General features: G+C 53.0%; 4 protein-coding genes across 4 annotated transcripts; 2 read left to right on the top strand and 2 right to left on the bottom strand.

The window, feature by feature from the left end:
- Positions 1–2123: 2123 nt before the first annotated feature.
- Positions 2124–5246, top strand: IUM83_19468 (uncharacterized protein; the record flags this gene model as incomplete). Its single annotated transcript, XM_067944519.1, has 2 exons — positions 2124–2519; positions 5004–5246. The coding sequence occupies 2 exons, from the start codon at positions 2124–2126 to the stop codon at positions 5244–5246; spliced, it is 639 nt and encodes a 212-aa protein (XP_067789582.1).
- Positions 5247–6602: 1356 nt separating this feature from the next.
- On the bottom strand, positions 6603–24810 carry IUM83_19467 (Integrase, catalytic core protein; the record flags this gene model as incomplete). Its single annotated transcript, XM_067944518.1, has 2 exons — positions 6603–6966; positions 23903–24810. The coding sequence occupies 2 exons, from the start codon at positions 24808–24810 to the stop codon at positions 6603–6605; spliced, it is 1272 nt and encodes a 423-aa protein (XP_067789579.1).
- A 16439-nt stretch (positions 24811–41249) lies between these two features.
- Positions 41250–44498, top strand: IUM83_19466 (uncharacterized protein; the record flags this gene model as incomplete). Its single annotated transcript, XM_067944517.1, has 4 exons — positions 41250–41954; positions 42607–42654; positions 42738–43015; positions 43634–44498. The coding sequence occupies 4 exons, from the start codon at positions 41250–41252 to the stop codon at positions 44496–44498; spliced, it is 1896 nt and encodes a 631-aa protein (XP_067789578.1).
- Positions 44499–49971: 5473 nt separating this feature from the next.
- Positions 49972–50433, bottom strand: IUM83_19465 (Mediator of RNA polymerase II transcription subunit 10; the record flags this gene model as incomplete). Its single annotated transcript, XM_067944516.1, has 1 exon — positions 49972–50433. The coding sequence occupies one exon, from the start codon at positions 50431–50433 to the stop codon at positions 49972–49974; it is 462 nt and encodes a 153-aa protein (XP_067789581.1).
- Between the last annotated feature and the right edge of the window lie 21252 nt (positions 50434–71685).

Raw genomic sequence — 71685 nt, 5'->3', positions numbered from 1 at the left:
GAGTAGTTTGTCTTGAGATTGCAAACAGTAACAATTGCTGTGGTTGGCTAACTAAGTTGGCTTTGTGATATCTGTGGGAATAATGACATCGGTGATGCGGTGTATGTTCATGCACAATGAAAGCCGAGGCGTGTTCTGAGGTCGTTTATCGCTGATGAGTCCCCCCTGGAGGACTCCGAAGTCTACTCTACTCAATTGCAACAATAATACTGCTACACGATACTACAGTGCAGTTCCCCCCCCCCCCCCCCCCCCTTCCCCATTTTTGCGGAGAGTGGACCATAAAAGAAACGAGAGGGTAATAAGCTATGCCATGGACATTAACATGATTTGCTACTTAATACAGACGAGGGCGTGAATAAGGAACGGGTGTCATTCTATAACCTTCAAAATATAATATTATGCAATTCTAGAGGGAAGAGCTTGAAGCACTAACATTGGCGTGGGCCTGCTGGCAGAGCTGGGTTTTGAATCTGGGCGGGAAATTCGAATTTGACACGAACAAGATGGAGCGGCAAGCACGGAGAATGCGCCTCACCAAGCAGCAACAGCTCGACCTCTGTGCAATGCGCAACCGCGAGCCAACGTGGAGCCTCGCGACGCTAGGAGAATGGGCTCGGGAGAAGTTTGCGCTGGACAAGGCGCCGGGCAAATCGTCCGTCAAGAGGATCCTGGACAACGAGAGCTCGCTCAAACGCATTGCGGTCGACTTCGCTGCCACAAGAAGGTGCCGCGGGCTTCTATGGTGGCCCTGGACTCCTGCCTCGTCGAGATGGTGCTGTACGCCGAGGCAGGCTGGAGACTGTGCTGCGAGCTGGACCCCTTTGTGATCGAGACATCGGACGCAGTCACGTGGTGCAGCAACGCGTGGAATGCACTGGACGCCGACACCATCAAATCTTGTTGGCGCCACGCCGGATTATACGTGGACCGGACACAGATTAGTGACATAATTAACTAAATCAAGTATTTTGTCCCATCAATGGCAATTTATGCCCTCTAATTGGCTCATACCACTTGAAAGTTGTAATATATCAGGCGTTCCTTATTCACGCCCTCGTCTGTACTGTATTTCACCTAATCCGTGACGTCGGCCTTAGAAATGAAGCCTGTGCGGCATCAGCAGTTGCGAATAGTTTCATCGGAGATCTTTTTAACGCCCTCAGAGCAACACTTCATTGCGGAGAAGAGATCCACAGTCTTATACCAAGTTGGCGCAGCGTGAGCCTAAGACACAGCTCGTGTTTCTGAGTTAGGGTCAGCGTAGTATAAGAGGAGGGGCGACGCGACACTTATGTGACACAAAGAAATGTTTAATGAGGGTAGGCCTATGAAAAGATCTGTGCACCCGAGTTTAAGTCAATCTCGGGAAACGTGTCATCCCTCCCCCGATGCAGGGAAAACCGTAAAAAACGGAGATGTGCACGCCACTTGCGCAATCGAGTCCTATCCCAAAAGCTATCATCCGAGTGTCTCCGAAAGTGCGGAGTAGTACGTATTTCTAACAGTTTATTAGAGGCCAGCAGCCGCGAAGCGGGGGGTCGCACTGTATATGGTACGACACTATAATACATGCAAATTGTGTTTGAAAAACTATTTTAATCTCTACCCCTATCACATCACTTCTTTGGCTAACGACATCAATGCCCTATCCAACCGGAGTCTCCTACCACCGACCCGCTCTTCCAGAGCCTCCTCCCGCTGTCAAGGTGGGAAGGCCACGAACCCCGAAGAGTTCTCATGTGTGTTCTGCTCCATCCAGTGACCTACGTCACAAATCGCGTATGCGTAGAGTGAATCCCATTTCGAGGCGGAGCCCAACACTCGGATAGGTTGTTGTTGCCGGCTGCGGCGTGAATCCATAGCTTCATTTGCTAGGAAATCGGTCATTTTGTTGTACACTAGGCTGCTGCCACGATAGCATCGTAAGCTTGCCTTTGTCCAATAGCAGCAGAGTACCGAAAACTCTCGTCCAACCGCAGCAAAGTGTCCAAAATCTTTGGTGAGGGACCCTTCAACGCGATGACCATGCTGCTGTCTCGAGGACAACGCGTTGCCACGTTCTGCGTCGCCGTCGTGCTGATCTACATGTGTCCACTGCTGTCGACGATCAACTCGGGCGCTTGGGACTCTGGGACGACCGCACCAACTTCCTGGACAACCGCGTCCTACGTGACCCGCTGAGTCTGGAGACGCTCTACGCCATGTTCACAATGGTGCGACTCAATGTGTACGAGCCGCTGGGGTGGATGCTCAAGCTTGCAATAGTGAAAGCGGTGGGGCTGGACGCGTGGTGGGTTCGACTCGTGTCGATTGTTGTACACTTCGCGGCGGGTTTCGTCTTGGCGAAGGTGTCGGCGGCGGTGCTGGATGTCGACTACCTGATGTCAGAATTGCAAGGACCAGGAGGTAGAACGGGGCTGGAGCTGCAGAAGAGAAAAGAGAGGAGCAGTCTCCACTGGCATGCCTGCTGCATGAGTGCGGTGACGTTCATGGCCCACCCCGTTCACGTCGAGATTGTGGGTTGGCCTTCTGCACAGCCTTACACGCTCGCAGCACTTTTCAGCTATTGGGAGCTTCTCGTTCACGTACGGAAAATCTACTATAATCTGGAGCAGCTCGTTGGAGGGGGCAATGGGGACAGTTTGGCAAGTGAATCGGGCGCGATACTAAAAGTGCTGCACAGAGATTCCACGCCAAGCACTCTAATTTCTGCAGGTAAAGCAACCCTTTCTTTCGAAGATACAAATACTTGAATGGCTGACTTCTCTTCTGCCGGTTTGTAGGGCTGTAGATGTGTGCGTTATTGTCAAAAGTGCAAGCTTGATGCTGCCCACGGGATTCGTTCTAGTTGACGCTTGGGTGTGTCTGCAACTTTCACCGCAGCAAAACCAGCTCAACGCAGGGCAGCTGCTTTCGTACGTTGTCAGGAAATCGACGACGGTCGCGATTTTGTTTGCATTTGTCTCTATCATGGCCATTTCGAATTCGGAAGGATGGGTTCCAGACGTGGTGTCGCTTCCCTCGCGGATTGCATGCTTAAAGCACTTGCGGCACCAATGTGGCTGCTGCGGTGTCTGCTTTGGCCTTCAAAATTGCGACCACACTACCAAATACACCCGGGCGATCTCAGTATAGTGAACCCGGAGTGTATCCTACCGGCGATGATCACGCTAGTCGTGCTAGTTTCGGCGTAATGGAAGTTATGGAACCGCACGCTTCGAAGCACGTGCTCGCACTTGTTTTCTTTGGATGTATGCTTCTGCCGGTGTCTGGTTTGATTCGCCATGGTATTGTTACTGGTGGTGCGGATCGATACGCTTACCTGACTACAATTAGTGCAGTGCCCTACGCTGGATATGCAGTTGCGCATTTGTTGTTCCGAGGAAATAACACTCCAAATGAAAATCGACGACTGGCAGCGCCAGCATGGGATGCACCAGAACGGAAAGCGCCAAGAAGTGCTCGATATTCAAACAAGCAGGCAAACATCTCTAATACTTCGCTCGCTCGCACAAGCAAGGCGTATTGGTGGGTGATATGGTTATTACTAAGTGGTACGCTGCTTTCGATTTCAACGAGTCTTTTGAGTCATTGGCGAAATGAAGATTCGCTTTATGAGTATTCCCTTCGGTACGTTGTGCTATAGTAATGAACTAGTCGCCATTCTGCTCTAATAAATTCTTTGTGCAATTTAGGACGGACCCGAGTGATTGGGAAATCTACGGCCAACGGGCCGAATATCGTCTCCGTGTCGGACGATGCAGATCTGACAATATCGAATGCCGACAATTATGGACTCTGACTTATCAATTTTCGCCACACGGTACACTGAAGTCAGAGCTTTATCGGCTACAGCTTCTCGTGGCTCTTGGTGACAACGACCGCGCTTGTGACGGCTATTTTGCACTCCTGAAAGACAACGCCGAGAACAGTTCTGTACACAACAACGTCGCGGTGTGTCTAGCGATGCGTGGGATGCTGGATGATGCACATGCGCACTTTTATCAGGCACTTCAGCGCTCGACAATCACGGAAACCATGGCGACACACATTAGAAACTCGCAAGAATTTCATGAATGGGAAGAAGCGCAGCGTAAGCGTAGCGGTCCATATGAAGGCTCAGGTTTTGTAGGAACCATGACATATTAGCGGCGTGAACGGGTCTACAAGTACCAAGTGCAGCCATGAAGTACGTAACTTTACTCCCGCATATGGAAGGGAGGGTGTAATGATTTACAGTACTCAGGTCCTCAATTATCGACGAGTTGAGTGATCTATGCATGATCTAGGCATCATCAGCAGACTGAACTGAATCATACCAAGTAAATGTTTACCAATGTAAGTGCTCGTTTTATAGGTAGATTACTCCAGGTGTTCTTACTCTGTAAGTTACAGTGAATGATAAGGAACAACTGGGAGAGCCAGCTTTCCCGCCTAGACAAAGGCGTGAGTAATCAACGCAACGATTGGGTGACACCACATACACGTCGCCGTGGGGCAGCGCTATACACACCGCGCATGTTATCACAGTGCTCACAATTCAATATCTCCGGTCAAAACAATGGAAACCCCGTCATGTTTCGAAGTTCCCAACGCGCCAGACTACTCCGAACTGTTGGCCCTCGAGGACGTAGACGACGAACTCTTGCTCCGAGATGCTGAAGAGCTACTCGAGACGTTCACCAAGAAGAAGTTGCCGCTATCCGGAGCGGAACGACGCGAGCGCTACTGCAAACGGCAGAAATCAGAGCGTGCAAGACCGAAAGAAGAAGTAGTGGTTCTGACTAAGCGACTGGAAGCTCAGATGAAGCAACAGGGCCCCAACGAGCTGCTGGCCTTATCTCTCAGGCGATTAGTCTCAACGTGGAGAATCATTGCTATGAAGGAGAAGCGAAATTGTATTGTTGCTGAAGCGTGGCAAAACCAATTCCGAGGCGCGGTAGCGGACCATGCGTCGGGGGAAACGGGATAACGTTGAGAAGTTACTATCGCTGACGCAGACGGAGGCGCTGTTTTACTCCAGCGACGCGAAGCTGATCGAGGCTTACTTGGGAGAGCTGACGAACATCTATCAACAAACGGATCGAGTTTTCCATTCGTGTGCGTCGAGCATAGCTCCACTGGGCGGATTCAACTCCGTGGTGAAGGACAATGGTGACGTCGAGTTCTTCGAGATCGCCGATGTGCAGCATCTGCTTTTTGGCTACCAAAGTGTCTGTGAAATTGCCTGGGGAGGTATATAGTTGCCTCACCGCCAAACGGAGCGACGGCTTCTCAACGCGTCCGCAGGCTGTGAAAATGAATTTGTGGTCCAGTTTCGCATCATTTGTCCACGAGAGCACGGAGAAGACGTGACGTTTACAACACACTTTGATGCGAAACGATACACTGAGCAAACCCGCACTGTAATGGTGTGGCGTGGCCTCATGGAAGGTGAGGGGGAATTCGCAGGTCTCCGCATGGAAGAGACGGGGTGGTGTGTGGTCTCTCCAGCGCTCGGAGATGTTTCAGATGGCCCCTTGACGATGGTCCAGAAGTATGCGCGTGTCGTACCGCTACATTTTAATGTCCCAAAGGCAAAAGTGCACGAATTTTCTGCGCTTATCCTCCGATGCCTTCACGAGGTTGCCTCGACAATCGCTGCGCCGATAGGCAAACTGGGAAACAAGGCGCCAGATGATGTCGTGGCTGTAGTGGAATTCTGAAAGCGAGGATAGATTGTTTTAATGACGATGCTTTCCGCTGTGGTTATTGTTTGTGTCGGTCTAGCATGGTTCGGTAACGTAATTGATATCCAGGTCATTATGCTTTATTGTACTCAAGCTCTAGAAACTCCCGTCTTCTTACATTTCGCTTGAAGTGCACAGTACTCCCTCGTGTTCTCTGAATTTTAATCCAGGACCGCTCCCGATTTTGAAATGATAGCACCACAACAGAATTATATCTACATTAAACCGTTGCAATCATTTCACACCAAAACGGAATGTTGCTTGTAACTTAATACACATCCAACACAATGATGGTCACGAAAAACACTCACAAGAGCAACAACCAGATATACCTACAATATTGCATACTAGAATAATTACCCTCGACGAGATTACGAGAACTCGGGTCTCGTCGGCACCAGAGTCGAGCTTGGGGTCTGGACGCAGCAACTTAAAGTAGGAGGTGGTTGGCCACTTGAGCTTCAGGTTGGGAATTCAAAAGTGAGTGAGGTCAAGTTGTGTTGCATCGGGGAAAGCCCGCAGGCGAAAACCCCCTTTCGGTACTCAGTGACTACTTCGGCTCGCTCATCGAGCAAGAGAGGACCAACGATGGCCAGGATCCCTCCCAGAGATCTCCTCAGAGACTTTCTCGGATCCATCCTTCTCTCTCATAGTCACAACCACTCACAACTAGTGCTCCTTTTCATTCATTGGTATCTAACTGGGATGACACTGGCATCAACGGCCCAATCTACTGCTAACATGTAGAACTCCTGCCGTCGATGTCTCGTACTCCCACTTCATCCCATGTTCGATCCATTCCACATGCAAAACATGCATTGTGCCACCAGTCCCATCTGTCATACGTTGGTAGCATCGAACCTTCAAGCCTTAAACGTCTTGCATCTCGATGCGTTCGGCCGTCTCGACAGCATCCACCATCTCCCAAGCATCCGTCACGTCTTCGATGTTCAATCGGCTCCGCTGGCGCTCAAACTCAGCCGGACCCAGCGCCTTGGTAAACACATCTGCGCCGTTCTCAGTACTTGATACGTAAACGACATCCAACTCCTTCTCTTGGACGTACTCGTTAATGAACCGCGCGTGCTTTGCCATGTGCCGCACTCGTAACGTGTTGCCGTTGTTCGCCACTACCGCAATCGCACTCTGAATGTCACAGTAGATCGGCACTTGCAACGTCCGCTCACCGAAACCCAACTCCAACAGGAGTTCACGAGCCCACACCACCATCTTGCTGCATTCGCAGCAGGCGACCAGCTCTGAGCTGCAGGTGTCTTCCGTCACACGCCGTTGACCATGACTTTTCCACATCCACATGTTGCCATGCAGACGCAACATCTAGCCTGTCACCGGGCGCTTGTGTCCGGACACGATTGGTGATCAGCGTCACAAAATGCGTCCATTGCTGGGAACCCAGGCGTAAATCGGTACACCAATCCCATCTTATTCGTCGCCAGTGCATAGCGCACTACTCGCTGTGCGGCGCGGTAGTTCTCGACGGTGTACGCGCTCGTGTAACGTCCAAGGGTTCTCACAGCATTTGCCAAGTCGGGACGAGTGCACACCACCAGGTACTGGAGGGAGCCAACAATCTCCCTGTAGGGCAGCTTCGGATCGTTAATCTTGGCTTCATCCGTCTCAATTTTGCTCATCCTTTCATGGCGAAACTGCGGTGAACGAACAGGCTTCGCCGATCCCAGGCCAAACTTTTCAGCAAGACGTTCAATATACGCTGTCTGTGATAAGCATACCATTTTCCCAGGTTTGTAGTTTACGTCCATGCCAAGCAGGTGTCGCACCCGACCGAGGTCCTTCAGCTTGAACTGAGCTGCGAGCTCTGCAACAACCTTGTCGATGTCGCTGGTCACTCCAGCGAGCACAATGTCATCAACATATATAGTGAGAAACACTACACGTCCTGCACGGCGTCTCCAGTATACACCTGCATCATAGGTACACTGCACGAAGCCGAGTTTGATCAACACCTTATGCAAGGTGTCGTTCCAGATCTTCGAGGCTTGTTTCAGACCGTAAAGTCCTTTGCGAAGTCGGCAGACTCGATCGGTTCCGTCTTCATACCCCTCGGGTTGCTCTATTAAATCACGACGTCGACCAGCTCTCCGTTGAGAAACGCCGTCACAAAGTCAACGTGGCGGCACTCAAACATCGATAACATAGCTATCAGCAATATGAGCCGCACGGACTCAATTCGCACTACAGGAGAGTAGGTCGCCAAGTAGTCAACGCCAAACTTTTGCAAAAATCCTCGGATAGCAAGTCTCGCCTTCAGTCTTTCCACTTCTCCTTTCTCATTCCGTTTGGCTACCAACACCCACACTGAAGTCAATATGTTAGGCTTACGTCGGCCTTTTCTGCATGGAGGGCGAGGTACAAGTTCCCAGGTTTCGTTCATTATCAGTGCTTCATATTCAGCGTCCATAGCCTGTTGCCAGCCTTCGGCATGCTCCGACTTCAAAGCTTCCTCCCGTGTCGTTGGATTCAAAATGTCATTGACGACACCGATCAGCATGCACTGCATCAACGTCACCGCCATCACCCAAGTGTTTGGGTTGTACCAACTGTTTGCTCGACGTTGGCGTCCAGATCGGCGTGGGCCAGTCGTTGGAGGTGCAGTAGGGTTTGATGGCAGCATTCATGTTAGCTAGTTGGCGCCTCATATCTTCCAATCGCTCGAGGTATTTCTCCATGTCCTCGCTAACAGTAAACTTAGCTGCATACAGGTCGCGCCGAAGACGAATTTCACTGGCGTAGGCACGTTTTGTCTTGTCTTGTTCAAACGAATTCCACATTTCGCGCGCTGTAGCCATTCTGCATATTTTCTTCGAGTCCTTGGGCAACATGCCAAACAGTAGCGCATAACGAGCAAATTGATTCCGCTCTGTCCATTGAGGGTCATTTGGATTAGCAACAGCGGTGCCGCCAATCACATCCCAGCACTCGTGCTGGATGAGGTAGCCTTCGATTTGAGCACGATACAGGTCGAAGCCTCCGTCTGCGGTGTACTTTGGCGGCTTCGAACCTCACTTGGGCCGGGTCCTCGCTCCACCATTCACTACTTGTTGTTGTTGCTGGTTCGGTGGAGGTTGCCCAGACGATTGGGTATTCTGGCCAACCACCGGCAGATTCTGCCCGCCTCTGGATGGGTTCTGGCCCGCTAAGTTCGCTGCCATCACCACTTGCGTCGACACGACTTGCCTTGACTACGCGTACAAAAGCTCGCCACGTCCAGTAGAAGATGCCCGTAAACCACGTCTTGGGCTCAGTAACCTACGAGAACTCGGGTCTCGTCGGCACCAGAGTCGAGCTTGGGGTCTGGACGCAGCAACTTAAAGTAGGAGGTGGTTGGCCACTTGAGCTTCAGGTTGGGAATTCAAAAGTGAGTGAGGTCAAGTTGTGTTGCATCGGGGAAAGCCCGCAGGCGAAAACCCCCTTTCGGTACTCAGTGACTACTTCGGCTCGCTCATCGAGCAAGAGAGGACCAACGATGGCCAGGATCCCTCCCAGAGATCTCCTCAGAGACTTTCTCGGATCCATCCTTCTCTCTCATAGTCACAACCACTCACAACTAGTGCTCCTTTTCATTCATTGGTATCTAACTGGGATGACACTGGCATCAACGGCCCAATCTACTGCTAACATGTAGAACTCCTGCCGTCGATGTCTCGTAGGGATTTGTCGAGGGCAATCATACTCCAGTTCGAGTTACGATGCGCAGCATTGCACTCCACAAGCTCCACAAAGCCAGACATATCGTTCTTAATAACCAGAACGTCATTTGTCCCAGCAGAACAGGCATGTTGGAGAATCTTAAAGTGATTTATTTGTTGCTAAGCACACGAGGTGAAATCTAGAAGCTTGCTAAGTGTTTTCAGAGGGCCGAGCTGGATTTCCAATACTTCCCCGCCAGTGTCGGTCATCGAGGGAATATGTTAAACCCCAATAGCACCCCGAAGTTCTTGGAATCGAGTTGTAGGTAGTGACGTTGTGAACAGGGTTCGGTAGTAGTGAGAATTTTGGGTTAGTAGTGATACTACTACTACTAACGGACTCTGATCCAATATCACTACTACTACTATAGTTGAACGGCTTTGGCGTTAGTAGTATCACTACTAATTGGCACTACTAATTGAGACCCCGCCAAACAAAATGACGCTTATCTACATTTGGTTCATTTTGTAACCAGCCATATCACGTTAGAGCCCGATGTGTTGTGGTCATTTTGAGCTATCGGTTGCCCAAAAATACGTAGTGGAAGTATTTGTAATGACCAGTCGAAAAACGTATCCCAGAGAAAATTAAAAGTGCAACATATATTTTTGTTTTTTTATACTTGGACGACTATGCTGCTTCAATAGACGAACTTTTGGTCTCCAACACATTTTATAAGCCCCGCAAAATTTGATTTTTGCACTACGTGTCATTTTGATTCACCGAATTTTTATGTGTGACATAAGTGTCAATTCGTTTTGCTGACCTACTTATCCTTCTTGGCTCTTTTTCTTTGGGTTGGTTGAGTAGTTGTAGACTTGGACTGTGCATCATCGGCGCCCACGCTGGAAGCTGGCTTCTCCTGCCTTCCCTCCATCTTTGCTAATCTTGGACTGCGTGAGCTCCAGTCAAGTATTTTATCGGTCATAAAAATGAAAAAGCCCATTTCTCCGATATTCAGTTAAGTGCGAAAATGAATGGCACATCGTTAAACGCCGATATCTCGAAAACGTCAAAATGTAAATAAGCGTCAATTTGTTTGGCGGGGTCTCAATTAGCACTGTGTACCCATTTTGACGTCTACCACAGCTTTCGCTTGCTTTCCTCCATGTGCCTCAGTTTCTGACGATTATGGGGCAATATTAGCTGCCGGTGCGCTCGACCGTTGTCAGTCCCTATCCTTAGCGGGCTCATAAAGAAGGATCCTGGTGTAGGCCTTGCTGGACGGGATGGTGATGTTCGGGTACTAGGATATCATGAAAGGCCAGAGTCCTTACCATGTTGTGCGCCAGCCCTTGATAGACAAAGCATATTAATGAGATCCACAATCGCTTAGCATATCCATTATTCGCACACGCACCGTCGCGGATGAGCCATCTCGTAATATGACCCGAAATTCGTTCTTGAGTCACCGGAGCTTTCCACCACATTTTTTTGCCGCTTGGTAGGTTGCACCACTAGTTCACTTAACTTGGGAAGGGCTTGGCGCGTCTATTCTGCTTTGGGAGACACTTGTACCATGAAGCGATTGGTGAGACTCAGGCAATGCTGCTGAACTTGGATCGCCAACTCGTGCTGTGTGTGTTTGGATACCACGTGAGTCTTGACATTAGACACGTTGCTAGCACGGCGTAGCGACTCTTGCCAAGTCTTCGTCCTCGCACAAAGCAGGCATATATGTGTGAACGTCTTGCCCCCATGGGTTGTAGGTACTCTAAGCGGTGTATCACTGTAGTGGGTCTAACTTGACTCAATACTTTAGCTTACACGTTGCGCAACGTGTATGAGGAAGCGTAAGTACTTAGTAATTACTTAGGTTAATTATACTTGAGTCCACAAGTATAATATAAATCAAATAAAACACCATGTAGCTAGTTTAAGGTAAAATGAGAACTGTATTGTTTGTGAATTGATCTTCCTCCTAAATCTGCTAAAACTGTTTATAATTTATGAAAGGTTTGACAGCGGCTGGCTGTCAGAGCCCCGCCAATATGCACGTCTCTGATTGGTAGAAAGATGCTGCTTTCTACCAATAGGATCTTTTGGGTATGTGTGGACCACTCATTGTGGTGGCCCACTTCAATGTATCCATTGGTGTGTCTTACACCAAGGTGAGGAAGTATCTAAAACTTTTAACAGATAACCTATCTGTTAAATTCACAAGTGGCTTCTAGCCACTTGTACGTGTAACCCCGTTACACCATTCCCCCCCCCTTAAGGTTAGACGCCCGGGGTCTCCGCACGTCAATCTTCGGAATTGACAATTGGTCAATTCTCCGCGTTTGGAGAAGAAATCCGCGCTCATTCAACGATGAGCGCACCACAGAAGAAGACATCGAAGTCGGTGGGGAGTCATCTCTCCATCGACGACTATTTCGAGCGTCAGAAGCCGAAGTACGGCGACGTCGTCGACTTCGACGACGATGATGAAGACATGGAGGACGAGAAGGACTCGTCCTCAAAGCGCAAAGACTCAGTGTCGAGCGAATCGTCCGACCCCCATGCTAAGAACATTCGCCCGCGTGAAGGGGACGAATCGGACGCTTCGAGTTCGAAGCGTTCGCGTACTGAGAGTGATACCCCACTCGCTTCCGCTGGGGCTGTCTGTTCTCCGCGCGCTGCAGCTGCAGTACGTGATTCCAAAGCTTAAGGCTCTCCGCGTGCTGTGCATGCTGCGCGCGATCCATGGATGCCGTCCGCGTCCGAGATCGCGTACCGATATGGGAACTCGGTACCTCCGAATGAGGTGCCGCTGTACGTATGCAGCGCCATCAAAGATGACGCTGTGGCTGCCGAGCTGCACTTTGATGCGGAAACGCATCAAAGGCGCGATTACTACATCGGACTCTTTCATGAGCTCCGATGGTTTCAAAGCAAGAAGACTTCTTCTCGCAGCAAAGTGCCCGAGCGGCAGGCACTTTGTCAAAGTTGGATTGCTTTTGTTGAGAACTTCAACAAGAAGCCGAGTGCTTACCGTGATCGGATTTAGCAAGCGCGTGATCGCTTCGAGACGTACTCGAAGTGTGGAAAGTTGGAGCAACTCCACGTTGCTGCGGAGGAGGCTAATGTGCCGTGCGCTGTGCCCGAGGGCTTTCAGTGCGCGAAGTACTTCCCAGGCGCGGTCCGCTTAAGCAACCGCGACCTGAACGGGTACTCGTCATTCCGTGTGCCCGAGAGTCTCAAAGAGCTCCGTGCTAAGTTCTTAGCACGTGAGGGTTCGGGCGCTAGCGATGATCGCAGCGCTCGTATTACTTCTGCTGCACCAGCGCGTACTGCTCTTCGTACGCCCTCACCATTTCCGGAACGTCCTCCAAGACGTTCCGCTGCTCCCATGTATCTCGATGGGGAGGAAATCCTCTCCAACGAATACGAAAACGAGCCCCTTGAGGGTTCGTTTTCGGGATACTATGGTCAACAATCCGCTCAACAATCCAGCGGGTTGAGCCGCGGGCGTCACGGATCGGCGGTGGCGGGGGTGGGAACACGCCCCGGGTATGATCAGCCCCGGGCTGATCAGTATGCGCCTCTCCACGACCGGGTGACCGTCGTGTAGCGTCTGCAGGGCGCTGAGTTCGCCGCCCTGAAACAGGAGCTGGCGAACCAGAAGGCCCAAGTCGCCGCGGTCTCGCAGACCTCCTCGAACATCCAGGTCGAGCTGGGGACCCAGATGAAGGGGTTGCTCCAGCGCGTCCGCGCGCTGGAGGAGAGGATGCTCGTCGCCGAGGCCAAGGCCTCCGCTTCTGCCTCAGCTCCTGCCGATGCTTCGGGTCAGCCGAGCTAGATGACTCGTGCTGCAGGCATGGCTTCAGCCGTCCGACGTAAAAGGTCGGATGGAGGCGCATGCTAGACGGTATGTCTAGCGTGTATGCGTTGCCGTGCCGTGCCAACACAGTGAACGGCCCGATGAAACGCGGAGCAAGCTTGCTTGCTCCGAAATCCGAAACTGCATGTCTAGGCAGGTTTTGTGTAGCTAACAAAACTAATGAACCAACTTTAAATTCATTTGTGTTGCTTCTGCCCGCATTGTCTGCGTTCAGCTTCTGTTGGTGAACAGAAGCTGCTATTGCGTCTTGGACAAACCGAATGACGGCTTGTCTTTTGGTGATGAAATGGATTGCATCCGAGCTGAAGTCATTCAGCTCGCTCTCCGCTAGAGGCCCGGCCTCTGCGTGGTTCTTCGCGGTGTCTGCGCCCTGCGCAGACCCGTGGCCTTTGTCCTTGTTGTTTGGAGGAGTCTGCGCCCTGCGCAGACTCATGTGGTTTGTCCATTGTTGCAGCTGACACTGTGCAAGTGTCAGCGGTTTTCTGCGGCTGCTGTATTGCAGTCGTAGATCCTCCCCCACTTAAAGTGGGAGCCATCACTCCGAGTAAACTCGGTAGGCGTGGATGCCGCATGGCATTCACGTAGAACGGTGTATGCCCGGTCGAGGCATGCACTGAGTTGTTGATGGCAAACTCTGCCATCGATAGATACTCGCTCCAGTATTGGAACGAGTGAGCGTAGCTCTTCAACGTATCGACGAGCGCGCGATTCATGCGCTCGGTTTGACCGTCCGTCTGCGGATGATCCGCAGTCGACATTGAAAGCTGGCTCCCAAGAAGTGTAAACACTTCTTGCCACAGGTGCGCTGTGAAGCGCGGATCTCTCTCCGACACGATGTCGGACGGCATGCCATGGTGTTTGAACACCATGTCGACGAACAGACGGGCCGTCTGCTTCGCGGTTACCTCTGCTGGCACCGCAGCAAGATGTGCCATCTTGCTGGAGCGGTCTACGAAGACCACAACGCCGGTGTTCCCTCCGCTGTCCGGGGGAAGGCCAAAGCTAAAGTCCAAAGACATGGACTTCCAACACTCCGACGGAGTCGGTAGTGATTGTAAAGGACCCTGCGCGATTGGCGCAGACTTTACGCGTTGGCACACCTCGCAAGTACGGATGTACTTGCGCACCCACTTATACTGGTGGTGCCAGTAGAAGTCGCGCGTGAGAAGGACGTATGTCTTCTCGCGCCCGAGATGTCCCGCAGTCGGGGCATCATGATACTCGTACATGATCCTGAGTCGCAGGTCATGGTCATTTGGCACGACAACGCGATCCGCGTTGTCGTCGACTGCATTGTAAAGCAGTAGTCCGTCGTGCACACGAAAGCGGTGTGCACGCGCTCGAAGGTGCTTGGGCAGCTTCTGACGGGACTTGTCAGAAGGCGCTGTGCCATAGGCCAGCAAGAGCCCGCGTCGTGCGCGTACGCGGCCTTCACATCATCCAACAGAGATGATGTGTGTTTGCTCGATCGCATGGCGTCAATGGCATTGACGTCAACAGCTTCTGCATAGTCCGGCCGACGTGATAACGCGTCGGCCACTACATTCAATCTTCCGGGTTTGTATTCGACCCGGAAGTTATACTCCGCAAAGAATGAGAGCCATCTCGCCATTCTTTGTGATATGTGTGGCGACTTCACTGCGGTACGCAATGAAGCATGGTCGGTGTAGACCACAAATGGTCTACATCCAAGCAAATACCCTCGGAACTTTGCGAGTGCGTACTTCATGGCAAGGAGTTCCTTGTCATGCACCGGATAGTTGCGCTCAGCTGGCTTCAGCTGACGCGATTGGTAGTAGACGACACGATCACGGCCCTCGTGATCGTGCTGCATTAATGCGCATCCGATTGCAAAGTCGGATGCGTCACATACGACGTGAAATGGACGATCTTGGTCAGCTACTGCCAAGATCGGTGCCTCAGTCAAGCCCCGCTTGACTGCATCCAATGCCTTTTGGCAATCGGCTGTCCGCTTCCACACAGCTTCCTTCTTAAAAAGCTGTGACAGCGGGCGGATCTTGCCCGCGTAATCCTCCACGTACTTGCACAAGTACGTGGCCAAGCCAAGGAATGGTATCAGTCCCTTCACACTTGAAGGCGTTGGCCATTCATTGATCACTCTGACCTTTTCCGGATCAGGGCGAACACCATTCTTCCCTACGAGACACCCGAGGACGGGTATCTCGCTCGCCCCGAATATACACTTCTTCAGGTTCGCGTAGAGCTTATGCTTTCGCATAAGTTCAAGTAGCTTCCGGAGATGCACCCTGTGTATCTCTACGTCGGTCTTCCCGTCCACAGCCCGGCTGTGGATGAACACATCATCGAAGTAGCTCGGCGTGAAGCCGCGCACCGAGCGCAACAAGTGCGTCACGCACCTGTTGAAGGTCGCAGGGGCGTTCTTAAACCCCTGCGACATTACTAGCCACTCCCAGAGCATGCCACTTGGCGTGCTCACTGCAGTGAGAGGGGTGTCGCTCTCACGCATTAGGATCTGATAGAATCCATCTCGCAAGTCGAGAGCACTGTAAACGGTGCTCCCGGCCATCGAATCGATGATAACATCTTTTCGCGGTATCGGCGTCTGCGCCGGTACCGTCGCATCGTTCAGCTTGTTATACGCATGAACGATGCGCCATCCGCCCTGTGGCTTTTTGACACAGAACGTCGGAGCACTGTGCGGGGACTTTGATTCCCGCACTTGTCCAGCTTTGCGACGACTTTTAAAGAAGTCGTCGATCGCCGAGAATTGATCTCGCGGCAGTGGCCACTGCCGCGTGACACAGTACTTCGTGCTCGGCACGAAATCAATCTCGTGCTGAATGCCCTTATCCTGCGGAAGCTCCGCAGGAATCTGTTCCGGGAGTACGTCTTTGTACTCCCTCAACAATTCGTAATAGGGACTCGACTTTAACGAATCCCAACCTTGTTCCTCGAAGCGCTCTCGCTTCGTCTTCGCACTGAGCGTGTCTCACTCTCAGTGGTACTTCCCATGAAGAGCTGCCTCAGCTCTTCGCTCTCGCTCCCCGTTCTTTCGCTGTCCGAAAGAACGCAGACTTGCTCGATGCGTCCATCGTGTAAGTCGCGCGTGAAGCGCTTCCAGCTCATGACTGGAAGCGAAGTCAACTCCGACGCCCTCGTCGGAGGATTAGCGAATTCCTTTTCACGATACTGGAATCCAGTATCGGTGCGCGTCAAGACGTTCAGCGTCTCACCGCCCGGCGTCACCGCCTCTGTCTGCCTGGCAGCCAGTTCTTGTAGCGTCTCGGTCCCGGACCGAGCCTTGCGCAGCGTTTTTCGCATGCCCCGTCTTCTTGTTGTGCGGAGCCCGGCTCCGCACGGTGGTTCTTCTGGTCCAGGCCCGGCCATGGACGATTGTTCGCCGGCGGACCCTGTCCGCGGGCGCGCGGTATCAAGCCCGGCTTGATCGCATGGCGCTTCGTCGTGCAGCCCGGCTGCACGACAGCATACAAATTGCGTCAGTACGGGACGTTTGCAACCGTCCGTGCTGTTTGCAGCGTCAACCCCCGGAGTTGACACGCCTTTGTCACCTCGACGCCAGTTATTGGCGGAGCACCTCATCACCGGGGGTGGGTCGTTGTCGACCTGACCTCTTCGGGTCAGGGACTGTCCTTTACACACTTGAACGTGGGTGTTGGTTCCCGGAACCAGCACATCGTTTTCTTCCGACGTCGGCAGCATTGCCGACGTTGGTCTCACTTGTGCGCGCCCTCGCGAACTTCCTGGGCACTCCGGGACAGCAGCATAAAGCGCTGTCTCGACTGGTGAGCCGCGCGCACCAGCAGGTGCGCGCGCTGCGGTAACAGGGCCATCGCTCTCTGTTCCGCTGTCGCGACCGAAGCGCACGAGCGTGCGCTTCTTCCAGTCAATTACCGGATCATGCCGTGGAAGTCGCGGCATGCCCATTACCACGTCGAACTTATTGTCCAGTTCCAGGACGATAAAGTGTTCGACAAACACTCGTTGTTTGTACGAGAAGCGCACGTCCACGACGCGCTTCTCGGTCTTCACGACGGCACCTGTTGCCAGGCGTACCTCCAGAAGACTTCGAGGTACATTTACTTCCTCGAAGTCAAGTCTCGACAGGCTTCGTAGTCGAACAAAGTTGATCGATGCGCCTTAATCTACCAAAGCTCGAAGAGAGTCACTCGCTCTCTTCGAGTAAACCTTCAAGATGACTAGGTTCGGCCTGTCATCTTGCTTCTTGCAGCGAGATCTGGTCTCGCTGGGGGCTGCAGTCCTCGGTGTCGCGTGCCGATGTCGGCACGCGTGACTGCATTACCAGTAGGGCGCCCCGCGCCTACTGGATGTTCGCGTTTTTTGTTGGTCCGCGGCGATGCCTATCATCGCCACGACGGCCACCTCCAGGGGGCATGGGAGCTGTGCACTCCCGTGCAAAGTGACCGATCCTTCCGCAACGGAAGCATCGCACGTTACCTCCCTGCTGCTGGTAACCAGCAGTTGTTGCGTTCGAGAGGTCCATTGGTTCCGGACCTCCCGGCCTCGCTACCGGGCGCGGTTGCGGCCTCGGCACGTTCACATGCAGTTTAGCCTGCCGCAGGCTAAACTCTTCTTGCATGGCAAGAGTGATTGCAGCTTCGAGAGTACTCGGGTACTCTCGGAAGAGATAGGTCTTCACAGGCCCATCTCTAAGCCCCTTCATGAACGTGACGACCTTGGTCGCCTCGTCAATCGGGTTAGTCACGATATTTGATACCAAACATCGTGCGCGCTGCGCGTAAGCATGGACGTCATGCTTACCCTGCTGAAGGTCGAGGAACTCCGCCCTCGACCGGAGCTCGTTTTGCGGGGGCTCAAACGCTTGTTTGAGCTCCTCTTTGAACACTTCGTACGTGCTGAAGCACGTAGGATCGGAGAGTCGGCGTTCATACGCCCAACACCTTGCGCGTCCGCCAAGGCAGGACATGGTGAACGCAACCTTCGACAGCGGGTCGACGATGCGTCGAGCCGCTATGGCTGTGTCGAGCTCAACAAGCCATCGGAGGAGAGGCTCGCCCTCTCTTCCCATGTAATTGCTTACGCTCAACTTTAATGGTTGAGCACGCGGTGTCGTCCCTGACGACGCCGTCACTGAGGAAGCAGCATCACGCTGCTCCTTCATGATGAACCCCAGAGCAACACCATGTTGCTCCGTCGGCGATAGCGTACGCAGCATCGTGGCTATCGCCGCTTCTCCAATGACTGTTGACAGTCGTTGGAGGGCTTCCCACTCTGGATCAGACAGGTGGGGGCAGTCCGCGCGTGCAACATGCGTTGCAGGCGTATTGGAGCTCTCCATGGGCACCTCCGTGCTCATGGGGTTCTCGGCTCCGCGTTCGTACACCCTGTACGAACGTCACGTAGTCGGTCGTTGGACGGACTACAAAGTGCTACCAGGTGTAGTGGGCGTACTTTGGCTCACTACTTTAGCTTACACGTCGCGCCACGTGTATGAGGAAGCGTAAATACTTAGTAATTACTTAGGTTAATTATATTTGAGTACACAAATATAAGTTAACTTAGACAAGACTCCAAGTAGCTAGTTTAAGGTAAAATGAGAACTATATTGTTTGTAAATTGATCTTCCTCTAAAATCTGCTAAAAACTGTTTATCATCTATGAAAGGGTTGACAGCGGCTGGCTGTCAGAGCCCCGCTAATATGCATGACTCTGATTGGTAGAAAGATGCTGCTTTCTACAAATAGGATCTTTTGGGTATGTGTGGACCACTCATTGGGGTGGTCCACTTCAATGTATCCATTGGTGTGTCTTACACCAAGGTGAGGAAGTATCCAAAACTTTTAACAGATAACCTATCTGTTAAATGCACAAGTGGCTTGCAGCCACTTGTGCGTGTAACCCCGTTACAATCACATTCCAAACCAAGTCAGTCCCTTTCTTAGGCGGATTGTGAACGATGCGATTTAGTGTTAGCTCCTGGGAATCGCTGTCAATATTGAATAATCTGCTCACACAAGCGACTGCAGAACCTGCATTAATATAGTGTTAGGGGAAACAGATCATACGCGAAGATATTACCACAGCATTACCGTTTCGAGAGGTCGAGATCTAGCTTCGTGTAGAGCTCATTGTTGCACAAGTGATATACCTGACCACCAACAAGCAGAGCAAGGATATGTCTCCGCTATCTCGCTCCAATCAATGACAGTCAAACTTAGCGCACTTCATGGGTGTGTTGCTTGAGCTGCACAACAAGAAATGATCGACGGAGCGAGTGGGGGAGGCCGCGAAGCCACCAATTTTCGCGCCCTTCGAAGATCTCACATGGGTTGAAGTTTGGGGAACTATACTATTTCTAACTAGTACTACTAATGGCATTTTTTTCTCTACTATTCAATTAGCACTATTTTTCGGCCAAACCACCAGTACTATACATAGCACTACAAATTAGTAGTGATATAGCACTACAAATTAGTAGTGATATAGCACTACTAACGCTACTTTTCTGGGGTCTACTACCGAACCCTGGTTGTGAGTCCACCTGCAAGCATTAAAGTAGTCGGACAATACTCGAGCACCAATTCGCCGCTAGCCACAACATCTCTGATTGAGAAAAAGTTACAGTCGACTGTCTTTTTAGCTTCTAATGACTTCCCATTTGTCAGTCGCTTGATTGTGGACTTATCATTAATCATGGCAGGAATTACAATAGCGGTGATGATTTTCAGCAACCGTTTCACTAGTATCGATGTCCATCGAGCTTCCTCCACGCCATCATCTGCAACAATATATTCGGCAATACTGGAAGACTTTGAAACTAGTTGTTGTCGTTTGGTTTGCCAGGAGACCGGACAATCAAACACCTGAACGACGACACCAGAAATGAACCGATGATCTTCTTGATTATTCACCCAATCTGCATCGGTGTATACCCACAGGTGGATCCGGATTAGAACGGCGATATACTAGACCATAACCCAGAGAACTGTTCATGTAGTGTCAAATATTTTTCACGGCGATCCAATGCGATTGTGACGGGTTTGAAGATTGGGCTTCGACTTGATTCACCGCAAATGAAATGTCTGGACGCGCCACCCTTGCCAAGTATATAAGTGCACCTACTGCTTGTCGATGGGTGAATCTCCCGCAGACTCGTCTTCTTCATTTTTGGTATACAGCATACAGCCACGATCCATCGGGGTTTTCCTTGGCCGGCACCCAGCCATGCCGAAGCGTTTTACAATTTCTGCTGCGAAACTTGACTGGTCCAAAGTTGTGACACCGTGATTGTGATCAACACGGATTCGGATTCCAAGAAACCAACTAATATCAACGAGTTCCTTTACACCGTACTTCGCCTTTACTGAATTCATGATGTTGAGCAAATCTTCTTCGTGTCGATAACCTATAAGTGTTGTTTTTGGTGCTTGTGTGGGAGAGGGCAAATGCCGAAGGGAGATTTATCGTTAAGCCTAAATCTACGTTACTGTTCTCCTCTTCCTGTTGTTCCCCTTGTGCTCCTTGATTCCTCTCATCATGTTGTTTACCCTACCGAGGACTCAGTGCCAGTCTTCGGTCTATCCAACCACATCACGGCTAGGCACGTGCCGTGCCCACCGTCAACTCGTTCACCGCGGAGTCATCTCCGGACGAGTCTTCGCTGGGTCCGTCCAGTCTCCGGATGAGTCTTCGCTGGGTCCGTCCTGTCTACACTGGCGGTACACAATACCATCAGTCCTGTCTACACTCGCGGCGCACAATACCAACACTCCCACTCGCTGCTAGTGTTGAGCAGCCTTGGCGATGACTCGACTCGCCTCGAGCAGGTACTGCAGGCGCTTGGTTCCCACAGCCTTCGTTAACATGTCGGCGAGCTGATCCTTCGTCGGCACGTAGTCGACCGCGATAACTCCCCGCGCCACGTTCTCACGGACGAAGTGGTGCTTGATGTCCACATGCTTGGTTCGAGCGTTGTAGCCTGCGTCACTTGCCAACGCGATGGCACCTTGGTTATCCTCCCACACTTGCGTAGCTCCCACTGGCTCGTGGCCCAGGTCCTTCAGCATGGCTCGGGCCCACAGCACATCCTGGCTGCACAGTCCAAGGGCCATGTACTCGGCCTCCGCCGAGCTAAGCGCCACCGTGGGCTGGTACTTCGACTTGAAGACCACCGGCGCCCCGCTGATCATCACCATCGTTCCGGACACCGAGCGGCGGTCGTCCAGATTGCTGCCCCAGTCCGCGTCCGTGTACGCCTCGACCACGATCTTCTCCTTGTTGCCGTTGTAGATGATGCCGACGTCTCGGGTGCTCTTTAGGTACCGGAGCACTCGGACCGCAGCCTTCCAATGCTGTTGCCCAGGATTCTCCAAGAATCTTGACAACTGTGTGACTATGTATGCCACATCCGGGCGAGTGCACGTTGTGATGTACAACAGACATCCAATGCGTGCTCGGTATGGCTTTACCAGCATTGTCTCACGTTCGGCGTGAGTCGTCGGTGACTGAGTCTTCGCCAGCTTCAGGCCCGACTCGCACGGGTTCACCACCACCTTGGCGTCCTGCTGGTTGAACCTCTTCACCACGTCGTCAATGTAACGCGTCTGCTTTATCATGAGCGTCTTGGCCATGTGGTCGTGGTTGATCTCCATACCAAGGATGAACTTGTCCTCGCCCAACTCCTTCATCTTGAACGAGTTCTTGAGCGCCACCTTGACCTCCTGGATCTCAGCAGTCGTCTTGGCCGCAATGATCATGTCGTCCACGTACAGGCAGATGTACACGTACTTGTCATCCTTACCCTTGACGTAGACGCACTGGTCGGCACCGCAACTCCGAAATCCGATGTTCACGAAGACTCGGTGGATAGTCTTGTGCCAAGCATACGCTGCTTGCTTCAGACCGTAGATCGCCTTCTCGAGTCTGCACATCAAGTTCCTCGCGTTCGCGACGCCATAGGGCACCTCCATGTACACTCGCTCCGTGAGTCCGCTGTTGAGGAACGCAGTGTCCGCATCCAACTGCTCGGCCACGTACGCCTTCGCCACCACCACCGACAACACAACTCGGATTGAGTTCATGTTGGCTACTGGCGAGTATGTCTCGACGAAGTCTACGCCAAACTTCTGCTTGAACCCTTTCGCCACCAGGCGAGCCTTATACCTGATTACTTGGCCGTGCTCGTTGCGCTTCTTCGCGAACACCCATCGACATCCGATCGGCCGAACATTCGCAGTCCTCTGCACCATCGTCCAGGACCCATTGTCGGCGTGTGCTTCTAACTCCGCGTTCATCGCCTTGATCCACTCCGAAGACTCGTTGCTACGCATCGCCTGTTGATACGTGCTTGGCGGGTCGTCCGCCTCACCGACATCTGCAGCGTACGCCAACACAGCTTCTGCAAGTAGGTTATCCTCGTCACCTCGGTGGCTTAGGCGATGGAGGCCAGAAGTGATCGCCGTTGTCCAAGTCTTCGCTGCTGTGCATCCTCGAGTCTTCGGCGCCTGCTAATCCATCTCCAAGAATCGCAGATTCACGTACGCGCCGGATTCGTTCCGGTTCTGGGTGGAACACCATTTCCTCAGTCATCGCTGGATTCCCCACCCTTTGGAAGTTCGTAAGATCCTGTACCGATGACTCGTTCAACTCCGCCTCTCGTATCTCCGAGTCTTCGGCGGTATCTCCCACTGACTCCAATGGGTTATCAGTCGTAGGTTGCTGCGCAGGCTCCGGTAATGCAGCATCCTCTCCATCCTTCGTCACTTGGATGGTCACCGAGTCTTCGGTGGACGCCGTGTCGTAGATGCCATTTACTTCTCGTTCGTCAAGTTTCACCGATCTGGTCACCTTCACCTTGTTTGACTCCAAGTCGTACACTCGGTAACCCTTCGAGTCTTCGGCGTACCCCAGGAACATGCATTTGAAGCTCTTTGCTTCCAACTTCGTGCGTTTTGCCTTGTCAATGTGTGCATACCCGATCGATCCAAACACACGTAAGTGGTCCAACCGAGGTTTCGCCTTGAACGACAACTCGTACGGAGTCTTCGTTGGGTGCATACTGTTGGTCGACCGGTTGGTTAAGTACACTGCCGTGCTGACTGCCTCTGCCCACCACAACGTGGTCACACCCTTGTAATGCAGCATGCTCCGAGCCTTCTCCATGATCGTACGATTCATCCGTTCTGCCACTCCATTCTGCTGAGGGCTATACGGGACGGTCTTCTGGTGCATGATCCCGTTCTGCCGGCAGATCCCGTCCATCGACTTGTTGACGAACTCGCTGCCATTGTCCGAGCGCAGGCACTTGATGCGCTGTCCCCACTGATTCTGGTACAGCTTCATGAACAGCTTGAACTTGATCGCGACCTCGCTCTTCTTAGTCACGAAGTACACCACGACGTGCCGCGAGTAGTCGTCCACGAAGGTGAGCACGTACCTGGCCCCGCCCTTAGACTTCGTCTTTATGGGGCCCATCACGTCCGTATGAACGAGTTCTAGCGGACGTGTCGTTTTCGTTAACGATCGCGACGGGAAGTGCGCGACCGTCTGCTTGCCCTTCATGCATCCGCCGCATAGGGTCTTAACCGTTTTCTGAGTCATCGGCAGCCCAATCGTGGCTTGCCGAGTCTTCGCCAACGAGTCGTCGTTGAGATGTCCCATGCGAGCGTGCCAAAGATCCCACCCGCTTTCGACCCCCGAGTACTCCGTGTAGTACGCCGTGTCCTGCTGGCATTCCAGCACGTACGCCTTGCCGATCTTCTTCCCTGAAGCGATCGCCGTCGACTTGTCCCAAATGACACACGACTTGCGCTGGAACTCCACGCTCATGCCGCGCTCAGCCAACTTTCCAACCGAGAGCAGTCGTTGGTCGAGGCCGGGTATGTGGAGTACCTCTACCATTCGGATCCGCTTGCCGTCGATGCCCGTCAAGCCTACTGATCCCGTCCCAGCCACGCGAATCTTCTTTCCATCCGCGATAGTCACAAACATGTCCGCCGACATGTCCGCGTACTCGAACAAGTCGTCGCGGTGTGGCGTCATGTGCGCCGTCGCACCGCTATCGATCAGCCACCCTGCCGACCGATCCTCACCAACAGCGAAGACTGAGTCTTCGCTGGTGACACCATTACCTTGCTCCGGGCAGTCCCGCTTCATGTGACTGAATTTGTCGCAGTTGAAGCACTTGCCCTTGAACCTGCCGAGCTTTCGTCCGCCATTGCTCTTCCGGTCGAACCCCTTGCCGACCTTGTTGAACCTTTGGTTCTTACCCTTACCTCCGAACGAGGTAGCCTTCAGCGCACGCTCCGAAGACTCCTTCTTCTCTTGTCGCTCGTACTCCTTGAGCAACTTCTCCTTGACCTCGATGAGCGTCACGTCCTTGGAGTTCTCGACGATCGATGAGATCAACTCGTACTCAGCAGGCAGACTGCTCAGCAAAATAACGAGTTGTCGGCCATCGTCCAGCGGCTTGCCCAGCGTTTGCAGGCCCACGATGAGCTCGTCGAACTTGTCCAGATGCTTCGCCATCGCCGAGCCTTCCTCCATCTTGAACTCAAGGAGGCGACGAGTCATCGCCACGCGGTTATACATCGTTGTCCGGTTGTAGAACTCTCCCAGAGTATTCCACGCTTGAATGGCCGAGGTGGCCGACCGAATCTTCGTGTGGTGCTCCACCGCCACCCCTTGGGCGATGAGTCCGAGCGCCTTCATGTCGTTCAGCAACCAGGCCTCGGTGACCTCACTCGGGTCCTTCACCACTTGCACGTGCGCCAGCAGCCCCTTCCTCGCCAGCGTCATCCGCATAGCGAACTCCCAGTGGAAGTAGTTGTCGCTTCCCAGGATGACTTCGGCCTTCTTGCTGGACGTCGTCATGTCCGTCGTCGTGGGCTTGATCTTATGCGGCTGTTAACCTGTTGTTTTTGGTGCTTGTGTGGGAGAGGGCAAATGCCGAAGGGAGACTTATCGTTAAGCCTAAATCTACGTTACTGTCCTCCTCTTCCTGTTGTTCCCCTTGTGCTCCTTGATTCCTCTCATCATGTTGTTTACCCTACCGAGGACTCAGTGCCAGTCTTCGGTCTATCCAACCACATCACGGCTAGGCACGTGCCGTGCCCACCGTCAACTCGTTCACCGCGGAGTCATCTCCGGACGAGTCTTCGCTGGGTCCGTCCAGTCTCCGGATGAGTCTTCGCTGGGTCCGTCCTGTCTACACTGGCGGTACACAATACCATCAGTCCTGTCTACACTCGCGGCGCACAATACCAACTATAAGAATGTCATCAACGTACAAGAGTACAATTAAACCTGCGGTGAGATCGACATACACACACAGGTCTTCGCTAGTTGGTTGCAAATCTAGCAATATGAGAAAGGCATTAATTTCTGCATTCCATTCGTGCCCATCCTGTTTAAGACCGTACAGCGCCTTTTTAAGTCTCTACACATGTATAAGACTGCCCGCCTCAAAACCGGTAGGCTGACAAACGTATACCGTTTCATTCAGCTTCGCCTTAACGTACGCCGTAGGAACATCGCCCTGACGCACTAACAGTCTCATTTGGGTAACTAATACTAGAAAGACGTGGATTGAGTTCAAGCAGGCCGCGGGAGCGTAAGTTTAAAAATAGTTCTTTAGGAACTCTTGAGAGAATCCTTGGGCGCAAACCCGTGCTTTGAGTTTATCAAGTTTTCCTTCGCCGTTCAATTTTACTCGAAATGCAACTGTGGAACCAATTACGTTTGCCCCAACCGGAGGTTCAACTAATTCAACGGTATCGTTGTCTCGAAGTGCCTTGATCTCGTTCACGTATCGCGTTTTCCCATTTAGCCCAGTGTTTAGAAGCTCGTGCTTCTCGTAACGAAAGTGGGGATTGAATAATTTCGTCAATCAGGGCGGTTGAAGCAAGCGACTGGGCCATACGGTTCTGAATCCGCTGGGATTTTCGAAGTGGCGACTGCGAGGGGTTGAGTCTATCATTGTTGTTCGATACTCGTGGCGTTGGTCCACACCGTGTCTGGAACTTATTCATCGCTGCTCGCTGTAATGGTCCTTGATGTGTCTCAGGAAAATTACTGCTTGTGTCGGCATCATCGGGATCATCGTCGTCTACAAGTTGGAAAGGGCCTTCCCCGTCTTCCTCGTATTTGGCATGACGCTGGGGTGGCTCTAGAAATACAACACTGCGACTATGCACAACACGACGATGACTTCCAGTGACGTAAACGAAATACCCCATTCGGTGAGGATCCCTTCCAATGAAATACCGCTCTGTCCTTTAGGTCGGAATTGATATGCTGTTGATCTTTGATCGTTGGAAAAGAGGACTACGCCAAAAGTTTTAATGCTCTTCACATCTGGCTTACGACCCCATAATTTTACGTAAGGAATCAAAAGTGTACCACCCTTCGGTAGGGCTCGATTTCGGGAAAACACGATGCTGCGGACTACATACCCCACAATTAGTGCGGGATTGCAGCGTGTAACATCAGCGCTCTTGCTCCATCCGCCAAAGTCCGACACCAAAGATTTTGGACACTTTGCAGCGGTTGGACGAGAGTTTTCGATACTCTGCTGCTATTGGACAAAGGCAAGCTTACGATGCTGCCAGCCTACAGTGTACAGCAAAATGGCCGATTTCCTAGTAAATCAAGCTATGGATTCACGCCGCAGCCGGCAACAACAACCTATCCGAGTGTTGGGCTTCGCCTCGAAATGGGATTCACTTTACGCTTACGCGATTGGTGACGTAGGTCTCTGGATGGAGCAGAACAGCGATGAGAACTCTTCGGGGTTCGTGGCCTTCCCACCTTGATAGTGGAAGGAGGCTCTGGCAGAGCGAGTCGGTGATAGGAGACACCGGTTGGATAGGGCATAAACGTCGTTAGCCAAAGAAGTGATGTGATAGGGGTAGAGATAAAAATATTTTTTAAACACAATTTACATGTACATGTATTATAGTGTCCTGTATCACATAGTACGATGTAGCCGTATTTGTTGCAATTGAGTAGAGGAGACTTTGGAGACCCCCAGGAGGACTCATCAGGGATAGACGACCTCAGAACACGCCATGTGCATGAACATGTGTTACTTCAGATGCCGGCAGCGCCTGCCGCAGGAAGCTGGCAGCTGGAAGCAGCGTGACTAAACATCCAGCCAGACTGGCGCTAGTTTACTCACGCACACGCTGCAACCACACGATGAGGATCACGATCAAGCTGTGTCACCTTGAGCAAAACTGGTCATCAAGGCATCACGGCCCATTCACACCTCACACGTGATACCTGTCACTCCGATATTAGCCGAGAATGAGCGACGCCGTCTTCAGCTCCGAGGGCCCACTACTCACGCTGCAAGAAAAAGATTTCCTCATGCCCTCCGACTCGACTTATCCGTGGTGGGAGCCGTCTCCCACCTCATTTTCGGGCCCCCAAGAAGTCCAAGGCCCATCTAAGCCACTGGGAGAAACTCTCGTGCTCGAAGAAGACGACAAAACGCGCTTTTGGTCGCCCTAGACGGCTATGGCGAGTCGATTGACCCGATGTTCTGCCGCCGTGCGTGCGGGCAGAGTGCCAGAAGTGGATTCCACCCAAGTGCGTAACGAAGTGCGTCGGCGATCAAGTGGGTGCGCACCCAGGTTGTCGGCCGTAGAAAGATAGCCCGTAGCTATCCAGGAAGAATAGGGTGAAGAGCCTGCTCTTAGAGCAGCTCTAGAAAAGTAAAAAGCGTAAGAGAAACAAAGAGAGTTGGAAACTGGCAAGCTGCTGAGCAAGCAACTTCCAGGGATATTCGCTGTGAGGGCGAAGTCAGATCAAAGTTAACTTTAGTTCAGCGAGTTCGACTACAGCTGTTCTTACACGGACACTCCGAGTCCTGGGCGATCACCGCGCGCGCCAACCGCGGCGGAAGATCAAGGCATGGAGGAAGAGATCCAAGAATCGGCATCGGCATGGGAGACGGACTCTCCCCGCTCGGCGCGCGCGCCGCGTGCGTCGGTCAAGGCGCAGTCACGACTGGGACGCGGACCGTTCCGGTCGCGGTCGCCAACAAGAAGAGCCGATACTGTGGCAGCCATACGAGGGTTGCGCGGTGCGCCACTGATTGGCGCCAGAGGTACATCTGCGCAAGGGTACCGAGACCCATTCCGCTCGCCTTCGCCCCGACGTGGAAGACCACTGGAGCAAAGCCAGCCAGAGCAGGAACTGGCTGGGGAGAGAAGTGACACTCCCGCTGGGGGTGGTGGAGGTGCGCCTAGCGCGCCACCTGATGGACCCGGAGGGCCTGGAGGCCCTGGCGGTGGTGGTGGAAGTCCGCCCCCCGCTCCTGATCCAGCTGGCCCGGGTGGGCACTCGCCCGAGGACGAGGAGATGCCGGACGTCAGCGAGCAAGGCCGCGTGGCAAACGCCCCGGCCTTACCAAGGGCACCCCAGTACAAGGGACGCACCATGGCTGAGCGAAGGGACTTCATGCGCGCGTACCAGTCGTACTACTTCGCGCTCAGCGCGTACGAGACCGCGTTCAATCGTCCGTATGTGCTGCCGGTGAAGCACTGCGTCGAGGCGCGTACTTTGCGCAGGATCTGCTACTACGAACTGGAAATCCCTGTTGAGAGTGTGACGGAGGAGATGCTGGTGAAATACTTCCTCGATGCTCGCGTACCTGAGAGCGACGACGACTACGCGGCCGTTGACCGGGATATGAAGAATTTGAAGATGGACACATCATTCCCAGACGCTGCGTCACGCGTGGAGAAACTCATCGACGACATGGAGATCGTGCTGATTAAACACAACATGGACGTGGTGATCCGTGTCCAAGAGCCGAAGAAGCTGGTATCCTATCTCGTCGCGGCGTTGGCGCCGCCTGCATTCAAGCAGGCAGTGCAGCGAAAATTATCGCAGGGGCAGTACAAGGCGTACAAGAAGGACGTCGTTCGTTTTTCGAAATGGATACGCGAGCTGCTACGTGGCTTCATCGTCTGGGGAGAGCAATCCGGAGAAGCTGCGGCCAGCGCAGCAAAGGCGAAGGAACAGCAAAAGAATGGGAGCCAGTCCTCCGCGGGTGCTGGTACTGCAAAGGGGTCTCGCAATGATCGTGGTCAGCAGAAGCCGCAACAACCAAAACCGCCGAGAGAGAAGCCGCAAGGTTCGACAGGTGGGTCTGCGCCAACCAAGGGATTCCATGCAACGGTACATCCATGTTTGAAATGCCACTCGCAAGACCATCGGGTAAAGGAGTGCCCGATGGCCTCAGAAAGCGAGGCTAAGGAGCTGATTTCCTCATGGCGCGCTCAGCAACTGGAAATCCGTGAGAAGTCCATGAAGATGAAGAAGATTAGCGTAATCCCTCCGGAGGAAGGGAAACTTGCGGAAGAAAGAGCGCACAAGGCGCTTGTGAACGTAGGTGATGATGGCTGCGTGCCAGCCACAGTGGATGCGATATCGGTTCTGGCGGCGCTGGTTGACTCTGGAGCTGACGATTCAGTTGTGAGTCTTGGCGTTATCCGCGAGCTGGAGAACTCAGGGCAGTTTGTCCAGTTGGCGAGAGCAGAAGGAGAGCTATTGCCTTTTGGAGACAGAACACTGTCTGTGAGCCGGCGTGCTTTGTTTAATGAGGTGCTGTTGGAAACTTCTGCGGGCCCGCTGCGGTTGAGAAATTTGCAGTGTTGGGTGTTCGAAGAAGATGAGACGAAGTCACTTGCCATCGGCCGACCAGTGATGCAGAAGCTGGGCTATACGACAGACGGTTTCCTCGTCAAGGCATTGAGGACGAGATCCGAATGGGATTTAGCCTCGGCTGACCAGGATGTGGGCACATCAAGTACAACTACCGCAGCCAAAGCAGGCGGCAGTGATTCTGGTCGCGATGGTCTGCTGCACGAGAGAAAGCCTGAGCTGGTTCGTATGCAACAGCTTCGAGAGCTGGTCCGATTGGACCCCGGCCTGCAAGGCGACGGTATGGGGGCTGCTGAAGACGCGGATTTTAGGACGGCTACACCGATACTGTCTCGTGATAAGGCAAAGGCATCGGAGGAGGTGCATAAGGCGCTTCAAGCAGGGATCGAAGATGCTTACGGGCATGGGCTACCGCCGCCGGCGGCAAAAGAGCTGCGCCGTATCGTTTTCCAACACGAGGACGTGTTCCGACTGGAATTCGGTGGTGATCCCCCTCTGAAGGTGCCGCCGATGCAAGTGCGTTTAAAACCAGGTGCGCAACCGGTTAAGTGTCGAGCGAGACGCTATCCGCCTCTGCATCGCGAATTTCTGGAGCGTCATGTGGACGAGCTCGTCAAAGCTGGACTGCTCTATGAAAACCATCGCAGCCGCTGGGCATCGCCTGCTCTGGTAGTACCCAAGAAGGCTGGTGAGTTTCGCATGGTTGTGGACGATAAGGGCGTCAACAAGTGCACGGATCCAATGACGTGGCCAATGCCGAATATTGAGGTCGCTTTGAGCTCACTCGAAGGTTCCGAGTACTATTTCGTCCTGGATTGGTTTCGTGGATATTGGCAGTTGCTACTGGCGCTAGCCTGCCAAGAGATGTTCACTATTATGACACATAAGGGGATGTACACACCGACACGGGTGCCGATGGGTGCCACAGACTCTGTGGCGCATTGCCAAGGCGCCGTCGAGCAAGTTTTTGGTGATCTCATGTATCATGGTATACTGGATTGGTTAGATGACATTCTCGGGTATGAAGACTCCGTCAAAGGCCTGTTGTGCCTTTTGGAGAAGGTGCTCAAACGTTGTGCCGAGTTCGGTTTAAAACTACATCCGAAAAAGTGCCGTTTCTTCGCGCGAAAGGTGAAGTGGTGCGGTCGACTTATCAGTGGCGGTGGTATATCGCACTGCCCGGAGCGGGTAGCAGGTCTGGTTGAAATGCATATGCCTAAAACTGCTGCCGACCTACAGCAACTGCTCTGCGCTATCAACTGGATGCGCAGTAGTATACCAGGTTACGCGAGTTTAGCCGGAAAATTGTACGAGCTGTTGGACGTGGCAGCTAATTCTGTGCAGAGTCGAAAGAAGAAGATCCTGGCTCGCGTTTTGCTGAATGCGGTTGGATGGAGCGCTGTTCATGTCGACGCCGTGGCTGCACTGAAACGTGCGCTGATAGCGATGGTGCCATTGGCACATCCCAAAGCTACCAGCCTACTCTGCTTGTATTCTGATGCAAGTGCAGAATTCTGGGGCTCTGTCGTGACGCAGATACCGAGTGAAGACGCTGGCAAGTCGCTGGAAGAGCAACGCCACGCACCACTCGCGTTCCTAAGCGGCAAGTTCGTTGGTGCGTCGTCACGCTGGCCGACCGTGGAAAAAGAGGCTTACGCGATTATCGAGTCGTGTAAGCGGCTCGAATACTTGCTGTTGAGACCCGAAGGGTTCACCATTTTCACGGACCACAGGAATTTGTTGTATATTTTCAATCCCGAAGTTTTCGACAGTGGTATTGCGCGTTATCAAGCTGATCGTTTGCAACGATGGGCTATTGCGTTATCCATGTTCCCCTACGCGATTGAGCACATTTCGGGAGAAGATAACGCGTGGGCCGATTTGCTGTCACGCTGGGGAGCGTCTGATGCTGCTGCAACACGTGGGGCTCGTTCAGTTCGCGTTGCAGTCATTGCTGTGGAAGAAAACTTTGCAATATCGCCACTCCAAGAGGCTGGCCAACTAAAATTGAGGTTCGGACGTCGGTAAAGGGGCATTTCGGTGGTGTGATTCCGGTGGAGGAGAACGCAGAAAACGCACCACCTGCGGGTGTGCATTGGGATTCCGCGGACGAGCTTTATCGCGATGAGCGTGACCGGATTTGGGTGCCTCCCGGAGCAACCAATCTGCAGACACGATTGTGTGTCGTTGCCCATGCGGGTGCTGCTGGTCACCGCGGCGTTGCAGCTACTCTCAAGCACTTAAACGATGTGTTCATTTGGGATGGGATGGACGAGTCTGTGCGCAACTTCGTCGACGGCTGTCTGCACTGCATGAGGGTGGATGGTACAAAGGTGCCCAGGCCGTTCGGCGAGGCAGTGCATGCAACGAAGCCGAACGAAGTGATCCATTTTGATTACTTGAGTATGCCTGCAAGCTCCAATGAAGTGTGCTATGTCCTCGTACTAAAGGACGATATGAGTGGATTTGTAGAGTTAGTGCCGTGTTGCGCTGCAACAAGCTCGGAGGTGTTTATCGCGTTGACCGATTGGTTTAAGCGCTATGGTGTGGTGAATCAGTGGGTCTCCGATCAAGGGAGCCACTTCAAGAACACGCTGATCGAGTTGCTGCGGCGAAAACTGGGAGCTCACCACCATTTCGTCACTGCCTACTCGCCTTGGGCGAATGGAACAGTGGAAGTGGTAAACAGACTGATCCTGCGGTGCATAAAAGCAATTCTAAGTGAGCAGCGGCTGGCAATCAGTCAGTGGCCGGAGGTTTTGCCGGTGGTCCAGATGGCATTAAACCATCTGCCGGCTGACAGACTTGGGGGAGTGGCACCAGTAACAGCATTCACTGCGCTGCCAGCTCAAACACCCGTTGGTGCTCTGATTCATCCGCGCACTCAAGAACTAGTGAGTCTCGACTGGGTCGCACAGAAGCAGAAGGACCATTTAGTCGAGATCCAGGAGGCACTGACCAACATGCACAAGAAACTGACTGAAACAAGTGAAAAGAAGCGCGAGCAAGCGCGTAAGCGCCAGGCGGCGCGATCGTGTGTTGTGCTCATTAAGTTTTCCCTCGGTGATTTCGTTCTCGTCGGGCAAGTGCTGTCTCGAGCTAATAAATTGGCGATCCAATGGAAAGGCCCACGACGCGTGGTGAAGATTCTCAATGACTACACTTTCGAAGTGCAAAACATGGTGGAGCCATTTGACATCCAGGTGGTACATGCTTCACGGATGAAGCTATATGCAGAAGCAGGACGTGAGGTGACTGAAGACCTGGTTCAGCACATCATACACGGTGAGGGCGGTCACCTGGTCGAACGCTTCATCGAGTGTCGATTTGGGCGCGAATTGCGTGCCTGGGAGATTAAAGTGAAGTGGTTTGGTCTAGATGAACTCGAGGCTTCATGGGAGCCTGCCCGTATCATGCTGGAAGACCAACCAGGGCTTGTGGAAAAGTTCATCGAGGAACACCAGACCGATACGCAGGTGCAGAAAATGGCGCAGGCGCTCGACATTCGTGGTGCGGAGCAAGTTGCTGGACGCCGTCGAGGTCGGGCGAGACGTCCGTAGTGCGGACGCGTTTTCATGATGGTGCTGCATTTTACGTCTGTTTTCCTCGCCCTTTTGGGGGGAAGTGTTCTGCCGCCGTGCGTGCGGGCAGAGTGCCAGAAGTGGATTGCACCCAAGTGCGTAACGAAGTGCGTCGGCGATCAAGTGGGTGCGCACCCAGGTTGTCGGCCGTAGAAAGATAGCCCGTAGCTATCCAGGAAGAATAGGGTGAAGAGCCTGCTCTTAGAGCAGCTCTAGAAAAGTAAAAAGCGTAAGAGAAACAAAGACAGTTGGAAACTGGCAAGCTGCTGAGCAAGCAACTTCCAGGGATATTCGCTGTGAGGGCGAAGTCAGATCACCCGAACTTTACCCTGCTACCGAATGTGGGGGATCAGCATCCTGTGGCGCGGGCTTTTGAAGTCGTACCCGCTGAGAAGGCCAGCCCAACCGACTCGGACGAAAGCAAGGCCCTCAAACTGATGATGCAACGGGCCAAAGCCACCAAGCGGCGCAATCGACACCGCCAGTGCGTGAAAGAAGAGTGGCAGTCGTTGAGGCTGCAGGAAACGCTCTTGAGTGCAGAGCTCGAAGGACTGAGGGTAAAAGCAACGACTTGGAGACGCAGATAAAGAAGGAAATGGTGTCGAAGGAACTCGCCGCGCGATCGCAAGCTGGAAAACAGCAGCGTCAGATTCGAATGGAAATGGAACGCCGTGCTGCTGTCATGCACACGCTCCAAGAAATACTCTATATGCAGCAGTTCCTCAACACCTCAGCACCGCAGGACTGGGTAGTTGACGATATCAAGCTGTACGAGATTTCAAGAGCGAATTGGCGGCACCTTATGCTCAGATCGATGCCATTTTTCACGAATGTGACTTTAATGGAAAGTTGGACGCTGTTACAAGCTTTTACGATCCCATTCTTCGGCGGGATGCTGCCCAGAACCCCACGTATTTCGAGGGTGCATCTGCCTTGACCATTCCCGGCAAGTACCCGAGCACAGCCAACGCTATGTTTGATGCCACGCGTCAATTGCATCGTCAGAATCCTCAACGGAGGCTCTACGAGACACACGAGAATCTTTCCAATACTATTGCCGTCAAGCTCGGCTCGGTCCACCATTGTGAGGAAGGACGAGTGGTCTCTTTGACGATGAGTGTCGTGAAACGCCGCTTTGTCGAATTGGATCGAACAATCTTTGTTTGGCGCTGCTTTGTCGAAGGCCAAGGCGAGTTTGCTGGTACATCTTTGGACGAGACGGGCTGGAGTGTGCTTCGACCGACGTCGTCAGACTCAACCGATGTTTGGACATGCGTGCGTTCGGTGCCCATCCACCGAAATAACCAAGCAGCAGTCACACCTATTGATGAGTTTTTCGCGAAAGCTGCGGTGCGATCCTCAAAGCCGGATTCACTAAAACTTGCGCAGCTTATGGCAGAATTGCTTATCGACAGCAAGCGAAATGATCGTTGTGCCACATCCTACCGAATTCAACCGTAGTAAAATAGACGTTGTGGGCTACAATTGAACGTGTTCATCCCAATTGCATTGTCAAACGTTTAAGCCTAATGTATCATCAAGCAGAAATTTCTCGATGGTGATGGTTTACGTGTTCGCGTAACCAGTTACACTGCACAGTTCCTCGAGTGATCGAATAACTTCACGCTCATCCTCTTTAATGGCGTCCTTCATCATGGACTCGAACGCTTTCACAGCTGGATCGTCGGCGTTAGATATAAGATAGCGCACCGGACTTTGTCGTGAGCAAATTTCCATCAACGCTCCACAGTTCAGGCAATCGGCATCGGAGTGAGGACGGAGGCTAATCCAAGCGGTCTCGTCCAAATCCATGCCGCTGAAGACTCCTTCCGCCTCGGAAAAAAATCTTCCACACAATCACCAAGTGCTTATCACTAATAAATCGTCGTGATACCGCGCGCTTCAATATCGACACGGATGACCCAGTGGTGAGGGCCTTTTTCAAGCGTAACTTAAAAGCCAGCGTGTTACTGCGTGGTACCCGGGTCGGAGACGTTTACGTACGTCTGGCGATCGTGTTGCCTCTGAGGCAGCTTCGCCGTCGTCCATGTATTCTTGCAAGCTTCCTCGAAGGTGAAAGACTGCAGAACCTTGTGTATGTATTGCGTGTACTCGACTTCACCGCTGGGATTGTGCTGACGGATAGAGCTGCTAGCGCCTACCGGCACTGATTCCATACCGCAGTCTTCGAAAACTTTGTCAACTCGAGCGTAGTTTTCGCCGACTACGTTGAGGTATGCCTCCACGAAAGCCGAGTCTGTTGACCTCAGTCGCACTGTTCCACCTCAGACCGTAGTCTTAGCTCGCGTTGCGCGCTCGCAAGGTCCTGCCAAAAGTTCTTTACAGCGCCAAGTCCGTCCTGGCGCTAGTCTAACAGCTGCTGCACTCTCGATGACACCTCCCTCTCCACTCGCTTGAGCTCTTCGCGCTCGTTCTTGACCTTGATGCGGTATCTGTTGCGGCGATCGTCTACAGTCCCCTCCTCTTGCTCGTTCCTCTTCTTGTTGTCCGCAGTTTCTTGCCGTCGCTCGTCTGGCTGTTAGGCTCAGCATCTTCAGACGAAGAGTACTTGGTAGTCAGTGCCCCAGAAGCCACCAGTGGCGCATATTCATTCTCTCCTTCTGCCTTGCGTGGCGTGGTCACTAGTTGAAGGCTTTCCGGGTCCAGGAAAGCCGCCACCTCGTCCAGGAAGCGCAAGTTCATGCTGTTTCATCGGAGTCTTACGCAGCTGACAAACCGAAAAAAGGGCCTTCTCCTCAGGATGACTCCATCCTCCCTGGTCTCTGCGGAGGCCAATCGGTTGTCGTTGGCGTTAGCAAATGGTTCGGAGAACCGGCTTCACTTTAATCTGGCAAGGGTTCAAGAATCCTATGCCTTATCCTGAGTGGAAATATACGATTCTTAAGTAAGATCTAGCTGACCCGTATACCCACAATTTTAATTAAGAAAACAGTGGTGGCTCCACTTAACGTATATAATGACGGCGTTTGTGATACGCGCTACGTCACGCTATCTGATTGGTAGATAGTAACTACAAATATACGGAGTACCCTATCCTGCTATTATTCTCGGAACCGGCAAAGCCGATTGTATATCGTATCACACGACAGTTCCTCTGCTCTCTTCGGTCTCGTTGCAAATAGTTTCGACAGCATCGCTGCAAACACGACGTCAAAAACTGTGTCAGCCATCGGGATATGTAGAGCAGAAATACTGGTAATTCCCGAAGGTAGTACGTTAACTTCTGCAGCGAGTTGCTCCATGTGCGCCATCACTTTACTAACTCTTGAATGCCTCATTCGATGCGCTGGCATAATGTCGTGCTGCTTGTTTAATAGTCTGTATGGACGAATCTGGGTATCTTTATCGCCGAAAAACCAAAGATTCCACACCGTTTTTACGTTTGCGCTCACTGGAAATTCCCATTCTTTTACTACAGCATGACAAATTTTTCCATCCTCCCACGACCAAGCTCGCCAATCTGTTTGATATTCATCTGGTGCGCTGGATGGGGTACTGCAATTCTCTTGCTGAACCATACGAAACTCAGCAATAATGGAGGCTCGAAGTTCGTTGATTCTTTGATCGAGATCGCTCAATGGAACAAGTGCCACCCCATCAATAACAAAGTGCTGCCGCAGTGCTACGCAAACCTTCTCGGCTACTTCATCCGGCAACTTCTCTAACTTTACATTCTTGAGGTCATCAATCTCGGAGTGCAGGCTCGCAACTTCGTCTCGCAAATCGTTTACTTGCTTAGCAACAGCAAGGTGTCGGGATTCCAGTCGCCTTCAGCCCACATACTGGTGGTGTACAAATCGCTAAAATAACAGCACCACGCTGTTGACCAACCAGTCGGTTTGCTGAAAACACGCGTGCAGTAAAAATGGGGTGTTGAGATCACAGTGTGTCACGAAGATACGGCTCGTGGTGAATAATTGATGCAAGAAAAAAATTGGAAAACAGACTGAACACCGCGTGGATAGTTGGAATAGCCGCTCACAATTTCTTTCCAGTACTCAATTGACACCTTGGCTAGCAACTCACGATGGAAATGAGGAGGTAGAACACCAAGCCGCTCTGACTTAAACGGCAGTCCTGATATCATTCTCCCACAGAGTTGGTCTACACCCTCTCCAAAGTGAATGTAACTGTCTTTCAGCTTTCCAAGGCTCTGACCCATGCGTAGGTATACCGACACGGGTGTGGGGTCGTTCACTTGCCCCAGCGCATATGAACTGCTGCTGTTTTTGCGTAGGCTGTGGGTGCCAATGTCCTCTGGAATACAACCAAGTACGCGCAACTCCTCCTCATCGAAAGACTTAATGACACGACCCAACAAACGCCCAAATCGGTATTTGCTGTCGCTAAAGAGTTGCTGTTTTCCACCAATACCACGTTCGGGACAGCAAAATAGATGCACAGCTAGTGCAAGTATCGGACACTTAAATGGATCAAATGGGTTTGCATGTATATGCTTGCCGTATTTTCCGCACCCGTTTGGTCCCCTTTGTGCCCTTGCTCTTCAATAATAATACTGTCTTGCTCTTCAATAATAAGGCTGTCTTTGCTCCACTCCATGTGCTGTAGCATGATCTCGTCGACTGAGTCCGCTCTACTCATCAAATTCCACATGAGAACGAAACACCTCCATCCAAACGACATTGTATACCATGTTTGGCCTTTCGTCACAGGTTTGAGGGCCATAAGCTTTGACGCCACGGGATCGAATCCGTTTGACTTTAGTTGAAGCTTCCCTCGTTGATTTTCATTAAACCGTGTTGTTTTAGACTATTGATCGTCTTCTCATAGCCCTCTAGAACTCGCCGCAACTCTGTGTCAAGTCGAGGTTCCAGCTCGAGGAAATTGGCGCGGTAGACATCAACGAGAGCGCTACGGTAACCCCAGATACATGGAGCCGAAAGCGGAACGCTTGACGTAGTCTGTGCAGACACACTATCACGGTCGCAGACTCACAAAGATGACAAAAAAAGGCTAGAATGGCATCTGTTGGGAGGGGAACGCGCATGTGACTCGTGGTGTCGTCGATCGTTTTCGGATAGTGAGCTATCAGCCATGCGGTCATTGGCTTCGCCTTGGACAGATAAGTGCGCTTGGTACTTATCTTCGTTCGTTTAGCCTGGAGCGATCGCGCTACAGCTGCATGATCCCCCGTATCTCTCTTTTCTCCTGCCGGCATTTTTTGCTTTGGCCGTCGTGAAAGGTCGCCCATAAAATGTGATTCGCTCTGTCTCACAAACGCCGTAAATCTGGCACATTAAGTTCGCACCATAATGAACCCAAGCATATTCTCCTAGATTATCACAGCATTCAAGGCAACTATGATGATTCTCTATCACAGCTGACTAACAAAGGATCACAACCATATCACAAATGCAGGAGATGTATATTGCACCATCTCAACATGCCCTCTGTACACTACTATAACGGACAGCCACGCGACGGTTATGGTCTACCAAATAGTATACTCATTCCAAATAGAATACCCTAGGCTATCTTGAAGGTCTTCAATTTCGTATTATACCGTTCTGAATAGTATACCGTTCTAAACCTGTACTATTGTATCGAATTGTCCAGAATGCCCAGCGAAACCAACCATACCTCCAACCAACAACTCTTCCAACCTCCAGGTTCTCACTTTGCAAACCTCTGGGTGCCCTTCAAGTGACCACCGTCCTCTCAACCCCTCCGTACCAACCTCGTTCTCCATCGTCCCCAAGCGAACCTCCAACACCGATCTCGAAAAGAGAGTATTGGGTTGAAGAGCTGGATGTGGTGTCCCAACGCGTGCCGTTAAACACTTTCAAGGGGAGCTAGGCTACAAGGTCTCTGATACCCACATTCGCTACCGGATTAAAGACAAGGGCACTATCGTTAATGCTCCTGCTCTGCAGTATCACGTTCCTGGTTTCTGGTACTCATCCACGACTCGGTGAGCTGGTGTTGGGGTCGATTGATTTGGCCTTAATGTAACAAGGACCTACTTGGCGGTTCCGGTTCATCCCCTGAGGGCCGTCTGTGTGATCGCTGTGGGGTCTGAACCCGACCTGTGTGCATGGCCATGTGCCTGCTACACCACTCCATCAATGTGTCGTTTGCCACCTAAATTATTACCTGTCCTATAATACCCTGCCGAATTGTATACCGTGGTGCATGTTGACGGTGCGCTAATGGAATAACATACCGTATACTATTCGGTAGACCCTGTTAGTCCCGCAAGCTTTTCCCCTGGTCAAATAAGTCTCCGTGAGTCTTGTGGTCATGCCCCTGCCACGGCCACAAGAACTACCACCCCATCAGAAGCGCCGCTCGAGGAAACGACAATTTATAGTGTATTAATTGGGATTCACATTCAGTGCAGCCATTCAACATCGAGGACACTGATCGAAATACGTTGGGAAGTGTCTACGCTGTATCACAGGCAATACGATCGCCAGTACAAGGATGTATCCGACCCGGAAAACCCCATCGCGGTCGAGTATCGTCTGAAAAAGATACCGGGTTGTAATTTTGAGGCGCGTTGCCCTAGACGGCACAGTAAAGGCGACGGTGAGGAATTGAGACCAGGTCCCACATCGTATGACACACCTTCTCGAAGATGTAGACCTTCTTCGATGCTCAAAGTAATGCAGCTCACCGTTTTCCTTGTGTCCCGGTAAGACGAACCGACGACTCCAATCGGCCAGGAATCAATATCGCAATCACAGACAGCTTCGTCTGCTCGGGCGTAGCTTGCGCTCGCGTCTGCGAGATACGCAGCGTATAGTGCCGGGAACGGGTGGCTTTAGGCGAATCTACCGCTAGTCATCGAAACGAAGATACCCATGATGAGAGCTCGTCTCGTTAGCTAACGCTGAAATCAGAGTCTGAGGAGTTTCGCGCATCGTTACGCCGAGGCTCTCGATATACGGGACTAAGCGCTCACTATGGTCACGAGTACCTTTTTCTCCGTTGCTGATCACAGTCGTCTTTGGAGTAGTTTAATGGCAAGGTCTTTCCGGAACGACTTGGCCCGCGCACGGATCTAGTCTCCGAACCGCACCTCAGTATCGTCTGTAACTGGGACGAAAGCGCGGTCAGTCGCGAGCAGCTCGTTTTGGATGCGCTGGCGATACTTCTGGCGTCGAAGATCACTCTCGTGACGCGTTTTGGTCAATGGCCTGTCTGATATGTTTTTTCGTAGTATATATTGTAGTCACGGCCAGACATACTGTTGCTGCAGCTTGATTGACTTTGGGTGTCCACGTCTTCTGACGCAGGGGGCTGCGATCGCCGATCGGAATGGAGGAATTGTCTCCCTGCCCAACAGCGGTTGGTCTCCTTCGAGAAGCTGGCACGATTCCTTGCGCGAAAGACGTTCCGATTCCAAGAAGGCTGACGATACATTGAGGAACTGTGGTGACACGCCGCGGCCCGTACAGTACTTCCATGATGGAAGTAGACGGAAGTTGCATCTGCGAGGCTTACATCATCTATGGTGGCGAGTACCAGACCAAGACGCACGAGGGTGTTCTTAACGAATTAGTACATGTGTTGGAGAAAGTCACGTAATAAGGGCTAGGACGACTCGTGTAATTCAGTACACGTGCCGTATTAGCCGTATTACGCGACATTGTCCAATATACTGCAACGGCATCGTTGTTGTGACTAGGGATCACGCGCTCATAAGCTTATCATTATGCTCACAATTCAATATCTCCGGTCAAGAAAATGGAAACCCTGTCACATTGGGAAGTTCCCAGTGTGCTGTTGTCTTCAGACGGCTGCAACCTGTTGGCCTTCGAGGACGTAGGCGACGAACTCTTGCTCCGAGATGCTGAAGAGCTACTCGCGCCGTTCGCCAAGAAGAAGCTGCCACTATCCGGAACGGAACGATACGAGCGCTACTGCAAACGGCAGAAATCAGAGCGTGAACGACTGAAAGAAGAAGTAGTGGTTCTGACTAAGCGACTGGAAGCTCAGATGAAGCAACAGGGCCCCAACGAGCTGCTGGCCTTGTCTCTCAGGCAATCAGTCTCAACGTGGAGAATCATTGCTATGAAGGAGAAGCGAAATCGTCTTGTTGCTGAAGCGTGGCAAAACCAATTCCGAGGCGCGGTAGCGGACCAGGCGGCGCTGATTATCGATCTTCAAGACATGATCTCGAGACGGATGCGTTGGGGGAAGCGAGATAACGTTGAAAAGTTACTATCGCTGACGCAGACGGAGGCGCTGTTTTACTCCGGCAACGCGATGCTGATCGAGGCTTGCTTGGGAGAGCTGACAAACGTCTATCGAGAAACGGATCGAGTCTTCCATTCCTGTGCGTCAAGCGTAGCTCCACTGGGCGGGTTCAACACCGTGATGAAGGACAATGGAGACGTCGAGTTCTTCGAGATCGCTGATGTGAAGCATCTGCCCTGTGACTACCAAAGTGTCCGTGAAATTGCCTGGGAGGTGATATCGCTGCCTCATCGTCAAACGGAGCGACGGCTTCATAACGCGCCCGCAAGCTGCGAAAACGCATTTGCGGTCCAGTTTTGCGTCATTTGTCCCCGACAGCTCGGAGAAGACGTGGCTGTAACAACACACTTTGTTGCGAGACGATACACTGAGCAAACCCGCACGGTAATGGTGTGGTGTGGCCTCATGGAGGGTGAGGGGGAATTCGCAGGTCTCCGCATGGAGGAAACGGGGTGGTGTATCGGGTTGGTAGAAAAAGTATCCAATAGGAGACACATATAGGAATGACTCACCTTTACGCTAGGTATAGTGAACCAAGCTAAAATACATACGGCAGATGTAGGGTGGCTGTGGAAGCTTCTAGAAGCTTCCATCCGTCTGAACTGCGGGGGCGGTACCCTTCGTTTCGCACGCCCTCCCCCAAGACGAGCTTACTTCCTGTTAAACTGGTAGCACTTGTTTGTCCCAGCAACCTGACCACAAGGAGCCCATGCCGACGAACGCCCCGCTACTGGCCGAGATCGACTGGCTGAATCAAGCGATGGCAGAGCGCAGGCGAGTGTCGAGTAATCTGCCCAAGTTCATCGGCTAGAGGGGAGAGGGCGTTCGCGAATGGCTGTTCCAGATCGAGAACGCCTGCCGCATCAACGGCATCCAGATCGACGACGCAAGCGTGCGTCTGCCAGGATTCACTGGGTCGGCTATGGAGAAGCCGGCGTCCGGGTGGTTCCTGCACTGGTGTACGACGACGAGAAGCGAGGAGCACACGTGGGGGATTTCCGTGAGCATGTGCTTCAACACTTCGAAGCGTCGAACTACCAGTCCGTCTTCCGTGAGAAGCTTCAGCGCCTCAAGCAGACGGCGGAAATCGAGACCTACAACGGCGAGTACTCTGCTCTCATCTTTCGAGTGGAAGGCATGACCGTACTCGACCAAGTCCTGTGCTACGCGAACGGTCTCAAGCCTCGTACTCGTAGCTACGTTAAGCTCGAGAACCCTGAGACTCTGAGTGAAGCTATGGACCTGGCTGTCAAGTACGTAGTTACGCACTCCGTCGAAGACGTGCTCGACCGACATCGCGTCAAGACAGGCGGAAGATCTCACCCGATCAAGCTCCCAAAGGCGACAAGCCATTTAAGTGGAAACCCTTCCGTAACCAAGGGCACTTCAAACCGAGATCTGATCCCAAGTACACCGAAGGTCGTACCTGGTTTCATTGCAAGAAACCTGCTACATCAAAACCAACTGTTTCATCTGGAAGAAGGAGCAAGAAAAGCAGGGAAATGGGTAACCACGTTAGTGAATGAGGGTCCTGGCGTGGCGGAAAGCGCAACCGGAACACTTAAGTTTGAGAATATCAGCCTTAACGTTCTGAGTGAAAACCCTCTGGTGTAAAAGTCACGACTGCAGTTCTCAGTAACTGGAAAGATTAGCGCTGGTGACAAGTGGCTCATCACACGAAGCATGTTATTGGATTGTGGAGCTACCACATTCTATGTGTCGAAACGTTGGGTCGAGGCACACCAGCTTCGGACAACGATATTCTGTGACAAGAGCATTCGTGTCAAGTTGGGAGACAATCAAATCGTCGAGACAGAGCTGGAAGTTCTGCCGATGGAGATTCTTGCTTCTGAACTGGACGACGCCTACAGAAGTGTCGCCGTAGTCTACCAGATCCTAGATGAATTCGACCGCATCCTTGGAATGCTATTCTTCGAGGACATGCAACCGCAGATCGACTGGAGAAGTCGACGAATCGAAGGAAAGAGAACGAAGACTCTGCACTGGAAGCGAACAGGGGAGACCTGTAAGCCGATCGAGGAAGGCGGACCGGTGATTGCCTCCGGGCTTCGGAGATATGTCGAGGCGAAAGGCCTATCGGCGAAAAGACCCGATTCCTGTCGAGGTGCCGCGCTGGAAACGGATGTGAAGCTTACGGTTGAAGCTGTTGGCGACGCAGTGCAGAAGGAGAAGACCCCAAGTGTTGTCCGCGGGCAACAAGTGGATGCGCAGGCTGGCAAGGGTTCAGCTGGACTAGATGATGTTGCGACGTCGAAGCGCGCGAGTACGACACGAGCTGCTGACGAAAGCAGCGGTACCAGGGGCAAGGATACCGTCGTGGAGAAAATGTTCACGATGGGTATTGTTGACGAAAGTGGTGTGCAGACCAAATTCATCACGCGCAAGAAATTACGGAAGTTCCTGCGAATCAAGACCAAGAAGATCGACGAGCCTGACTTCATGTTGGTGCTGTTGAACGAGACGATCAAGCAAGTCGCACGTTCACTGCAACGGCGCGACGAACCCGACAACGTTGGGAGTGCGAAAGCACAGCGCTATCTGGAAACAGACTGGGACACCTTCCGAGAGAATCCAGCTTTTGACCTTTTAACGGAGTATAAGGACAATGTGTTCCTTCCCGAGCTGCCTGAAGGTTTACCAGAGAAGCGCGAACACGAACACCGCATCGATGTGAAGGATCCGAATCTGGCCATGTACCGGCATCAGTGGCGATAGCCACCGGAGCAGCAACGCGAGATCGTGAAATGGGTTGAAGATATGGTGCAGAAGAAGCTCACACGACCGAGCATTAGTCCTCACGCTGCTCCAACATTTTGTGTCCGGAAACCTGTCGGTTGGTGTATCGTACACGACTGCCGATACTTGAACCCGAACACAGTACACCAAGGTATTCCGATGACCAGGAAGGAGGACATATTGGACGCCATGTCCGGAGCGTACTGGTTCTCCACGATGGCCCTGATGTCCGCATACTACCAAGTGCGTATGCGAGAGGAAGACATCAAGTTTACTGCATTCTAAGCGCCAAACGGACTCTGGGAGTAGCTCGTTCTTCCAATGGTAGTCTGCAACGCGCCAGCAACGCTGCACCGATTGACATCGAAGCTGTTTCGAGAAATGAAGAACAGGAAGTCATTCGACGACGACATTTACATCTTCACCAAGTCACCGAACGTCGAGGGCCATCTAGACGCACTGCGTGAAACGCTGGACATCTTTCGCGCCAACAAGTCGTATGTCAAGTTGCCCACGTGTGTCGTCTGCGCCGACGAGATACCGTGTCTCGGAGATTTCGTAGGGCGAAATGGAGTCCGAATGGATCCAGACAAGGTGCAGACCATCAAGGACTGGCCTGTACCGCGGACGCAAGAGGAGCTCCATAGCTTTCTCGGTTTGACTGGCTACGTTCAGCGATTCTGTCCGGAGTATGCATCACTGACAGCATCCATGTTCACACTCTTGAAGAAGAAGAATAAGCGGAATGCCAAGGTTAATTTCAGCGATGAGCAACTGAAGAACTTCAAGAAGATGAAGCGCCGACTCTGCTACCCACCAGTATTACACCTGCCGGACTTCAGCCAGCCCATGCATTTGCGTACCGATGCAAGCAAGTTCGCCGTTGGTGGAGTCCTGTTCCAAGTTGTGGACGGCGTTGAGCGTCCGATCGCGTATACTAGTCGCAAGATGAAGTCAGCGGAGCTCAACTACCCAACTTAGCAGCAGGAGCTGCTAGCAAACGTCAACGCGTTGGCAACATTCAGAATCTACTGCCTGGACAGGCCACGGATTGTTGAAACGGACCACAAAAGTCACGAAGGACTTTTGACGCAGAAGATGGCAAACCGAAGACTCGCGCGCTGGTATGATATCCTTGCGGAGTACCAGCTGACGTTTTCGTATATTCCCGGTGCGAAAAACGGTATGGCCGACACTTTGGACCGAAGGCCAGACTTGCAGCCAGTGACGAAATTCTTTCACGACTTGAGTGTTAGGAGTTTCGACGACACGTCCTTCAGCTTGGCAATCAGCGAGGTAACTGGTGACTCCGAGTTGGTTGCTCGAATCAAGAAATCGTACCAGAAGGACCGTGACGCGCAAGCAATTTTGACAGCGATCAAGCGACGCAAGTCCGATTCGAGACCGAAGCGCGAGCAACAGCAGCACAAGAAGTACCGATGCTACTCCGAAGCAAATGGTTTGCTCTGGTACCAGACACCTGTAGACGACGCTCCACGTATTGTCGTGCCCAACGATGTGAAGTTGCGTCAGACAATTATCAGCGAGTGTCATGACTCTAACTACGGCGGACATCCCGGTGCTGAGCGCACGTACTTGACGCTAGCACGCCATTGGTACTGGTCGAAGATGTTGAAGTCCATCCAGAGGTTTATCGCCGACTGTGAGCCTTGTCGGAGAAACAAGCCGCGGTTGACGAAGCCTCCTGGCTTGATCGAACCATTGGGCATCCCAGACGAACGTTGGAGGTCGATCTCCATGGACTTCATTACTGATCTTCCGCGAACGAAGCGGGACGTCGACTCCGTTTGGGTCGTCGTCGATCGGTTGACCAAGCGTTGCCATTTCGTGCCAACTACCAAGTAGGTGAACACTGAAGTTGTTGCTCGACTCTTCATCGACAATATCTGGAAGTTGCACGGCATGCCGACAAATATCGTCTCCGACCGCGACCGGAAGTTCGTGTCTGCTTTCTAGCAACATGTCTTGAAATCCATCGGGACGAAACTGAGCATGACCGTAGCGCACCGAGCGCAAGGCGACGGAGAGACGGAGCGAATGAACCGAACCTTGGAAGAGTATCTACGATGTTTCGTTGGCCCACTTCAAGATGATTGGGACGTCCAACTCGCCAATGCTGAGTTTGCAGTCAATTCTACAGTTGACTCCAGCACGAAGCTCGCACCGTTCGAAACTGATCTGGGCTACATCCCGCTGAACCCGCTTTAAATTGCATCTGGGAAACTCGCGGCTGTACCAAAAGTCGACGCGGAGCAGAGTTTCACGAGCGGCAATGGGTCTTCCTCTTACGCTGTCGTGAAGCGGTAGCTCAGGTCCAAGAACGAATGCGCGACGTCTGCGACCGAAACCGTGTTGAACAAGTCTATCTGTTTGACGACAAAGTTTACTTGAGCACGCAGAAACTGGATCCGAAGCACCCCGGCTTGCCAAACTCCACCAAGTTCGGACCGAAATGAATTGGCCCGTCGACAGTGGTGCAGAAGATCCACAACCACGCGTATGAACTCAACATCCAAGCTGGCAACAAGCCGCATCCCGTCTTCAATACTGCATCATTCAAACCGTACAAGGGGCCAACTCGCTTGTCAAGACCAAGCGAAGGTGTTATAGCCGACGGGAGCATTGGCCAGATCATGAGGGCTCAAAGGCCTACATGTAATCCCACACTACATCCCCTACCGTTACTGCTTTGTTGCTTCACGCGCTTCTCCCGCTTCCGTTGCGTCCTCGACTTGCGATTGCCGTGACGACCAGACTGCCGTTCCACCCGAGTCATTCATTTCACATGTTGAACCCACTGCTGGTTACGCAAAGGAAGAATGCTCACCGGCGGATCTTCCCACGTCCGGAGGCAAGAACTCGCTTTCCAGGATCACGATTCACCACGACGGAACAGTGTACGGTGGGCGGAGAAAGCCCACCCGACGTACACGCCACGCTTTCATGAAACGCCGTCGCCGGCTCAGGCAAAGCCGGGGACGACAAACCGGAGACAGGAATGGGGAGACCGCTGTCCCGCTCCAACTCGTCCCACACAAGCGCCATCGCATCGTCAACTTCAGCGTCGGCACCACTGGGACCATCTCCAGGATCCGCACCTTTAGCAGTCGGTGCAGCCGGCGAGGCGCGCATGGAGTCTGTAGGCGCTGCAGTCGAGGCAGCACCAGGCAGCACGACGGACGTGGAGGCAGAATTTGAAGTCGCAGGGGACGACGCGGGCAGCAGGGCCGAAACGACGCACGAAGCCGTCGCCGCGAGCGAGGCATCACGAACGGGAGCAGAGGGAGGCAAGTTAGCGCTGGAGAGACCGCTTAGCGACACAGCCACGAACCCAAGAGACCAATCCAAGCCTTCTACAACCAGGCCGAAGCGTGGGGGAAGCAAGACCGGATTAATCCATCGGGCAGCAACAGGACACGTCGCGACTCTCGCAGGTCTCGCTCGTTTTCGGGAATGACAAGTCTGAAGGGACGCGCAAGCCAGAGAAGGGGTGAGTGTATCGGATTGGTAGAAATAGTATCCAATAGGAGACACATATAGGAATGACTCACCTTTACGGTAGGTCTAGTGAAACCAAGTTAACATACATACGGTAGATGTAGGGCGGCTGTGGAAGCTTCTAGAAGCTTCCATGCGTCTGAACAGCGGGGACGGCACTCTTCGTTTCGCACGCCCTCCCCCAAGACGAGCTTACTTCCTGTTAAAGGTGGTGTGTGGTCTCTTCAGCGCTCAGAGAGGTGTTTGAGAGGCCCTTTGACGACGGTTCAGACGTACGCGCGTTTCGTGCCGCTGCATTTTAATGCCCCAAAGGCAACAGTGCACGATTTTTCTGAGCTTATCCTCCACAAGGTTAACACGACAGTTGCTGTAGTGATAGGTAAACTGTGAAACAGGACGCGGACGATGTCGTGGCTGTAGTGGAAGTTTGAAAGCGAGGATAGACTATTTTAATGAAGATGCTTTCCGCAGTGGTTATTGTTTGTGTGGGTCTAGCATGGTTCGACAACGCTATGGATATCAAGGTCAGAACTATTGCACTTCAACCTCTAGACCTACCGTCTCCTTACATTTCGCTTGAAGTGCCCAGTACTCCCTCGTGTGTAATTAACGCGCCATCGAGCACGTTGGCAACATCCTCCATACTCAGCCGTCGAAGTAACGCAGTGATCCAGTCGACATTGACTTCCACATAGCCGACGCGACTGCTAACCTCGTCAAATACAAAGCTCATCGAGCACTGGCATGTGATCCGCTGACCGAGAAGGCGCTTTGCCAGCGACACTTGAGCGTCGGTGTTACCGAGATCCTTGTCGAGGTGCAGCAACACCATGTGTAACGTGGCCGCGGATATTGTGACAGTGAACGTCACAGTAGCTGTGAGAGCCCCCAGAGTTGCTGCCTCCACCCGCTTAAGGTGTATCGCTGGGTACAAGAAGTACGTTGCGTATCGGCGTAGCTGCTGCATCAGGCCACCAACCTCGGACACACTCCCCATGGCGACGTCTGGAGAGAACTTCAGTTCCACCAGAAGTGACTTGATCACGGGCACCGAATCCGATAAAATCCCTGGATTTTGGAAGCTGTTCTGCACCGAGGAGAACACCTAGGCCACGAGGCACCACGGATTTTCGCTGCTGCTGTCGTAAGGTGGGCCTCCTTGCTGTACTTGCATGAGGCCATCAATTTCCTTTCGCAGGTCCGCGTTGGCCTTTTCCAGATTTAGTAGTTATTTTCGCTCCTGTGGCGGTAACGGCTCTGGTTAATGCGGCAACGCTCTCTACGCCGTGCTATCTTGGCGTTCTGCAAAATCCGATCTGTCCGTGCACGCGCTTTTCGGCCTTAGCGCTGCTGTGATGTTCGCGGAGTAGCATCGTTTGAAGGTCTCTCCTGGGACAGAGTGGAGTACATGTAGAACTGCTCGTCGCAGTAAGGCATGCCGACTTGAACGGGGTGGTGTACGATGCTGGAAAAATTTGTGGTGATACGTCTGAAGGAGAGCTTTGGAAAGTGATACTCAGCTCCAAACGACCCGGAAACATGGTTACCTCGTTTGAGAACGCTGGGTCAAATGTGTACACGATTGCGAACGCTCAACTAAGCGTAATCGCGTGTTGGGAATACCTATCGTCGCGATGTCCTCAGATACCCATGCCTACAGCATGCATCCACATTTAGGTGTGAGAAGTGACCCATGCTGAATTAGATGAGCACGGACTGCTTGAGTCGACATATTGTGTTCAGGTGTGATCCCTGCCTCTCACAAATTGTGGTGCAGTATTTTTACCAAACTCACGAAGTGGTTATTGTTCTAGGCTACACCAGCCAGTGCGCCAAAGTCGGGCGTGCATCCCTGCCGTGCTGCTGTCAGTTACAGAGAATGTAATCGCTAGGTCTCGTTTTGCAGCCCGGCCTGCAGCGCTAGCTTGAGCATCTAGAGTGTGTCGGCCTTGGCGTCGGCCTGCCCGCCCTCCTCCTGGCACTTTTCCAGCTGCGCCTTGGTGAAGAGCTCCCGGTTGGACCCGCTCTTCTCGTCCAGCGTCTTCAACCTGCAGCGGGATGTCGGCGTGGTAGTCGGCGGCCGCTGCCTTGAGCAGCTCCACGTAGCACGCGACCTTGTCGCTGAAGAAGCCCAGCTGGTCCGAGCGGAAGTCCGCTGCGCCGTCCGCGAGATGTCCAGCGTGCGCACCATGTCCACCAGCGTCTCCAGCAACTTGGGCGATAGGTGCCGCACCACGTCGTTGCGGTCGCGCCTGAGCCTTCGAAGTGGAAGATTCTCTTTGGAGTCGTATACGGGTCGGATCGTGTTAGAAGTCGTACACGAACGGGTCGTCTTCTTTAGAGATCGAGGTTCTGGTCGCCAAGGGTACGTGCAGTCCAGTGACTGCAACTTCATCTTATCGCGCTACTGAGGCAACAACTCGGCGCCGTGCCTTATGGCGCGCTATATTTCTATACACCTGGGCGGTAAAAGGCGCTCACCCGCCTCGCCACAGGTTATCAAGCCTCGCCGTGATTGTCGCCTGGTTAACCCGGCTTCCACCATGGCCTCGCTCAGTCCAATTCCTCGGTCGAGCGAGAGAACGCCTCAGACGAGCTCACCTCGGGTATCGACGACGGTTCCAGTACGGCCACCGAAGTTACAGAACTCACTGGTAAGTCCGCGGGTGATGGCTTAGTGCTCGGGACACCTTCCAAGAACCTTTGGAGAGAGAGTCTTTCTGATATGAATGGCCCGAGTCCTTCGACTTGCCGAACGCTACAATGCCTTCGGCCGAGCACTTCACATATACTTCTCCATCGATTGGCCTTAACACTCGGATTTCCAAGATTTGATGCCGGGGTGCCCGAGCTCCAGGGGCCGTCAATGCTGGCTCGTGAAAGTCGATCTCATCGTTCGAGGGTTCCTTCAGTGAGCGGCTCGACGACTTCTCGCGCGGCACGGAGGAGTCGGTCGCGCGGCGAAACCTGACGGGCGACCTTTTGAAGACTCAGCTAGACCCTGCCGAGGACTGGGTGGGGTAGGCTCCGGGTGCTGCACGAGCTTCATAGTGGTTGCCGAACGAGACTGTGGGTTTCTTCGATTTGCCTTTTCGGCTGTGGGAAGTGCTTCGAAAGACTCTCCCTCCAAAGATTCTTGGAAGGTGTCCCGAGCACTAAGCCGTCACCCGCGTACTTACCAGTGAGATCTGTAACTTCGGTGGCCGTACTGGAACCGTCGTCGATACCCTAGGTGAGCTCATCTAAGGCGTTCTCTCGCACGACCGAGGAATTGGACTGAGCGAGGCCACGGTGGAAGCTGGGAAAACTAGGCGACCATCACGGCGAGGCTTGATAACCTGTGGCGAGGCAGGTGAGCGCCTTTAACCGCCCAGGTGTATAGCACGTAGCCGCGGGGCTGCCCCTCCGGGAGAAAATACTCCTCCTTTCGGATTTCCCAGTGATGTCAGACCTCGGAAGCAGAACTGGGGTGCCGCAAAGAGACGAGGTTGGCGTGTGACCTTGTGAATCCCTGTAGGTGTCGTTCACTTTCGGTGGGACGGAATTCACCGGTTGAGTTGTTTTCACTATGAAGAGGCCTTGGGTGTAGAGCGCTTACGTTACTTCCAAACGTGTGTCTCCACGACTGGGGGGCGAAATCACAGGTAAACCTTCCTAGATAACCAAAACTACAGAGAGCTAATATGCAAATATCACGACGCGTCCAGACGGAGGCCTCGCAGTTTAGGGTCGCCGGCAGGGTTGGTTCCTCCGGGCAAGGCTTGTTTCTCTCACTGCTTAACAGCACCACTTCGCCCCTAAGGACTCCACAGCACTTGCGCTATACTTGGCAAATTGAACTCTCTGGTTATATAGTCTGTTAGGCGTGTGTACCTACAATCTCTCTGGAAGCAGTCATTTTATCTTGAATTCACTATGGTCGGGCGTGGCGTAATCACGTCGCATGTCGAGCGGGTCATGGATCGGGCAGGAATCTGGTCGGTGAATAACATATCATGGTCGGTCGTCTTGGTCGGTCGTTAACGTCTTGGCTGGACTATACTTGAAACTTGGAAGGACTTTCTGGGTACATCTCCGGACTTTCTGGGTGCAAATCAGGCAGCGACTGGTCGCATGTGGTCGCTCCGTCGGGAGGTCGGCGTCGGGAGCTTGGCGTTCGGAGTTTCCTCCGTCTGGGGTCGTGAAATTGGGTATTCTGGAGATAACTTGGGTTCAGTATGGTTCATCATCGAGCGTTCTCGAGCAGCCTCCTTCCGCACTCCGCCTCCGCTGACTTGGGCTCTCAGCTTGTGCATGCCCCTGCTCTCCGCCATGGTTGACGATCTCCAGCGTCGCATGTCTTTATCAGGACCCATCGCAGGCTGGGTTGTCGGATAGGCGCTTGGGCAATATCTGAGGATCCGCTTCGCGTCAAACCACCGAGGCTTGGAATGATGGGTAGCGGTCGAAGACCACAGCAGCCTTGTCGTCGATGCAGGGGTCTCGGAAACCTCTGGGCGAGCCGGGGGGGGGGGGGGGGGGGGGGCAGGTAGCGAATTGGTTGACGAGTCGGAAGGGTGTGGTGACAGCGGACCGGCCTCACGGATCCTCAGAGAAGGTGGCGCCACGCCGGAACGAGGAGCCACAGGAGTCGACGGATCAGCAACGACCTGCCGATCTTTGGTGAGAACGCTTTGGCCCGAACTGGACGAAGTTCCTGCAGCAACTGGTGCCACCGACACCTAGACAACCACAGCTGGTTTAGAGGCCATTTGTGTTTCTGAACGAGATTTAGCAACTCGGGCATCCGCGTTAGCCTTGAGGTCCTACGACGGCCCGCCAATGTGCGATATGGGTTTGACCTGGGACCGAGACTTCGAAGCGGGGCTTATTTTTGGAAGTGTGGAATTCGTAGGTGATGTGTCCGAGCTCTTGGCGGACCGCTTCTGGCGCTTAACCGGGGGACCTCGACAACCGAGCCTTCAATCAAAGTCTCAGCATAAGAGCTAAGAATAACCACCTGCTGCTTTGCAGCATCACTCTGACTGGTGGAGGTGGATTGAATGATGTCAGTGGCCGCCGAGCTCTGGCGGGGACGCTTGGATCCAATCGCAACGAACTTTCAAGTTGCCAGACGTCTCTGGCGGGGAACATCAAAAACGATTCCCATTTTGCGTGATAGGGAGTCGCGCTGAATGGGGATTCAGAACGCGCCGGGCCCACGACAACCCCATGGCGGTGTGTTCTCGCTTACGTGGGACCTGAAATCGGAAGCCAACCCAACACTAACCATCAATTCATGACTGTGATTGAATATGATGACGCCTTTTCCGCTGATGATTCTCATTTGTCTTATTCTCGTTTGGATCCGAAACAATCCTCAATGGAAACAACAGCTCCGGACGATCCGATCGAGTTCCGATTGGAACGAGTTGAGAGATTCGGATGGTGAGAAGGTAATTAATATGAAAACATCAACAAGATGGTGATGGGGGATGATGCAGTTAACAATTGTCGATCTTATATCCTTTTGGATTCCGGGGATCGGTCAGCATGGTGTGTTTTGACCTTGGGAGTAGGTCCAAAATCGAGCTGAACGTTCGCAAACAGCTCCGTGTTTCCGGATAGGGTTGTGTTCCGACCATTATCACTGGAATACCGAAGTCAAGATCACCTTAGGTCGGAGGGTCGTATACGTTTTGGCACTATGGATGGCCAATATCGGTGATGGAGTGGTTGTGTTTCTGGGTATGGACGTCATGTACTCAGTTGGAGTTTGGTTGTACATCGGAAAGGAATCGTCAGAATTCCAGACGAAGAACCAGTTTTGCAGTCTGAATTCGGAATGGTGCTCAAGCGTCGAGGACTAGACATGGTCGTGATGCCGCAAAAAAACTTGTACCTGCGTCCAGGTAAACATGTCATTGTTCGGATCCGATATGGTCAGAGCAAGCCGCAACGTGAAGGCATTTCGGTGGGTCGAAGTGAGTGTTGGGTAGCGAATATTATCTACACCCAGAAATCCTGGTCGATAGCGGTGAAGGTGGGCAACGTTCGGATCGAAATGTGTGGATTCAATCTGGAACCCCAGTGGCTCGGATTACTGAGTTTGGATTCTTCCCAAAATCCGGACATTTTGTTTGGCCCGGTCTCCAAGTGTACTGCGAATGACAGACCTGATTTATGAGAGCACACTTTCCGTTCAAGATTGGTGAGGGTGTACGAAGACCGATACGCACTGCCGCGGCAGAAGTAGTACGAGCGCTGCGATCATCGACAGCACGCCCGGGACTTCGCGTGCTAGGAACTTTGCACGAGGCTCTTCAAGATTTTCGTGCACACGGAACGACGTGTGCCCGTTCCGATTGCGGTCGCTCAAGCACACCGCGGCTGGGAAGCACTTCGTGCACTGATAGCTTTCAGGCTCGGCGCAAGCACCACAGCCTCCTCCTCAGCAGGGTGGAACTGTTCCAACTTACCGCGCTTGCTTAATCCGTTCACGGTAAGCATCCAGCTTCTTGTTGAGGTTCTCAACAACAGCTCCTCAAATTTTACAATGTGCCTGCCACTCGGGCGCTTTGGTGCGAGAAGAAGTCTTCTTGATTAGAAACCATCGCAGCTCATGGAAGCGTCCGATGGAGTAAACGCGCGTTTCATTCGTCTCCGGATCAAAGTGCAGCTCAGCTGCCACGGCGTCATCTTTGATGGTGCTGCACACGTACAACGGCACTTCAATCGGAGGTACCGGGTTGCCATACCGGTCCGTGACCTCGGACGCGGACGGCATCCATGGGTTGGGCGCCGTAGGTGCAGCGTGTCGAGAAGTATGAACTTCGGGATCGCGCACTGCGGTGCCAGCGCGCGGAGAACTGAGAGCCCCAGCAGAAGCGAGTGAGGTGTCGCTTCGAGCTCGTAGCGACCGATTCATCCCCCGCACGCTGGCGGACGTTCCCAATGTGGGGGTCGAGCGACTCGCTCGACATTGAGTCTTTGCGCTTAGAGGACGGGTCCTTCTCTTCCTCCATGTCTTCATCGTTGTCGCTGAAGTCGACGACGTCGCCGTACTTCGCCTCCTCGTGAGCGTAGTGTGGTATCGGGAAATGAAGCCGAAGCCAAAACCCAAAGCCGAAACAGGTGGCGCAGAAGTCTCGAGGCGCCGACGCCAACTGGCAAGTCACAACCCATCGCCAGTCATTGGACCAAACACCCCGGTCGCTGATTGGCCTAAAGTGGTCTGTAACGATGACTCGTCGACGGTCCCAAGTCAAGCGCGGGCGTTGCAGCTCGCTAAGTACGGTGCGAACCTACTGGCAAGATCCGAACTTATGAGTCGTTGACGCCTGTCCCCTGTCGTCGGTGGCGTTTCAGCGGCCGTTCGAGTCGTCGGTAACGCCTTCGCGTCGCAGCGAAAGGGCCGAAGAGTTGTAGGTTACAATTGGCGGTCCAAAATGGACGTGTTTATACTTGATATTTGTATTGATCGATAGGAAACTTACGAGAAGACAAGATAAGCCTTCGGGCAACAATAACAGAACTGATTTTCCTCCCAACCACGCAAGGGCGACACCGGTGCCTGCAGTGAACGACCTGCAGCTCAAAGCTAAACCTGGTAGGTAGGATTATGACTGTCGGTGGGTACATCTACTAGTGTAGCTTGTGTTCATGCCTGGCAGGGCCAAGAGTTAGTAGCCGGTGTATTGGTAGCGACGAGTCGTCGCCAGGAACTAGAGGAGCGAGAGCGCACTCCATTTATTTCTTCCCGCCGGAGTATAGCTCAAGCACGCTCGCATCACGCTGTGAAAGCCGGGACCCTTCCTTCTGAGGGCCTGCGAGGTATATTTTGTGTGCGAGAGCGTGCTAGCCTTTGTTCTTGGCTAGTGACGCCGAGTCTTCCGTCGGTCGACTAACGGAAGCTCGGTACACAAGGGAAACATCAACCCGGTGCGTGGGAAAGTTCCCGGTCCTTCATGTTCTAACCCTAACAAGCCCATTGAGTCTTCGGCGACTCGGTGGGTGTTGTTGTTGGGGAAAGTGTGCCTTATGTAAATCAGCGCGTGTTCCTACACGACAACTGGTGCCGCGACCCGGGATTGGTGTGACCGTCTGTGTTTCGTGCTACTGCAGGTCGATCGGCTTTACGAGCAACAACCAAGAAGACGAAGAAGTAGAAGAAAAAGAAGAAAACAAGACGAAGAAATAAGGAAATGGCGAAAAAATCACGTTCAGCGGTACCAGCAATCCCAATGAAGATTGGCGGAACGCGTGGGGACGACTCGACGGCAGCCCTGATCACGCCGCACCTCGACCCGATTGCTGAGCGGACCGTCAGCTTCGACGACTCGATGACTGGATCCGACGCCAAGGACGAAGACATGGATGATGACTACGACGACTACCTGGAGGAGAAGGCGCCTGCGCCAGTGGTGGTGACACCCGAGACTCCGGAATATGCAGAGACTCCGGAAGATGCAGTGCTGTCTGCGGGACGCAGCGCGGGCACGCGTTCCTTGTCGTGAAACCTCGCAGTTGAGCTTGACGATGATGCATGCTCCGTTACGCCCAACCTCGCAGACGAACTGGATGATGTGGATTGCCCTGGGCCAGCGTATGATCACTTGGAAGACTTTGAGGACACCGCCGACGACTCAAGGTCACAGGTCCTGACGTCTCAAGTGACCGAGCAAACCTCCGGCAAGCGGCCGCCACTCAACGGTGACACGCCGGCGCCAACAAGGCTCTCGGTCGCCTCTATGCAGGGATGAATAAGAGCGACTGGGGCGAGCTATTCGAGCCAACGATGACTCGTCAAGCGGTGTGGACCGACTTGTACCACGAGTTGGCTCGCCCCGTGAGCTTCGGGACCATTGAACAAGTGGCGAAAGACACGGAGCGGTTCCTGAATGCATTGGAGCTTCGGCCCTCGCAACACCCCTCAGCGTCGACGCTAGCGTGCTGGATGCCAGCTGAAGCAGGTGCGGAGCTCTGGAAGTGGAAGAAGCGGCTCCGCACAGCCTTAGGTGTGAACTCGTTCACGCTGGACGACTCACAGACGTCTCGTGCGACCCGTGAAGTGGTCAACCCGGCTAGCGTGCCGCTGCTCCGAAGAGGGCAATCCGCGGAAAATCCCAGCCGAAAACCCACCGGAGTGGTGTTTAGCGCGTCGGGGGAACGATCCCCGTTCTTTCAAGACTCCCACATGGTGATCCCACCACCCACGGACAACTCGGACCGCGCTAGCCGCACCACCGATGACTCAAAATCGTACAGAAGCACGCGAAGCAGTTCCGGACGGAGCAAGAGTCGTCGCTACCAGTCCCCCGACGACTCGTCAGACGAAGAAGCGGACTTTACCGGTGATGGAGGGGCGCAGATGGGCGAATACCTGCGTCAAACCCGTGAGGTGACCGAATCCGAGCTGCTGAATGCAACCCCAAGGATCGAGGTGGCAACTCACCGATCACTAGGGCAAATCAATGCGTTCTCGTGCACCAGGAACAAGAGTAAAAACTCGATGCAATGGCTTCGTGCCGTTGTCTACGAGATGAAAGGAACGCGAGCATCGCTCAATGAGTGGTACATGCCTTTCGAGCTGGGTCTTCGGGACGGCGCTCTGCATTGGTACCGCCAACTACCCAAGAAGACCAAGCGAATGTGGAGCCTCCTGAGCGAGGCATTTATCAAGTACTACTGCTCCCAGTTCAGCCAGTCAGCGGTGACTCGCTACTACTCAGCCAAACACGAAGACAAGGAACATGTCTGCGACTACCTAAACCGGCTCAACGGCTATGCCAGGAACGCCGTGATTCGGTTCGAAAGCAACGGCCGCAAGGCACGCGACCACGTCAAGCGGTTCCTCGAGACTTGCGGCGACCGAGGACTCGAACGGCGCCTGTGTCACCTGCGCATCTCAGATATACAGGAGTTGAAAGAGATGATCCAAGTGATATTGAAGATTGACGAGCGCAATTCATCCCGCGAGTCGTCGCTGTCTCACTCCCGAGCTCGTGATGCTTCTCGACAACGTGATGACAGGCGTCGCGACGACTCACGCCGCCACCTACGCTCGGAAGACACTCGCCGACGTGATGACCGCCGCCGCGACGACTCGCGAGATGCCTACAACCGTCGTGACCGACGCGAACGAGGGTATGAGCGCCGTCGCTACAACTCACGCAACATACCTCGCGTGAGCCTAGCCGAAGCATCTGTCGCCGACATCGTCGCCGAACTTCATGGACGGGACACGCGGTACACTCGGAGCGAGCTACAGCGACAACACCACAAATATAATGGCGACAGCAACAGCGAAGATGGAAGTGAACACGGCAGCGACGACTCACAGCGTTACGGCGAAGACTGGGGTGATAGCTATTCGTCAGATGAAAGCGACCACTACCTTGCAGCAGCCAATGACAACGAACGACGAGTCGCCGCTGAAGGCACGTACGCCCGGTCTGACAACCGACAACCCAGGGGTGACTCAGCGGACCCCAGCCAAGGCCGGGACAATCGGTTCAAGAACCGCGGCTACCACGACGAGAAACCTCGCCAGTATGGGCCGTGCGCAGCCTGCGGAGGCCTCTATCACTCGGCGCACTACTGCCGGCGCCGGTGCAAGCTGTACAAACAAGTGCACGACGCCGGAAAATGTGAAGCATTCCATGAAATCACCAAGATCGTCAAGTCCAAGGTGGACAAGAAAGACCTCACACCCGAGCTCCAAGAACTACTGTTTTCGGACAATTTAAACTAGGCAGCCCGCCAACTACGACTGGGTTGGCCCCAATTGGGCTGCCACAGTTACCCGAGCCCGCAATTGAAGCAGAGCGCATCTTTGCATTCGTGGGCGAGTGTGAATGGACGAAGACTGAGCAAGATAACAACATGAAAACGACGGAACTCGAAAAGGAGAGAGGCGACTGCCTCGGTGGAGGTGTATTGTGGGAAGTGATTGGAGATACTGCCGACGACTGGCTGACAAGTGCAGTGCAAGAAGACTCGCGCCAACGACTCGCTCCGGAGGTACGACTCTTAGCCGGCGAACGGATGGGATGGTGGTCGGCGCAGAAATTTGACAAGCGCGTAAGGATGTGGACACTGGTGAATGAAGCTGTGGACGACTCGCGCACGAGCGTCAGTGTCATTTCTGAGAAACGTGCCAAGCGACTGAGACTCCGCGAAGTAGTGGGGCATGGACGTTGTCAAAGGATCACCAAGGGCGAAATGATGACGACTCGCCGGGCGAAGGTGAAAGTCACCCTTGCGTTTATGTTTTCGAGGTTTCGATAATGCATCATCGCGCCGGGGTAGAGGTGGTGCTTGGCACCGACTTTATGACACAAGAAATGGCAGGTGCTCGCATACGCTGCCGCACGAGACAAGACACTGCTCAAGTGGGAAACTGAACTCTACCAACAATGGTTGGCCAGACAGCCTCCAGCGGTTGATCGACCGAGTTACCCGACGCCTAAAGGTATCCTACAGCGACGTGACGAAAACTCGGGCGAGAAACTACACGTCAACAGCGAATGTGACAGTGCCGACAACTCCTCGGTGACGGATGACTCAGAAGTGATGGCTAAGGAACACTACCGACGACTCGACGCCACTTCCAGCGACTCGACGGGGATGAGGACGACTGACGATGATGCCATGAATCCAGAGGCAGCTGGATAAGGAGGATTGGAGACCGCGCAGTCGACGGTAAGCCGCGACGAAGACCAAGGACTGGAGTACAATCCACAGAGGCATCCCCGATGACTTAGATTGCATCCAGCCGAGACGCCGGAGACATCTCAACGACTCTCGACCAGACGTTCACAGCAGTAATGCGCGTACTGGCCACGGAAGGTACCGCCGACGAAGACGACGAGACGACTGAGCACCCGGCAGCGGTTATCGAACTGGAAGACTACGCGCATGAACTAGCATTCCTCCCCGATTTATCGGAAACAGTACCAACAGCGCTCGACTACTCCGCCGCGAACGTCAAGAATCCCGAGTTGTCGGCAGACCAGCAAGATAATCTGATTGAAGTACTCCGACGCCATGAAAAGATCATGATTGCAAGCGGGAACGCACTTCCGCCACCAGCATATGGCGTTGTCTGCGACATAGACGTGCAAGGGCACGCGCCAATAAAAAAAACGGGCCCGACGGATCCCATTCAAGCATCTCAAGAATATGTACGAACTGCTCAAGGGACAGCTCAAGGCGGGGCTCATCGCGTTCGCGGACATCCCGTGGGCCTCGCCGATCGTCATTGTCCTCAAGAAGAATGTCCAAGACATCCGCCTCTGCATCGACTACAAGATGGTCAACCCAGTAACTGGTATCCTGGGGTACGCCATGCCACTCGTCGACGACTTGCTCACGGACCTGGAGACCTATCTGTGGTTCTGCTCTCTCGATGCGGCCAGCGAATTTTGGGCTATCCTGACGACTACGCGCGCGCAAGATTGCAGCTTTTGTGTGTCCTCTGGGGCAATTCGAGTGGCTACGAATGCCTTTCGGCCTCAAGAATGCGCTGATGATCTACCAACGGATGATAGACAACGCGTTATGGGGATTTGTGTAACCGAAGGGTGGCTGGGATGCCTTTGCAGCAATGATGAAAGCCGCCGAAGACTCGACAGAGCACTGCCAACGACTCGAGACGGCACCTCGCCCACCAGGCACTATAGTGACGACCTGAACCAAGTTTGCAGCCGCCCGTGATGACTCGGAGACGGCTGAATCCATTACACGGCTCATTAACAGCCCAGAAGCCGATATGTTTACGACCAATGAAGCCGACGAGTCGTCGCTGATGCCCGTGTTCGACCGGCGATCCTCGTGGACGACATCTGTTTCGGTGGTGAAGACTTCGACAGTTGTTCGGCGACGCTGGATCGACTCCTCAGTCGTTTTATAGAGTGTCTTATCAGCGTCAGCTTCACCAAGAGTATTTTCGTGCAAGGACGCGTTGACTTCCTGTCCCATGAAGTATCGAAAGATGGCATTCAACCCGACCCGAAGAAGCTAGATGCAATCGCCAAGCTGTCCTTCCCACGAACGAAGAAGGGAATACAGTCTTCTAGGTGCGCTGAATTATTACAGCCGCTTCATCCAAGACTTCGCTGGCTATGGAGCGGCGCTGTACCAGCTCAAATAAGACGACTTCGCCTCGGGGGAGGAGGGGGGAGGGGGGGGGGGGGGGACCTCAGTTGCCCGCCGGATTTTCCAAACTCTCCAAGACAAGGTTCCAGCAGCGCCGATACTCCGCCACTTCGACCGCTCTAAGGACGTGCACGTCATGTTTTTCGCAAATGAGTGGGCATTGAGTTCTACGTTGTTACAGCTGCACGACGACAAGTTGCACCCAGTCCGCTTCTGCGGACGAGTGTTGAAAGACGCTGAAATGAACTACCATTCGGCTGAAAAGGAAGTGCTTGTGCTGCTGCTGCTGCTGAAGACTTGCTACACCCAGTTGGCGAGACGGACAATACTAGTCTACACTCGCTTCTCCACATTGAAATGAATAACCAAGTCAAAATCGCTCTTTGGGAGAGCTGTACAATTCGCGGTATTACTCTCCCCGTGGCATCTGATCGTCCAACGAATCAAGGAGAAGGACTGGGCCTTCACCCAGTTGCTCCAGTCGACGGTGACCAACTTCGTGGATCTCGATGACTCACTGGAACTGGTTGCCCCGCCGACTAAAGGCCCACCGACGACTCGCATGGACCCGAACCTGCTTTACGCACGCCTACCGACGACTCATACAGGTTTCGTGGTCTCTTTCGACGGGTCGGTGAAGTCTGCGAAGTACGGTGGTTACGGCAGCTGTTCATGGATCGTATGGAGCCTTCCGGAGTGGAAAATAGTGATTACAGCGAACGCTTACATCGAGACGACCACGGTCAATATCGTCGAGTACACCGGCATGAACAACGGCGTTCTCGCTGCGATCGAACACGGCGCCGAAGACTGAGTGGTCGTGGGAGACTCGAGACACGCCATCCAGCAAACCCTAGGGGTGATAGCTTGCCGGAAGGAATCATTGATAGCACAGCTAAATTATGACACGGCACGGCTACGACCAGTCAAGTACCTACACGTTGTTCGCGAATACAATGCTGCCGTGGACTCGCTGGCAGCTGAAGCCTTGGAGTCAAAGGTTTCCAAGGTCATTTTGATTGAAAACTGGAAAGCAGAATTGGCCGGGCTTAATCGGATACAAGAGGTGATCTATGAGTCGCCGCCACAAGGATTAGAAGCACATAACCTGGGTTCTGGAGGCTCTATTCAATTATGGACGGTATCTTTACCTTGAAGCGCAAAGTATTTCCTGATTTGGTGCGGCCAGAGCCCGGTATGGTGCTGGCGATGACTCGCGCGCAGACCACGAGCAAGGAAAAACATGTCCGATTCACACAAGACAAGCCGGTGACACCGCCGAAGACTTGGCCTAACCGGAAACCTTCCGAAGTCCAGCCTCCAGAACTGACTCAAGGTCCACCAGCAGCTCCTAACGCACAAGACATTTATCCTGTGGAAGTCCAAGTGGAGAGACGACGGCGCATAGCTGCTGCAATTACAATGGGCTAACCTCAAGACCTTACTGCAGGAGATGTCGAGAAAGTTGGTTACCGAACCGCCAGAGATGCATGGAAAATCGCAGACAAGTTCGTGTTGTCGGAGGACAATTTGTTACACTACATTGGAACGAGTCGTCGGCGCGACGCTGAGTCGCAAGAGGAGATCTCGGTGCGTCTGGTGGTACCCACCACGATGATTCAAGAAGTACTCCAGAACTGTCACGACTCGCTGGAAGGTGGCCATCAGAGTGTGGTGAGAACCTATCAGCACGTCAAGCGAGATTACTACTTGCTGGTATTTTACACCGACGTGGAGAAGCACGTGAGGTCGTGCCCCGACTGCTGCACCAGCAAAAGCCGCCCCCAACTGAAAGGATACTCTCCTGGCAACGTGCTGGCGGAGCGGACTTTCCAGATAGTGTCTATGGACTTCGTGATACCACTGCCGAAGACTCGGAGGGGCAACACAGCCTTGCTGTTTTTTCAATATTCTTTTACGGGTTTTATCATTGCAAAAGCCATGGTAGATACGGGCGCACTCAAGGCGGCATAATTCGAGGAATGCATATACCGACGGTTCGGTGCGCCATCACTCATCCGCCATGACCGCGATCCACGGTTCATGAGCAAAGTGTTCCAAGCAGTTGCAGAAATGATGCAGTCAAGGTCCCGGGCAACGCTGAGTTACCGGCCGCATGCCAACGGACAGCATGAACGGTCAGTCAAAACCGTAATGCAATCCGTCAAGGTGTACGCCGAAGACCCGCTCCAACAAGACTGGGACGAGATCGTGGAGCGCTTAGTTTTCGCCATCAACAAGGCACGACTCGGAAGGAAACACCATACTACTTGGTACACGGGTAGGACGTCCAGTAAACGGTGAAAGCCATGTCATCCTCGCTTCGACACGGCACGCCGAAGCAGTCAGACGCACTAGCGGGGCGCCGCGAGGTCACCAGACAACACCAGATTGCTATGGAGATGGCCGAGGAATACCAGACCACCGAGAAGACTCGCAGGGCCCGCGAACACAACACCAAACTGAGCAAGAAAGAGAAGGCGATTGTTGCGAAGACTCGGGAGCCCGAGTCGTCGGCGACAGCACAAGACCAACCGTCTACGGGACAAGACCGCCCCCCCCCCCCCCCCCGTCCCAAGTGACCTGTCGCACAAAACGAGTACGCATGAGCCACCGACGACTCGAGAGCCGTCGGCGAGTGCCCCAAACCAACCGTTTGCGGGACAGGGGGGACATGTCTCTCGGGACAGGGTGGATCCACCGATGACTGGCGGAATTGGGCCGATTGCGGGTCGGAAATCAATGCTGCCGGCTCTGTTTGATGTGAACAGCAGGGTTTGGTTGTACATGGAGAAAGACAAGCTCGGCCTCACCAAGAAACTGGCGCACCGGTGGCATTGGTACTTCCGGATCAAAAGGAGGATAGAAAACTATGCCTTCGAGCTCGAATTACCGGATCGCAGTGGATACCGATTTTGCCGAGTCGTCCATATCTCCCGAATGAAGCTGGTAGATGAGTTTTGAGATCGATAGAAGACTCGTCTCGCGCCCGGCGTTGTCGACGAAACGCGGCTAGACCTTTGACGAAGAGCTGCTCCCCGAAGACAGCTGGGAGCCGGATCACATGGCAGGAGAATATGCAGTTAAAGCCATCCTCGACGATCGTGTGCCGTTGTCCACGAGAACCGAGAGGGCAGTGCGCGAATTTAGAGTCAAATGGGTCGGCTACGATGAGCCAACGTGGGAGCCAGCCGCTAACCTTTCTTGCGGCGGGCTTCTCTATGAGTACCTGCAGCGAAAAAGAAGTGAACAGCGCCTGCAAATGGTTCAAGTCGCTGACGAAGACTAGGTGGCTATGAGTCACCGCTATGATGACCTGTACTTGGGGTAATGCAGCCCAAGATCACAGCCGAAAACAGCTACTGCGGTATTACCTTTTGCATATGAAAATTAAACGCTACCATGACGGACAGTTAAATCAACGACAACCCAGAAGCGAGACTGGAAATGGAAGTCAAATGGATAGAAGGTGCTGCCGACGACTCGCTTGAACTCAATTTCAACTCACTCAGGATCGGAAGCAACAGCTGCCCGGGCCAAGACACCAAGCAGACCCGACTCGTCGGAGCCACCAGCAGCATCCGAAGTTTGGCCTTCCGGAGCAGACGCAGCATTCAGCGGAGACTCGGACGCAGCAGTAACGCGAGCATCGCCAAACTCGGCCACCCATTCTAGGCTCAATTCACCCGGTTGCAGCGACGAACTTGGAACGACTCAACGACCAACGTCGGCGCGCGAAGAACCGACCGGGACAAAGAGAGGAGCCGACCGTTTGCACGGGACGAACGTGGTGTTGTTAGGATGCTGGTCCGGCACATCGATCCCGCCATTCCGCCAAGGCTCCGCAGCGTCCTGAGCAGCGACATCGTTCAACAAGTCGATGGTCTTGGGCTCCCAAGGCAAGTATTCCAAAGAATATCCGGGCATGGTCAGCTTGAGCATAAACTCGGGCTTCACTTTTGAGAACCCAGGATCTTGGCTACTGCCACTTCCAGATGTATGGGACCACCTTGGCGCGGAGACGGTCGCTGCATCAGTTGCGCTCGACCACTTACCTCGCCCAGGCAGCCTTCAAAGTACCCAAGTCCTTCCTCGTCCGAGTCCTCCTCGCAGCAGTCCAGTCCATCATATCCAAGTCAGCGGCAACTGCAGCGAACGTAGTCTCCACAGCCTTCGGAAGGACACCTTGGAGTAGGGATAAAACTCTGAAGTGTCAAAGATGCACGCTCGAGACTGGAGTCGTCGGCGCAACTTCTGCCACGGATGATCGGGGTTATTGTAATCCGCGAACGCCGCGATGCCTTCAGGACTAGAAATAATTCGGAGATCCCGAGGCAGCGGTGCTGACAACCGAGTATTCAGCATCTGGGCCAGCACATGAGAGCCCCGGGAAGCATAAAAGGCCGTTTGATGTAAAGAAAAGCCCACTTGGCCACTTGCTTGGAAAATTGGACGAGGGGCTGTTGACCACGCACCGGCGAAGGCACCGTAAGCCGACGCAGGGAACTAGGATCCGACCCAGGGGTGGACGACAAGTTGGCGACGACTCGACTGCTTCCGGAAGACGCAGGCTGACGCGAAACGGAAGGACGACGACGCTGACGGCGGTGACTCGTTTGATTCTTCGGTGGACAGGAGGTGCCTCCTTAGGCTCTGCATCAACACCCTGGACAGCTCCCGATGACTCGGAACCCGGAAGCTCCAAGAGAGAAGAGGATTCAGGATCGACCTCCGGCAATTCAATAACTGATCCAACAACCAAGTTCTCCGCCTCCGAATCAGTGTCTGGAAACCACTCCAGAGAAGCGCCAGAGTCGACGTGAACTTGCTCGGAAGGAGGAGAAAGAGTGCTTGACGAGACGGCATCTTCATCCGATGACTCCACCACACGAGAAGGCTTGCGAGAAGGAACGACAGGTGACCTGTCCGATGAAGACTTGGCAGCGCTTCCAGAGAAAACGGCGCGTGCTGGCAGACCGGCAGCAGGCTGAGAACGAGCCCATCGCCCCTTGGGTTTCCGCTTCGACTTACCCTTGGACGATGAAGCTCCAGAAGAACCTGAAGCTTGCATTGTCGACGCGGACGGCGATCCTGCAGCCGCATGAGCACTTCCGGAAGGCTTGACGACCTCCACCTCCGCTTCCAAGTGCTCACCATCTTGAGCAGAAGTCCGATAATCAGCAGGAGCTGTCACTGAAGACTCACGGCTACCACCTTGATGAGAAGAAGATGTACGGGATCCACGAGTAGCAGAAGCTGAGTCTTCGGCGGGGCGGTGAGGTCTCTTGCCCGGACTATTGGCAGGCGGACTGTGATGGCTTGGCGACGAGCGAAGACGCTTCTGTAACACCGAACGAGAAACGGAGCTTGATCGACCACGCAGATGCCGGGAACCGAGATCTTCTTTCGAAGAGCGCTTGCGCGAGCGACCAACTTGCGCGGCGCGCGAAGCACGGTCTGCTTCGACATCGGCAGCACGAGTTCCAGTCGTTGTCTTGTTCGCCTCAGCCGCCCGCTCCTCTGACGTCAATGCCACCTGAGAATCCGATTCCAGGAAGGCAGAATGGGCCAAGGCAATACCAATGGCATCCTCGGTGCGAGACGGATCAGCATTAGCCAGCATGTCCTTGAGGACCCGCCGAGTCTCGTGGCTGATGTCCAGCCGGTTCCAGTTCAACTCGCCGGTCGACAAACCTGTAAGACATGAGTCATCGCCCAGAATTAGAACCCAAGCCAGCACATGCAGCAACCCAACAACCAGCACGAACCTTCGGAGATTAGCACAAGGACGTCTGGGTCCATGTCTTAAACTTGACGTGCGCCCGAAGAGTCCGGTTGGCGCGTGTCAGCCTCTTCATCTGCTCTTGAAGGTCTTCGTTTCGGAGCTGGAGGCGAGTTGACGGCGAGTCATCGCCAGTATCCAAGTGAGCCAGAAGATCATGCAGACGCTTGCTCTGTGCAGTCGACGACGCCACGGCAGCCTTGAACACTGTCTGCCAGCGAGTGAGCTGGAGTGCCAGACGCTTATACTCGACGTCGGCAGCCTTCACGCAGTTCTCCAAGCGAGCTGCCGTCTCGGTGTGCGCATCCACGGCTCCCCGAACACCCTCGATCTCTTGGAGATAGTGAGCCTCCAAGACACGCAAACGCCTGATCTCTTTCTTGGAGTGCTCGAGCTCCGTGCTTGCTTGAGGAACACCATAGTGTTATCCTACTTGAAGGATTCTTTCATCAGCGAGTTTTCGGCGGCAGCACGCGCAGCTTCAGCAGAATGCAACTGGCCCCGCATCACCGCCAGGTCCAAGTTGACGTCGTCGTGCTCTCCCATGTTTGGCTGAGCCGCCGCCACCACGTCTTCCAGCGAGTGGGCAGCAGCCAAGCGAGAACCCACGTGACGATCCCCACGGATGTTGGGGCCCTGGTGCAAATTGACGTTAAGACGGCCAATAAGCTCCAACCGAGGGCCCAACACTGAGATCACGCGCTCCGAAGACTCAGCACAGGCTTTCACAATGAGCTGTTCGGGGAATTCACGCGACACAGCATCACCAGAGGCCAGCGAGTCGCCGGTGGCGAAACACCCAGCTCCGGCAGTCGAAGCATAATGTCTAGCTTCTAGCTGCGACGACTGGCGCGCAGCCGAGTCGCCGACAACATTACCAACGGGCATATCAACCAGAGACGTGTCCTGCCAGACATGAGACGAAGATAACAGCCTCAAGCGTGAGCGAAAGCGGTCCAAGATCAAGGTGCAAGCCAACAAAACGTACCAAAGCAGCAGCGGGAGTGGTGGCCGGTGACACAGACGGATCAGCAGACACATCCAGCGAAGCTTGGCGCGGCGGGTCGTCCCCAGCAGGCGATCTCAGTCCCGGAGATGACACGATAACCTGGCAAGCAGTCGTGTGAAGTCACAAAGCGTCAGTATCGCGCGAAGTCGACGAAAAGCAGGAAGGGGACAAAGCCTCACCGTGGGCGAGCTGCCAGTCGACTCAGCCACACTCCCGTCTTTCGACACCGCCGACGGCGGGGCAGCAGGATCAGCAGAAGGACTGCCAGCATCAAGCGCACTTCCTCGACCAGGTGAAGACTGACAACGATACCAAGATCGTGGTTAGCAGTGAAGACGATGAGCAGGACAAGCGAAGACAGTTTACCTGGAGGCTCCAGGTCCTCGCTCCAGGCTGGAGCGAGGACCGAGACCCACCAAGAGCCCTGAGCACCGGGTTCACGGCGGACTGGGCAGCACGCGAAGTCCCGACCATGGCGCAGGAGCACCCCGACGCTCACCAGCACGCGGCTCGAGCAGCGATGGGGGCAATTGTGGTATCGGGAAATGAAGCCGAAGCCAAAACTTGAAGGCGAGACAAGGGGCGAAGAAGTCTCGAGGCGCTGGCGCCAACTGGCAAGTCACAACCCATCGCCAGTCATTGGACCAAACACCCCGGTCGCTGATTGGCCTAAAGTGGTCTGTGACGATGTCTCGTCGACGGTCCCAAGTCAAGCGCGGGCGTTGCAGCTCGCTAAGTACGGTGCGAACCTACTGGCAAGATCCGAACTTTTGAGTCGTCGACGCCTGTCCCCAGTCGTCGGTGGCGTTTCAGCGGCCGCTCGAGTCGCCGGTAGCGCCGTCGAGTCGCATCGAAAGGGCCGAAGAGTTGTAGGTTACAATTGGCGGTCCAAAATGGACGTGTTTATACTTGATATTTGTATTGATCGATAGGAAACCTAAGAGAAGACAAGCTAAGCCTTCGGGCAACAATAACAGAACTGATTTTCCTCCCAACCACGCAAGGGCGACACCGGTGCCTGCAGTGAACGACCTGCAGCTCAAAGCTAAACCTGGTAGGTAGGATTATGACTGTCGGTGGGTACATCTACTAGTGTAGCTTGTGTTCATGCCTGGCAGGGCCAAGAGTTAGTAGCCGGTGTATTGGTAGCGACGAGTCGTCGCCAGGAACTGGAGGAGCGAGAGCGCACTCCATTTATTTCTTCCCGCCGGAGTATAGCTCAAGCACGCTCGTATCACGCTGTGAAAGCCGGGACCCTTCCTTCTGAGGGCCTGCGAGGTATATTTTGTGTGCGAGAGCGTGCTAGCCTTTGTTCGTGGCTAGTGACGCCGAGTCTTCCGTCGGTCGACTAACGGAAGCTCAGTACACAAGGGAAACATCAACCCGGTGCGAGGGAAAGTTCCTGGTCCTTCATGTTCTAACCCTAACAAGCCCATTGAGTCTTCGGCGACTCGGTGGGTATTGTTGTTGGGGAAAGTGTGCCTTATCTAAATTAGCGCGTGTTCCTACACGACAGTAGTACTGGTCGATGGAGACCTTACTCTCCATCTTCTTTGAGTCCTTCTATACTGGCGTGCTCATCGTTGTATGAGCATGACGTTTTCTTCTCCAAACACGGAGAATGGGCGACTTGTCAATTCAGAGATTGACGTGCGGGGACCCCGCGCATCTAACCTTAAAGGGTGGATGGTGTAACGGGGTTCTGCGCGCAAGTGGCTTGAAGCCACTAGTCGTTCTAACAGATATTTTATCTGTTAGAAGTTTTGGGTACTTCCTCACCTTGGTGTAAGACACACCAATGGCTACATTGAAGTGGGCCACTACACTAAGTGGTCCACACATATGCAAAGATCCTATTGGTAGAGAGCAACATATTTCTACCAATCAGTGGTATCCATTATGATGGGGTTGTGCCAGCCAGCCACTGGCAATCACGTTTAGATATGATATTACATTTAGGAGTAAGATCAAATTAGAAACAATACAGTTCTCATTTTACCTTAATCTAGCAACCTGGTATCTTCATTTGGATTAAATTATACTTGGGGTTTCAGGTATAATTAATTCAAATGTTTAATAACTCCCACGCTTCCTCATACACGTCGTGCAACGTGTAAGCTTAAGCAGTGAGCCAAAGTAGGTCCACTACACAAATAAGGAATCGAAAGTTTTCCGAATTCAATCTTTGGAAGACTGACGGAGATGTTCCAGTAGCGCAGGCGGGACAGAAGAGTACTTCTCCGTCCCACCAATTTATAAGTAGTTGATATTTCGAACCATAGATTCACCTACACATATGAGCCGAAGACCGGAATAGCCGCGTTTAAAAGCCCGCACTAGCGCACTCTTTATCAATTTTTTTGCAGATTAATAACAGTGCTCAGCAAGTAAATAACAACACAAACGCGAAAACATTTTTGAAAGAAATAAGGTTTTATTTCGTAATTACACGGCAAATTAGCGATATTAGTAAAACAAATTACCAGATGTCCACTCCGACTTGGTAACCACGTATGTAACAGCACAACTGCCAGAAACGTGGGGAACACTCTCTAATAGGCACCCAAAAAAGTGAGGTTTAATTGCCTGTTATGACGATATGCGTCAAATCACATGATAATTTCATCCAGTCATCGATTGATATAGTTTTAGCTACTGAATTAACAAATATAAACATTGTTTTATTGATTGAGAATCTGAGAAGTCAGTGTTTTGTAGCCATTTTCTATAGTTGAAGCCGTAGTGTCAAGTGACGTTGGACCGAGCCCATTAGGACCGACGGTCTTACGAAGTCGAGGGAGCTTGAAATCATTGCCTCCCTCGTTAATGATAATGCATTCCAACACTTTTTGCAAAGTGAGGAAGCATTTATCTATAGTTTCGTATTTAACACTATTAAAAGCACTAGCTACAGCTTCGATGAGCCCGTCGATCTGGTTTGTCGGTTGCCGATACTGTATGGACTGAATAGAATTAAAAATTCCCAAATCCAGTATGTTACACTCGGGTGAGCGAGGCGACTGGCACAACATTTGGATGTCCCAACCACCTTCCTTCCCGGCGGCAAGAACCTCACCATGATCTTCTTCTACGTGCGGGCCAGCGTTGTCCTGTTGGACACGTATAACGGAAGTTTTCCGATCTGTTTACGTAAAATGACAAACGTTAATAGAGAGAATGTATCCGCAGTTTGATAAATACACGTACCTGGCCATTTGGCACGAATTGCCGGGACAACTTTTTCCTTGAGCATCTGCACGTATATCTTTCTTGACATATTGATGTTCTTGGTGATGGGCGTTCCCGCAACCCGATTTTTGGAGGTTCTCTTTGCTGCGGTGCGCTCAACAATTGGCCAGATCCCAATTTTTCCGTCAAAATACTTTTTTCGGGAAAAATCGTATCGCGGTCTTGCTACTGCTGCAAGAAACATCACCTTACCGATATAGCGTTTGTTCGAACACGATCGGTAAGGTAGTGCTTCATCAGAGGCCAAGTAGTATCGCGAAGACGCCTTGTACATATTGAACCATTTCTCATCTATATGGACAATATCATACATTGCACTGAAACGATACAAAAGTCCGCCTAACAATTATATTAGTCAACAATTAATTACAATAAATTGTAAATTAATATCATTCACAATGAAAAATCCAAATTCTTACCAATAGGGCGCTGCACGTGCGCAAGAGCCCACGTTAGCCGCTGAAGCTTGT

The sequence above is a fragment of the Phytophthora cinnamomi genome (genome assembly GCF_018691715.1).
Source record: "Phytophthora cinnamomi strain GKB4 chromosome Unknown Contig51, whole genome shotgun sequence".
Lineage (NCBI taxonomy): Eukaryota > Oomycota > Peronosporomycetes > Peronosporales > Peronosporaceae > Phytophthora > Phytophthora cinnamomi.
The sequence above is the reverse complement of the archived record's forward strand: the minus strand, read 5'-3'. Positions and strand labels throughout refer to the sequence as shown.